The following is a 57,500-nucleotide window of genomic DNA, read 5'->3' as shown; positions in this document are numbered from 1 at the left end:
TAAATAAGCATTTCATTGCCAATTACAGCACCTGTTGTATTTGGCGCATTTGACAAATACAATTTGATTTGAGATGCATACATACACACACATGATAACATACACACTATACACACATACACATCGATTTTGCATTGTAGATATGTGGTAGTGGAGTATGGGCCTGAGGGCACACACTTAGTGTGTTGTGAATTCTGTAATTAATGTATTGTAATGTTTTTAAAATTGTATAACTGCCTTAATTTTTCTGGACCCCAGGAAGAGTAACTGCTGCTTTGGAAGCAGCTAATTGGGATCCATAATAAATACAAATACAAATCATAATAGCTTGCAAGCTGAGTTTGAATAAGACATCCAATTACCACTTTGCAGTTAGAACAGTTGGTTTTATTATAGCTAATAAATAACAAAATAATTGATGGATCACTAGATAAAACAAATGCAATTAATAAATTTATTTATTTTATTTTTATTAACAAATATCAACAAACAGAAGAGGAATAGTCACATGCAAACAAGCATACATACAGACTATTTACATTGCCAGGAATCCTAAACAAACAAAGTTTTAATTGCCTTTTTGTTTTTCATTTTAGTTAAAGTAGTGCCATATTGTTTAAATTAATTTATTAAGTGAAAAAAGTTAGGTTTTGAATTAGACCATTTGCATTTGTGAATATGAAATGTACCTAATATTATTCTCAGTTCAATTAAATATACTACATCTTTATCAATTTCTAAATTTCTGAAATAAATCATTATATCAAAACCATTAAATTGTTTGCCCATGCAAGTCGGTCGGTATACTCATCATCACACTCCCTCATCTGATTGGTCGAGTAGGCGGGCCATCTGACTTTGTATCTGTGGTAACTAGAGACGCCCTTTTTTCCACGGCTCCCCGATTCATGTTTTCTTAGCTAGCAGGCGTTGCATTGTTGTACTTGCTCCCAAATGGATATATCTGGTAAGGATTTCGTTGTTTTCTATGTTGTTTGTTTTGAACATTTGTCTTAAGCAGTTGTATGTAGTTAGCTAACCAGCAACATAACGTAAGCTAGAAAGAAGGTCATGAAATAGCTAGTTAGCTACGTTAACGTAGTTAGCTAACCGGTACATAATGAATCAATGTACTAGTAGCTTGCAACTAGCTAATAAATCCTAAAACCGAACTGCTGGATCTAGCTAGCCAGCAGGCCCAGTTAACTGTGTCGTGATCTAGTTCTTCTAATTGTATTGCGCCGTGTAATGACAGCTTACCACCAATTGGTGTTTTGGTGGTCTCTTATTCAACTGCAAGGTTCTTAACTTGCTTGCGCGGTATTATGCAAGCTTGTCAATGTCTTATTCGATTGCCAGTTAGCGAAGGCCTTGTAATCGTTCTCTTTAGTTAGAGTTTAGCCGATCGAATACATTATCGAATCGCTTTTGCCAGATACTAGAAATAGTTGGCTAAATATTTTGTAGCAGTAGAAATCGTCTAATTAGTTATTGCTAAAGCATGTACCGTTAGCTAGCTAACTATGGTGTTCACTAACGTTAGCCCGTTGGTGTTTGTTTATAACTCATCAACAGTTAACTAAGCAAGCTAACGCTAGCTAGCTACCTCTACCTGTCATGATGTTCATGATTGTGATAACAAGCAACTTTGTATCGAACGCTGGACCTTGTAATATATAGCTATATGTAACCACATTATCAATAATGCTTGAAACAGAGTTGCAACGCCCGTGACAACGGCAGTATTCTACATTGGGCTACAATGTTGTTAGACTAAGCTTCGGACACACCGACAGCATCATTGCGCAAAATAGTATGCAGCATAATCTGGATGTGTGCAACAAAAGTTCAACATTCACCTTCTGCTACCATTTCTGTTAAGCCGTTTTCGCATACAGTTTGTATTCACCACACCGAACGCACTGCATATGCAACGCTATGCTGCAAGGCAAACGCAGCGTTTTATTGGATATGAATGTGATGCTGGTGTACCACAATGCAATGACACTGTCGGTGTGTTCGAAGTGAGCACCGTGACACCAACTACCTTTTCCCGAACGTCCTATTCCCAGCCAGTGTTGCCAACTAATTTTCAGGGTAAGTTGCTAGAGGCAGGTTGATTTGTTGCTAAAAGTTGCTAAATGACGTTGTGATGTCATTGCGTGATTACGTAAAACTGCGTCGTACGTATAATACACAATAACATTACTCAAATTGACTGGCCATCTCTGCAAAAAATATGATTTGACATTTGTTCAGGTACAGACTCTCACTTCTTTTCTGTACAATTTTGATTGAAACAACATGTTGATTGATGTTGTTCTGTTCAAGATCAAACATTCGTTACCATCTATATTCATTGGGTTTGGCTCATCGAACCCATGCTACTGCTGCTGCAGTCAGCCAACAATGGTTTGCAATTTGCTGAAATTGCTGCTGGCCTGTTGCTGCCTGTGCACGAGCTGAGCGCCTGCTGCTGACGTCACTCACAATGCACTTTTGCAGCCAGGCCCTTGTGTTGTGACAGAAAAAAAACGTGTTGTCATTTAGAGGGGAAATGCGTGCATTTTAGCATTTGAGTCACTTTTCAAAAGTTGCTAAAAGTTCAAAATACATTTTTAAAAGTAGCTAAAATTGTTGCTTGGTCCTGTTTGAAAAAAAAGTTGCTAAATCTAGCAACAAAATTGCTAATTTGGCATCACTTTTCCCAGCCCATTGTTCTGCGTCACAATGTCAATGCCTGCTTCACTATTGCTGTCAATACGACTTGCCCACGTTAACCTCGTAGGGTTACCTCATGTAACTAATTATTAACATGGTTATGAGTACTTTCTGAGTAAGCTCACTGTTTGCCTGGGTACACGTTCTGATGAACCACAGTTCCAGCGATGGCTGGCGCATAGCAATCAAACGTTAAACATTTTCTGGTCATGGTTAACCATATATATATATTTTTTTAAAGGTGTAAAGCCAAAACAAAACCCGTGTCCCAGTCCTCTTTTTCAAGATGTGGCCGATTTTTAAACATTTTATATTTAAGAAATAACCGAATAACCAACGATTTGTTGTTTCTTGTTAATTTTACATGCGTCGAAATCTGTTCGTTCATTGGCATCGAATTGAGCGAATGCTGAGCACGTTCACTGAGTTGCAAATCAAATTGATAGGTCTTGCTCATTGATTTGTAGATCTGAAGCAGTTGCTACCTCAGATTATGAGCGTAGTAAGTGTCACAAATTAGTTATATAGTACCCACAGAAGGCCACAGGGAGGAGCAAGAGAGCTAGCTGTTTTTTGCCTTAAAAAACCTGAACCCACGCATAACCTATATTAGCCTTAACCATAGGTTTCACCCATTTTAGCCCTAACCCCTAATTTTAGGGTTAGAATTATACAATAGGGATAACCTAGAACACTTATAGAAAATATTTTAGTAATAATATTATGTTAGTAAATACCATTATAGTACTAAATAGCATTTCAATGTTTTTTATTTTTTATAATTAAAACCTATGCCAGCATTTTTTTGTTTTTTTGTTATTAGTTATTTTATGATATTTATTATTGCAAAGCAGAACACTTGATAAACAAGCCGCATTTGTTTTATTTTTTAAATGTGGTTTGAATTGGGTGTGACCTAGTAACCACTATGTGAAAGTCCAGAAATTGGCGTGGGGCAGTGTTGAGACTGATCTCGGGAATTACTAAGAAAAATACCCTTTATTTCTCAGCTGCCTCACCAATGTCTTTATGTGAATTAATAATTTGAATTGCTAAATATTTCCAATAGATGGCAGCATAAGACCACAAAGAATCAGTTATACTGTAGGCTATGAGCAGCAATATGATTGACATAAAATAGCATGCAACTAAACTATAAGTCCCATGATTTTCTAAAATGGTCACCCATTGCTTTACAGTTAGTTACTTGTGCGAGAAGGCAGAGCGCCTCGAAGTTGGTTGATGAATTTGACAATAAATGTTCTAGAAAAATAAGTTTCTCGACCATAGGTGACTGAATTAATGTTCAGGATTATTGATAATCGTTATTGAAATAGTAATCAAGTATAATTTCAAAACATGAGCATGAAAATAGGTAATAATAAACGTGAATCATCATCATAGTAATTCACAGTAATCTGTTAAAAGGGTGTTTCGGTCCTTTCTCTTGAGTTAGCAGTGTGGAAGGGACAGAAAAAAACGTTTGGGAGTTTTTCTGTGAGTGGGGGGGTGTATCCAGGGAGAACTGATCATATGAAATTTAATTTGTGGTCTTATGCTGCCATCTATTGGAATTCAGCAATTGCAAAAAAAAACATTTTCGAAGAGATTACATCATGCAACCCGAAGCCCCTCCCTTGCACAAGAAGGCAGAGTGGTTGCTGTCGGCAAGAGCTTGAGTTGGCTACTTGCGTGAGAAGGCAGAGCTGCTCAATGCCTTTACCTCGCTTTGGCATCAAACCTGGTCGAATAAACCATAAACGCTATCAGCATTGACATTCATTCATGGATGGTCCAGATTAACAATAGATAACATACAGATTAACAATACATACAATTCTGCAAACTTGTTTTTTCCATAAACAGTCTTGCATTTAAATTGATAAACTCAACATTACTGCCGGGCTATCCAGGCTGTATCACATCCGGCAGTGATTGGGAGTCCCATAGCGCGGCGCACAATTGGCCCAGCTTCGTCCGGGTTAAGCCATCATTGTAAATAAGAATTTGTTCTTAACTGACTTGCCTAGTTAAATAAAGGTTACTCGCACACACGCACCACACTGAGTTATTTTGATGGCATTTACTGATGTCCCCATTACTGGTAAAATATCATCAAAACCTATTTCTTTCACTTACTTGCTGTGCTGTTTGTTGTTCCGTCATTTCATTCTCAACCAGGATTTCTATGGAATGCCATTTGGGTCTTTGCGTGTCAAAAAAGATACAATCTCAAATAAGCTTGTTGACCAAACAGGACCTGAATATGACTGCACGTCACATAATAATTTAATGCATTCATACTTTTTTTTTTACATAGTTATTACATATTGATTATCACTCGTATTTCATATGTCACAACGATTCATCGATACGTATGCTATGATGCTGGTAAAGTTGTCTCGAGCACCTACAGTGATGGTCATAAAAAAGCTAGCTAGCTCATGGATGCAAACAATGTTTTTCCCAAAAAACATAGCAAAATTACATAATCTCTTTCAGTAGCTATATAGCTATGTGTCTTATTAATGGTGGTCAGACCCATATATGGGAAGCTAATAGTGGACTTTGCAGTTAGCCTTCAAAATAAAAGTATGTCATAATTTTACTATTTGTTTTCATTTGCATCACTGTTAATGACATACGTGTATTTTGAAGGCAAACCGCAAATTCCACTATTGTGCCTAATCCTTATTGTGGCTAGCTTCACAACACATAACCCGGTCCGGTCGAGCCTCATTAGACAGATGAAGCTGGCTGGCTGCTTATAACGTTAGCTTTGGGCAACAGGGTTAAGTAGCTGGCTAGCTATTTATTTTCATGAACTGAAGTTCAATTTCAATAGGCGAACAACAAGTGGCAACCTAGCTAATACTTACTCACAAGAATTCCTAAATCATTGCTAAGAATAATGAAAATGACTGCAGTTTCTACTCGTCATTGTTTTCAGGCTGGTTGTATTGTTGCTAGCTAGGTACCAAGCTAAAGCTAGCTACCTCAGAAGTTGCGGTCGAACAAATTATGCTTTATTACCAACGTAGTATTGTAAACACATTGTTTGTGGCCGGTGTTTGCAGACTTTTTCGTACAGCTTTGAAAGTGCTACTGTATCTTTTTTAACACGCAACGACCCAAACGGCGTTCCATAGTATGTATGTCGTGAAGCTAATAGCAGTGACGCTATTACTGTGTAACTCCGGTAGGGCAACATCTGAAAAATAGCGCACTTGGTAGTGTGTACCGGTGCTCTACCAGTCGGCGAAAGCCAACATCACCCACAACAGAGAACGGTTGATTGTCAAGGGCAATGAATTCAATTATCTTGGTTTTAATGGATTTTGCCTTTGAGTTGTCTCGCTGAAATTTTCTTACTCTTTCAAATGACTGCTTGACTTGTTGACTGCTCGATCCACACAGCAGACATTGTGGGCTAGGTTAGGAATGCTGTGTTGCACGTGTAACGCAAAATGTTACGTGGCGTCATTACGTCATGTACCTATGTTATATGGGTTTGCACGGTAGCTTTGACATCGGTTTTTAACATCGGCGTTAAACTAGACATCGGGCCGATACCAATATTGGCATTTTTAGCTAATATCGTCCAATTACGATATGTTCACCGATATATCGTGCACCCCTACTATCCCCAATTTAATGGAATTGCAACCCTCTGCATGCACAGTGCAATCTTCCATCAAATGTGCAGTGCACTCTTCCATCACATGTACAGCTGATTATCAAGATCTTGCACACTAATGAGATGCTATTGAGCCCACACTACTACACTGTCCGAGCCAAGGACTACATGCTTTCTGGTAAGTTTTGATTACAATACTGGGTGGGGTGAATATATTTTATGGCATATATGATGTTTTGTTAACTAGTAAATAGCCTACAGCAAAGTGTGTTTTAAATCATTTCTAACTTGTTAACAATTTCTGCTAGTTAGTTTTTGCTACCATGTGGGGTTTAGCTTGCTTGAGCCTGCTAACTGAGGAGTGTTAATTCACCTGTTTCCATACAAGTTTCATTTTTTTAAACAAGTCTTACAAATGAGTTGTTTAATCTAACTGCTTTAACTATGTATCTGTACATGGAATTGTATTTGTTGTTTTTTTACTCATTTTGTTTCTAATCTTTACAGGAAAATGCCACAGGCACTATCTGATGTGTGGAGACATTTCACTGCAGCTAATGTAGAAGGAAAAGCTGTGTACATTTGCAAATACTGTGCCAAATCATATGTGAAGAATGCAACAAAGATGCAGAATCATCTGACCAAGTGTATAAAGTTCCCTCAGCGCTCACAACAAGCAACCTCTGACTAAAGTCCCTCTACTTCTATTCGAGGTGAAAATGATGAATCAGACACCTTATTGATAGCAACAGCTCATGGTTCTCATGGAATCAGAAGTTTTTTTGACTCAATGGAGGAACGTAGTCAGAGAAATGCTGATGAATGTCTTGCTCAAGCTATGTATGCAACTGGTTCACTTCTGATGCTCACAGGCAATGTGTATTGGAAGAGATTTCTGAATGTTCTTCGCCCAGCATACAGTCTTCCAACGAGACATGCTTTATCTACTAATTTATCTACCATTGCCTAGTCCTGTGTGTGACTGGGCCATTGTGGGCTTGAGGGAGGCAAATGCCTAGTCCTGTGGGTGACTGGGCCATTGTGGGCTTGAGGGAGGCCGTTGCCTAGTCCTGTGGGTGTGTGACTGGGCCATTGTGGGCTTGAGGGAGGCCGTTGCCTTGTTCTGTAGGTGACTGGGCCATTGTGGGCTTGAGGGAGGCCATTGCCTAGTCCTGTGGGTGACTGGGCCATTGTGGGCTTGAGGGAAGCCATTGCCTAGTCCTGTGGGTGACTGGTCCATTGTGGGCTTAAGGGAGGCAATTGCCTAGTCCTGTGGGTGACTGGGCCATTGTGGGCTTGAGGGAGGCCATTGCCTAGTCCTGTGGGTGACTGGGCCATTGTGGGCTTGAGGGAAGCCATTGCCTAGTCCTGTGGGTGACTGGGCCATTGTGGGCTTGAGGGAGGCCATTGCCTAGTCCTGTGGGTGACTGGGCCATTGTGGGCTTGAGGGAGGCCACTGCCTCATCCTGTTGGTGACTGAGCCATTGTGGGCTTGAGGGAGGCCGTTGCCTAGTCCTGTGGGTGTGTGACTGGGCCATTGTGGGCTTGAGGGAGGCCGTTGCCTAGTTCTGTAGGTGACTTGGCCATTGTGGGCTTGAGGGAGGCCATTGCCTAGTCCTGTGGGTGACTGGGCCATTGTGGGCTTGAGGGAGGCCAATGGCTAGTCCTGTAGGTGTGTGACTGGGTCATTGTGGGCTTGAGGGAGGCCATTGCCTAGTCCTGTGGGTGACTGGGCCATTGTGGTTTTGAGGTAGGCCATTGCCTAGTCCTGTGGGTGACTGGGCCATTGTGGGCTTGAGGGAGGCTGTTGCCTAGTCCTGTGGGTGTGTGCCTGGGCCATTGTGGGCTTGATGGAGGCCATTGCCTAGTCCTGTGGGTGACTGGGCCATTGTGGGCTTGAGGGAGGCCACTGCCTCATCCTGTTGGGGACTGGGCCATTGTGGGCTTGAGGGAGGCCGTTGCCTAGTCCTGTGGGTGTGTGACTGGGCCATAGTGGGCTTGAGGGAGGCCGTTGCCTAGTCCTGTGGGTGTGTGACTGGGCCATTGTGGGCTTGAGGGAGGCCATTGCCTAGTCCTGTGGGTGACTGGGCCATTGTGGTTTTGAGGGAGGCCATTGCCTAGTCCAGTTGGTGTGTGACTGGGCCGTTGTGGGCTTGAGGGAGGCCATTGCCTAGTCCTGTGGGTGACTGGGCCATTTTGGTCTTGATGGAGGCCATTGCCTAGTCCCGTCGGTGACTGGGCCATTTTGGTCTTGAGGGAGGCTTTTGCCTAGTCCTGTGGGTGACTGGGCCATTGTGGGCTTGAGGGAGGCCATTGCCTAGTCCTGTGGGTGTGTGACTGGGCCATTGTGGGCTTGAGGGAGGCCGTTGCCTGGTCCTGTGGGTGACTGGGCCATGGTGGGCTTGAGGGAGGCATTATGAATGTCTGTATTATTTTTTGTATAATTGCTATGGTTACGCCACCAATATAATCTAAGGCCCTGAAGTATGTGCCAAGAAGGGGAGGAGAAACCAAGTAAAGATGGTCGTAGACAGACTAGAAGTAAGATTAGAAAAAATAGTGGCAGAAATCCAAAATATGTTTATCATATACAAAGATGAGTGACTATGTATGTTGTGTCAAACTGAAACTGTATATAAAGCGATCTCTGAGACTGGGACCGGCAGTTGCTCCATGGACCAGCTCGTCTTGTTACTTTGTAATAAAGTCTATTTTGAATTCACAAGCTCCGGTGTCTAAGAGGTATTTTTAAGAAGTATTTCCACGACACACCCCTCAACCAGTATTCTACAAGAGCACAGACACAAGTGACAACAGACACACCGGTCTCTACATTGCAGATGAGCTGAAGGAAGTCATCAATGACCATGGACCACAGAAGGCATTTGCACTGGTGACAGACAATGCTGCGAACATGAAGGCTGCTTGGTCTAAAGTGGAGGAGTCCTACCCTCACATCACACCCATTGGCTGTGCTGCTCATGCATTGAATCTGCTCCTCAAGGACATCATGTCACTGAAAACAATGGATACACTCTACAAGAGAGCCAAGGAAATGGTTAGGTATGTGAAGGTTCGTCAAGTTGTAGCAGCAATCTACCTCACCAAGCAACGTGAGAAGAATAAGAGCACCACATTGAAGCTGCCCAGCAACACCCATTGGGGTGGTGTTGTCATCAAGTTTGACATTCTCCTGGAGGGGAAGGAGTCTCTCCAAGAAATGGGCATATCACAGTCTGCAGATATGGACAGCCCCATCAGAAAATGGCGCCGGAGGAGATGGCCTCCGTTTTACGGTCTCCTAAACAATTGTGCTATTATGTGGGGGGGGTTTTCGCAAAAGGAAGCAACGCAGAGGACGAAAAGCCGGATGCCTCGTCCGGACCCGCAGAAGACAACTAGGAAAACTGCCGTTAACGTCAATATTACTCGCCAACGTGCAATCATTAGACACTAAACTAGACGAGATAAGATCACGAATATCCTACCAACGGGACATCAAAAACTGTAATATCCTATGCTTCACGGAATCGTGGCTGAATGACGACATGGATATTCAGCTAGCGGGATACACGCTGCACCGGCAGGATAGAACAGCACACTCCGGTAAGACGAGGGGGAGCGGTCTGTGCATATTTGTAAACAGCTGGTGCACGAAATCTAAGGAAGTCTCTAGATTTTGCTCGCCTGAAGTAGAGTATATTGTGATAAATTGCAGGCCACACAACTTGCCTAGAGAGTTCTCAGCTATACTTTTCGTGGCTGTTTTTTTTACCACCACAGACAGATGCTGGCACTAAGACCGCACTCAGCCAGCTGTAATAAGGACATAAGCAAACAGGAAACCAGTCACCCAGAGGCGGCGCTCCTAGTGGCCGGAGACTTTAATGCAGGGAAACTTAAATCAGTTCTACCAAATCTCTATCAACATGTTAAATGTGCAACCAGAGGGAAAATAATTCTAGATCACCTGTACTCCACACACAGAGACGCGTACAAAGCTCTCCCTCGCCCTCCATTTGGTAAATCCGACCACAACTCTATCCTCTTGATTCCTGCTTACAAGCAAAAATTAAAGCAAGAAGAACCAGTGACTCGGTCTAGAAAAAAATGGTCAGATTAAGCAGATGCTAAGCTACAGGACTGCTTTGCTATCACAGACTGGAACATGTTCCGGGATTCTTCCGATGACATTGAGGAGTACACCACATCAGTCACTGGCTTTATCAGTAAGTGCATTGAGGACGTCATCCCCACAGTGACTGTACATACATACCCCACCCAGAAGCCATGGATTACAGGCAACATTCGCACTGAGCTAAAGGGTAGAGCTGCCTCTTTCAAGGTGCGGGACTCTAACCCGGAAGCTTACAAGAAATCCAGCTATGCCCTGCGACGAACCATCAAACAGGCAAAGCGTCAATACAGGGCTAAGATTGAATCATACTACACCGGCTCCGACGCTCGTCGGATGTGGCAGGGCTTGCAAACTATTACAGACTACAAAGGGAAGCACAGCTGCGAGCTGCCCAGTGACAAGAGCATACCAGACGAGCTAAATCACTTCTATGCTCGCTTCGAGGCAAGCAACACCGAGGCATGCATGAGAGCATCAGCTGTGCCGGACGACTGTGTGATCACGCTCTCCGTAGCCGACGTGAGTAAGACCTGAGTAAAACAGGTCAACATACACAAGGCTGCGGGGCCTGACGGATTACCAGGACGTGTGCTCCGGGCATGTGCTGACCAACTGGCAGGTGTCTTCACTGACGTTTTCAACATGTCCCTGATTGAGTCTGTAATACCAACATGCTTCAAGTAGACCACCATAGTCCCTGTGCCCAAGAACACAAAGGCAACCTGCCTAAATGACTACAGACCCGTAGCACTCACGTTTGTAGCCATGAAGTGCTTTGAAAGGCTGGTAATGGCTCACATAAACACCATTATCCCAGAAACCCTAGACTCACTCCAATTTGCATGCTGCCCAGATCCACAGATGATGCAATCGCTATTGCACTCCACACTGCCCTTTCCCACCTGGACAAAAGGAACACCTATATGAGAATGCTGTTCATTGACTACAGCTCAGCGTTCAACACCATAGTACCCTCAAAGCTCATCACCAACCTAAGGATCCTGGGACTAAACACCTCCCTCTGCAACTGGATCCTGGACTTCCTGACAGGCCGCCCCCAGGTGGCGAGGGTAGGTAGCAACACATCTGCTACGCTGATCCTCAACACTGGAGCTCCCCAGGGGTGCGTGCTCAGTCCCCTCCTGTACTCCCTGTTCACCCTCGACTGCATGGCCAGGCACGACTCCAACACCATCATTAAGTTTGCTGACGACACAACAGTGGTAGGCCTGATCACCGACAACGACGAGACAGCCTATAGGGAGGAGGTCAGAGACCTGGCCGGGTGGTGCCAGAATAACAACCTATCCCTCAACGTAACCAAGACTAAGGAGATTATTGTGGACTACAGGAAAAGGAGCACCGAGCACGTCCCCATTCTCATCGATGGGGCTGTAGTGGAGCAGGTTGAGAGCTTCAAATTCCTTTGTGTCCACATCAACAACAAACTAGATTGGTCCAAACACACCAATACAGTCGTGAAGAGGGCACGACAAAGCCTATTGCTCCTCAGGAAACTAAAAAGATTTGGCATGGGTCCTGAGATCCTCAAAAGGTTCTACAGCTGCAACATCGAGAGCATCCTGACCGGTTGCAACACTGCCTGGTACGGCAATTGCTCGGCCTCCGACCGCAAGGCACTTCACAGGGTAGTGCGTACGGCCCAGTACATCACTGGGGCAAAGCTGCCTGCCATCCAGGACCTCTACACCAGGCGGTGTCAGAGGAAGGTCCTAAAAATTGTCAAAGACCCCAGCCACCCCAGTCATAGACTGTTCTCTCTACTACCGCATGGCAAGCGGTACCGGAGTGCCAAGTCTAGGACAAAAAGACTTTTAAACTGTTTTTTCCCCCAAGCCATAAGACTCCTGAAAGGGAAACCAAATGGTTACCCGGACTATTTGCATTGTGTGCCCCCCCCCAACCCCTCTTTTACGCTGCTGCTACTCTGTTTATCTTATATGCATAGTCACTTTAACTATACATTCATGCACATACTACCTCAATAAGCCTGACTAACCGGTGTCTGTATATAGCCATGCTACTCTTTTTTTTCAAATGTCTTTTTACTGTTTTATTTCTTTACTTACCTACACACACACATACCTTCTTTTTTCCCACACCATTAGTTAGAGCCTGTAAGTAAGCATTTCACTGTAAGGTGTAACCTGTTGTATTCGGCGCACGTGACAAATAAACTTTGATTTGATCAAGAGGATCCTCCTGGATGATATATGTTGGGAGAGAGTGGTAAGCAGCCTGAAACTCCTGAAACCTATAGCAGTAGCCAATGCACGGCTTGAGGGAGACAATGCCATCCTGTCTGATGTTCAGATTCTGCTTGTAGATGTAAGAGAAGAAATCCGTACTGCCCTGTCCACATCACTGTTGCTCCAAGCAGAGGAAACTGCAGTTCTGAAATAAATCAAAAATTGTGAAGATTTCTGCCTGAAGCCCATACACACCGCAGCGTACATGTTGGACCCCAAGTATGCTGGCAAGAGCATCCTGTCTGGTGCAGAGATCAACAAGGACTATGGTGTCATCACTACTGTGTCTCGCCACCTCGGCATGGATGAGGGCAAGGTTCTTGGCAGTCTGGCGAAGTACACTTCCAAGCAGGGGCTTTGGGATTGAGATGCAATATGGCAGTCGTGCCAACATATCTCATCAGCCACCTGGTGGAAGAGACTTTGTGAATCTGAGGCTCTTTCCCCTGTTGCCTCCATCATTCTCCAAATCCCACCAACATCAGCCGCGTCAGAGTGCAACTGGTCCTTGTTTGAGAACACACATACCAAAGCATGCAACAGGCAGACCAATACAAGGGCTTAAAGATTGGTGGCCATCCGGGCAAATTCTAGGCTTTTTGAGCCTGACAACGAGCCATCCTCAATAAGGTTGGAAGGTGACAGTGAAGATGAGGCCTCGGTCTGATGTTCAAGAGGTGGACATTGAGGAGGTCCTGGGAGAAGACATGGAAGCCTGAGAGGAAGACAACCAAGGCTTTAGTTTGTAGACTATCATTTTACAGATGTATGTTGAAAATGTTTTTGGGAGATGCGATGGATCATTGCGGATCATTCAATATTCCCTTTTGTTGTTCAGTGAAATCATCCCATGTGAAGTCAACTCATTTAAAGTTCAATTTGTAACTATAATAGTTTTTTTGATTTCTATTGGAAAGATTTAATAATTTGCAATTATGTCTGTTTATGATAAGGTAAAAGGTTTATGTTTCTGTCTCCATATGATATGGTAAATATATCCAATGCAAAAAACATCTACATTTAAATGGTATTAATTTGCATATATTTCTGTTAATTCCCATATATTCCCATATATTCTGTTAATTCGCACGGAAATTTTCCACCTCTGAATATTCCCCAAAATGTGCAACCCTAGGGGCGGGTGCAGGTATGTCACCTAATATTTGTTTTATGTAATCCCAACCTAGCTGAAATCTGTTCCTTGTGAATGACCTTCATGTTTTCCCCAACAGGACTCAGTTTTTGTGTCCTCACAGACTCTATACTTGAAGCCTCAAAGCATGCATTGCCTGATGCACTCTGCTGGGTGCAACCTGGCACAACTGGAACGAGCATCAAATCAGCAGTTGTACCATTTGCGTACCGTCAGTGGTCCACTGCTACGGATTATACACATTGGAACAAACAGCGTAGCTCAAGGGGATTCTCCTTACAACATTATCAGGAGGATGTGGGAACTGATCATAGGCAGTATCGGTATGAAGTAAGGTTTGCCGTTTGCTCTACCCCGGCCAGAGGACGATGCTACCGCTAAACATGTAGTTAAGGAAACAGATCTGTCACATGAAAACGATGGTGTCGTTTTATTTTAGGACTAATAGATTATTTCTGAGGCACGCGCAACCCAGTCACGCACTTTATAGCAGTGATCGGCTTCATCTTAATTGTCACGGCAAGGGTAGTTTTTTTGTTTTGTTTCATTACACAAGTTAGTTCCCCAATTTCTTTTTTTTATAAATAAATAAATGGTAGTCGGTTTATTTCTGTTCTTTGCATTTCGTTTTTGAGCTGCCTCGGATTTTCTATTTGACCTGATGTTGATTTTAGGTTTTATTGTGCTATCCGGTGTTCATGTTCCTTGTTGATTTCCAAACATGAAATACAAAAATCTCTTTGTTCATGTGTTGCCGTTCACTTGAATATGAGAACTGCTGCAACACATTCAACATATGAAATGTTCACAACACTGTGTATTGGCTTGTACTGTGTGTTTTTCAAACATTAAGATCAAATTGTGATGCCATTCACTTGAATAAGAGCATTGGTGCAACTTCTGACAGGTCCGTCTAAGACACATAAGCCTATGTTATTGCTATCAGTGCAATGCTTCCCAACAAGTGCCGGTTTACAACACAAGCATGCTACATACGTTTCCCACCCCACCCACAATATAATTTCTGAAATCCTCCCAACCATGAAAATGAATAAATATGACATATGTCAGGTTAGACAGAGAGCTGGATAAGAATGAATGAGGCCCCTGACTATATGTCAGATTACAGATATTTTGGATGGTTGTAAAGCCCTATATCTAAGCTACTCGGGATGTGGTCGACGGTCAATTTTACTCCATGGGACTGTTTTGTTGGAGAAGTGTTTTTTAATGGGCTGTTGGGATTTTGTAGCTGACAGAGGGCCGGCTAAGAATGAACTAGGCGTAGTGGTGATTTCCCAACTAAAATAATTTGCATACTGAAAAGTATAAATCACATGAGCATTCTAGAAAATAAAGATATCTCTATCAAGCATGCGAGATGGAAGGCTATAGACATACCCTGCGTGTTTTGATCATCGGCAGTTCGTTGGTGGCTCGGCTTCGGACACATTAGTCCATCTTTACCCCAACCTTGACATGGATAGACTGGATAGGAGAGAGTGGTATGAGATGGGAGCAGCTCAAACTGCACTTTGCTCGGCGCGGCCGTAGGCTACCCAAACCTGATCTCATCGTCATCCTTGTAGGCGGTAACAGTTTGGGACATTTTTTTTCAACTTCAGGCTCGTTCGCATAATGCAGTTAGGCCTCGAGGAACTAATCTGCATGTTCCCCAGGACCACATTTGTCTGCTCAGACATTTTGAAACGTCGGCACTGGCAGCACCAGAACGCCCCACGTTCTTCTGGCATTGACAGAGTCAGGTGTTTTGTAAACCGTGCGATTTCAGGCATTCTTGACAGAACATCCTAGTTGTAGAGGCAGGGACAGCATCAGGCACACTCACGTTAAATTGGCATCCAATCCAAGTCTGTATTTAGATGACGGCGTGCATCTCAATTTTAGAGGTAATAGCATGTAGCTTGCAAACATTAGGGCGCGTATCAGTATCGAACTGTTGTGGTGATTCATTCTGCAATCTGCATGCATGCAAACAAAGGCTCTTTTCAGAGCCAACCATTTCTATCTAAAAACATATATTTTTCCATTGTGAGTGCTTGCACTGAAATTACTCGTCAAGTTGGATAAATTGCATGCTAATGAATTGCGGTCTGTTTCGACTCGAGCAACTCAAATGCATGTATCTGATTGGCTACTGTTCCTGGGCGGGAAACTTCCCGTTGACGTGCCCTCTGGTCCTTGCTATCCGGGATCCTTGGGACGTTCCTACCCGCTGAATTTGACCTTTTAAAGGGTTAAGGTAAGGGTTCATGTTAGCAAAGACAGTAGGTTTAGAAACTATGTTATAGTTAAGGGTTCGGATAGGGATCTCCCACTTGAAAGTGTCAATATAAGTAGCGTGCACTTTAACATAGATAAAATTACAGCTTAGAGGATTTGCTCACTTGACTCCCGATACTTACAGCATGAGTTCAAATTTTGCATGCAGCAGGCATGCTTTTTAATTTATGCCTTCTACATTTTTCTGGGAACGGCATGCCATTTCAACGTTATGCTATTGATACAGTGAGGATAACAAGTATTTGATACACTGCTGATTTTGCAGGTTTTCCTACTTACAAAGCATGTAGAGGTCTGTAATTCTTATCATAGGTACACTTCAACTGTGAGAGACGGAATCTAAAACAAAAATCCAGAAAATCCCATTGTATGATTTTTAAGTAATTAATTAGCATTTTATTGCATGACAAGTATTTGATACGTCAGAAAAGCAGAACTTAATATTTGGTACAAACAAGCATACTATACCTGTTGGCCATTGCAACTCATTGCAACTGGTTCTGTAACCTGTTTGGATATAGGGCATAATGCCCTACATCCTGCAATGGACAGAATGACATTCTGATCAGCATGGGTGGTTTGAATGAACCTCTTTTCATTTTGGGTGAGTCTTGTGAACTCCAAGTCAATGTAGAGATAGTAAACACCTGCTGTATTGTGGAACATCAGAGTTATGCGGTTTTGCGGTTTCCTTTGAAAGTAACTGAAGAAATGTCGTCCGAACCATTTGTGTTAAGCAAGAATGTTCTGAATTTGACTGGCTTGCCCTCCACTCTTCTCACATGCACGTTCCTGTACCACTTTACATACAGTTTGGATAAGCCTAACTGTACCACTTTACATACAGTTTGGATAAGCCTAACTGTACCACTTTACATACAGTTTGAATAAGCCTAACTGTACCACTTTACATACAGTTTGGATAAGCCTAACTGTACCACTTTACATACAGTTTGAATAAGCCTAACTGTACCACTTTACATACAGTTTGGATAAGCCTAACTGTAACACTTTACATACAGTTTGAATAAGCCTAATTGTACCACTTTACATACAGTTTGGATAAGCCTAACTGTACCACTTTACATACAGTTTGGATAAGCCTAACTGTACCACTTTACATACAGTTTGGATAAGCCTAACTGTACCACTTTACATACAGTTTGAATAAGCCTAACTGTACCACTTTACATACAGTTTGAATAAGCCTAACTGTACCACTTTACATACAGTTTGGATAAGCCTAACTGTAACACTTTACATACAGTTTGAATAAGCCTAACTGTACCACTTTACATACAGTTTGGATAAGCCTAACTGTACCACTTTACATACAGTTTGGATAAGCCTAACTGTACCACTTTACATACAGTTTGGATAAGCCTAACTGTACCACTTTACATACAGTTTGAATAAGCCTAACTGTACCACTTTACATACAGTTTGAATAAGCCTAACTGTACCACTTTACATACAGTTTGGATAAGCCTAACTGTAACACTTTACATACAGTTTGAATAAGCCTAATTGTACCACTTTACATACAGTTTGGATAAGCCTAACTGTACCACTTTACATACAGTTTGAATAAGCCTATCTGTACCACTTTACATACAGTTTGGATAAGCCTAACTGTACCACTTTACATACAGTTTGGATAAGCCTAACTGTACCACTCTTGCCGCCTGATGTGTGTGTGTGTGTGTGTGGGATCTACTTTAGCACTACCTACCTTGTCCTGTTGGAAAATAAGGGATTCCCACATAGCTAATGTTGTGCCGGCTTGATGTGCCAGCCCATCAATAAAGTGCATACTGCAAAATAGCTATTTGACAAGAGAAAGTCCAGCCTTTTCTTTGTCATCTAAGTCATTGAACCCATCTACAATATCTGGTCATATGTTTGACCTGAACTGTGATAGAATCTCTTTTTTTTTTTTTATCTACGCTCGCTCTCACCCATTAAGTTTGTTATTTTTGTAAATATGTGTGATCGCATAAAAACTCAGTTTTATCACTGACACCGTCCTGTACCATTTCAACAATGGTGTCAAATGTGCATTGCGCAGAACCAGATGCCTGTTGTCTTAAACATAAATGAAGCCTAGAGCTGTCTTCAAAACAATAACCTGTTGTTCCGTATTTATGACCCAGCTTACTGGTCCCATCAGAGTGTAACCTCGTTTTCATGCATTATCCTATCTTGAATTTGCTGCAATGACACCTGTCTTGTCTCCAGTGTAATATTTGTACATGTTGATATGCTAGGTAGCCTATCAATTAGCATCTCTGCCATGTTTTTTACTACGCAATCTATTACTTGAGGTGCTTTGTTACTACTGACCCCTAATGCACAGGTCAACTCCACCACGTCTGCCTAGTGTTGTCACTAAACACACGACCGTCCACTAATGGAGGAAGGCCCCTACCTCTATCTTCTCTGTTTTGTTGGGATTGCCAGAATTGTTTACATCCTTCATTTTATCTAGCAATTATTTTTCCTTTCTCTTCTTACACCTAAGTGTATTTAAATTGCTCTCTTTTCCACACTTAAGGTTTTCAATTTTTACTTGCAGCTCCCCTATTTCTCTCTTAACTGTAAATTAACCTGCTCTAATCTGTGGTTCTCTCCTTCCTGCTCTGTGATTTTAGTTTGAAATAAATCTGTTTTAACATCTTTCGGCTTACTGCGTTTGTTTGAATTACGCGAGGTCTCTGGCGCACTCTGATATTTATTTGTAAGGGAGCTGATAACTTTCTTTGACTGCATCGAAGTCTTCTTGGCTCTCTTTTGTTTGATGACAAACTGTGAACTCCTTGTTTAACCCAATAACAATTCAATTTGCATTTCATTTGTATCCAGGTAGAAAACTGATCTTCTGACATGTCATTTGTGGTGCTATGCAGTCATCTATTGGAATTATTTAGTAATTGCAGTTCATTCATATTTTTCTTTAAACAATCTGATCAGACCATCAAAGTTTCTATACCTAAGGTCACTGAATAGAGTGTATATACTTACTCAGAATTATTAAATATAAAACATTTTCCAGTTCATTTGATCACTTACAACCATAAAATAAACATTTACAGCATTACAATTAAACTGATGGGCCATACGCATATACAAAAAACATCATAGATTTAGTTAACTATTTAAGAAACATTTCTTTAAATGGGTAACATTATATGCCAAAGTATCACCCCTTTAACATATAAACACAGACAGACACTGGACACAGAAAATGTGCTTTTTTAAATAAATCTGGTAGCTCTTAAAATAACTTTTGCTTTGCTGGAATTTCACAGAGGCCTAGTTCAAACCACAACATTTCTAACAGAAAAAGGCAAATGGTAGCAGATAAATGGTAAGCTGGTTAAATAAAAGACTGCTCTTAGAACTTTCAGACTGCCATTGTTTTGGGGACATGTCTGTCTATTTCACCAAGTATCTCAGAATGTACACTACCGGTCAAAAGTTTTAGAACACCTACTCATTCAATTATTTTTTTTTACTATTTTCTACATTGTAGAATAATAGTGAAGACATAAACTATGAAATACCACATAGTAACCAAAAAAGTCCTAAACAAATCAAAATCAATTTTATATTTGAGATTCTTCAAATAGCCACCCTTTTCCTTGATGACAACTTTGCACACTCTTGGCATTCTCTCAACCAGCTTCACCTGGAATGCTTTTCCAACAGTCTTGAAGGAGTTTCCACATATGCTGAGCACTTGTTGGCTGCTTTTCCTTCACTCTGCAGTCCGACTCATCCCAAACCTTCTCAATTTGGTTGTGGTCAGGGGATTGTGGAGGTCAGGTCATCTGATGCAGCACTCCATCACCCTAAAATAGCCCTTACACAGCCTGGAGGTGTGTTGGGTCATTCTCCTGTTGAAAAACAAATGATAGTCCCACTAAGCGCAAACCAGATGGGATGGCTACCACAGCAATCTGCAGAAATATGCCATGCTGGTTAAGTCTGCCTTGAATTCTAAATAGATCACAATGTCACCAGCAAACCACCCCCACACCATAACACCTGTTCGGACCATGCTTTACGGTGGGAAATACACATGCGAAGATCATCCGTTCACCCACATGGCGGTTGGAATCAAAAATCTCCAATTTGGACTCCAGACCAATGGACAAATTTCCACCTCTCTAATATCCATTGCTCGTGTTTCTTGGCCCAAGCAAGTCTCTTCTTCATATTGGTGACCATTAGTAGTGGTTTCTTTGCAGCAATTCGACCATGAAGGCTTGAGTCACAGTCTCCTCTGAACAGTTGATGTGTAGATGTGTCTGTTACTTGAACTCTGTGAAGCATTTATTTGGGCTGCAATTTCTGAGGCTGGTAACTCTCTAATGAACTTATCCTCTTCAGCAGAGGTAGTTCTGGGTCTTCCTTTCCTGTGGCGGTCCTCATGAAAGCCAGTTTCATCATAGCGCTTGATGGTTTTTGCGACTGCACTTGAAGTTCTTGACATTTTCTGAATTGACTGACCTTCATGTCTTAAAGTAATGATGGACTGTCGTTTCTCTTTGCTTATTTGAGCTGTTCTTGCCATAATATGGACTTAGCCCTACTTGGTAAAAGACCATCTTCTGTCCTTGTCACAACACAACTGATTGGCACAAACGCATTAAGAAGGAAAGCAATTCCACAAATTAACTTTTAAGAAGGCACACCTGTTAATTGTAATGCATTCCAGTGTGCAAAGTTGTCATCAAGGCAAAGGGTGGCTACTTTTAAGAATCTCAAATATAACGTGTATTTTGATTTGTTTAACATGTCTTCATTATTATTCTACAATGTAGAATAGTAAAGATAAAGAAAAACCCTGGAATGAGCAGGTGTTCTAAAACGTTTCACTGCTACTGTAGATTGACACTTATGTTCTTTCCATTGAAAAACATGTTTTGCACGACATTTCATGGATTTACATGTAATTGGTCACCTACAATATTTGTCTCAATTGGGCATATCTTTAGAGGTAAAGCTATCTTTTGGTTCTACAGCATAAACGGTTCCAGTCTTCCCCACGCCAGTCCCACTAAGAGGGGTGGATGGCACATCAACACCCTCCATCAGAGATTCCCCAGCGGACAGCAGTCCCAGATGGGGACCCTGACTCAGATTCCGACCAGGACTCTGGAGTTGGAGAGGATGCTGGCGTTCACCATGGCAATGACGTTTCGCACCGGCAGGAGGGAGTTGGAGAGAGAGGCAGAGGGGGAGAGGGGGATTTCAACATCTTTGTTGCCTTTCGAGGAAACATGGATGACGAGGACTTCCAAGAGAAACTTGACAACATACTTAACATGATGCCTAGTATGCTTGAATTGGGTTAGTAATGGTTGGTGATGTGGTGCACCTTTCTAACTGGCTAAACACTTTCCAACTGTTGAATGTATTATGAAAGTAAAATGTTTAAAGTCATTTCAGAGCTCTGTATTATTTATATACTGATAAGAACAGTGATATTGAGGTATTGTACTCCTACCACTTATCCCCCATGTCTCATCCTCTCTTTCTTCATGTCTACCTATCCCTCTCCAGACTCGGAGAGACTGCAGCTCCAGCATGTGGAGCCATGGAACAGTGTGCGTGTCACCTTTAACATTCCTCGGGACGCGGCAGAGCGCCTCAGGCTGCTGGCCCAGAACAACCAGCAGCAGCTCCGAGACCTGGGCATCCTCTCTGTACAGATAGAGGGTATGTGCAGTACCAAAATAGCAGCAGCCATGGGTATGGTCAGGCCCAAAATGCATTGTTTATTTTATAGTAAGCATCCTGAAAAGTACTTAGTTCCTGATTGTTGTTGTTAATGTTTTTTTTTGTTTCGTCCAGGTGAAGGAGCCATAAACGTGGCCATTGGGCAGAATAGAGGTCAGGAGGTCAGGGTAAACGGACCAATCGGTGCGTCCGGTCAGATGAGGATGGATTTGGGATTCCCAGGACAACCAGGCCCAGGTGACTTGGGGCAGGACAGTGACAAGTTGAACTCTATGCATTCATTGATCGTCTTTTAGTTGTTAGAATATAAACCAACTCCCATACCAATCTCTTGTAGGAGGCATGAGAATGAGCAACCCGTCGATGGTCCCCCCTTGCCCCAGTATGTCTGCACAGGCCATGGTTCCCGGCAGCAGTGGACAGATGCACCCCAGAGCCCCCAGACCCCCCTCACAGACTGGTGAGGACATATGCATGCTTAATAAGCAACCAGTTAACTCATTCACACATCCAAAATATGTGCAACTTGTTCAAAGGTATTGACCATATACATTTTTACCCTCCCTTCAGATGCGATGGGCCCAATGATGTCCTTGCAGCAGCAGCTTCAGCATCCCCAGGCTGGCCCCTACGGCCAAGGACCCATACCCCCCCAGGCAGCTCATCACATGCAGGTACACAATCACTAATGGAGCTCAACAATAACCATGCATTATAATCACTAACAATACTACCAATTAATGCAAGGATTACATGTATCAGGAGTTGACTGTATTTATGAAGGCTGTATTTTGACCACAGACCATGCAGGTGGGGAGGCAGCTCAACCCGGCTGCCCTCCATCAGCTGCAGCAACAGCAGCAGGCCCAGCAACAAGCCCAGCTCTCCCAGCTTGGTGGCCCCCGTCCCCCCTTCAACCCCTCTGGCCAGATGCCTGTACCATCCGGCTGGAACCAGCTCCCCACAGGGGTCCTCCAGCAGCCGCCAGCCCAGGGAGGACCCATGGGCTCAGCCTGGAGGAAGGCCCCTCCCCAAGCTCAGATGACTCAACGTCCCCCCTCCCTGGCTACGGTCCAGACCCCCAGCCACCCTCCACCTCCGTACCCGTTTGGTAGCCAACAGGCTGGCCAGGTGTTTAATGCTATGGTGCAGGGGCAGCTCCAGCAGCAGCCAGGGGCTGGTCAGTTTGCAGCCCCCCAGCCTAAAGGTCCCCAAGGTGTGCCTGGAGGGGTGGCAGGACCCCCTAGACCTCCACCACCTCTGCCTCCTTCAGCAGGGCCTCAGGGAAACCTCACAGCCAAGTCTCCTGGGTCTTCACCGTCCCTCTTCCAGCAGGGTTCTCCAGGGACTCCTCCCATGATGGGGCAGGGTCAGGCCCAGCTGGGCCCGAGACCTATGACCCCACAGGGTTTCCCTCAAGGGGTAGGCTCACCGGGCAGGGCGATACTGGGACAGCAGGGTAACATGCAGCAAGGGTTCATGGTAATGCCCCAAAATGGGCAGGCTGGACCTCCGATTCATCAAGGAGGAATGGGAGGTAAGAAATTGAATTACTGCAGATGACTACAAATGATGCATTCACTTTCACAGTGTATGTTTGTTAAATGGTCACAAATGATCTCCTGAAGCATTGCCTTATTAGTTAGAATTACTTATTAGTTAGTAACACAATTCATGCTGAAATCAAAGTAATATTCAGACAGTTACAGTGTATCCAGACTTACTATAATGACAATTTATGCTGGGTTAATGAAATTCCCAACGGTGGTGTTTGATCATAGGCATGCCCAATCGTCTGCCCATGGGGTTCCCTAACGTCCCAGGGAACCAGAACTTTGTCCAGGGTCAGGTGACTAGCGCTCCAGGAACCCCTGGGGGAGGAGCCAATCCCCAGCTCCAGAGCAGCCAGGTTATGGCACACACAGGTACAAGACAAAGAATAGATCAGCACAGTTAAAATTATACTTTGCAGCTACACTACATTTCAGAAGTTTGGGGTCACTTAGAAATTTGTTTTTGAAAGAAAAGCAAAAAAAATTGTCCATTTAAAATAACGTCAAATTGATCAGAAATACAGTGTAGACATTGTTAATGTTGTAAATGACTAATGTAGCTGGAAATGGCAGATTTATTATGGGATATCTACATAGGCGTACGGAGGCCCATTATCAGCAACCATCACTCCTGTGTTCCAATGACACGTTGTGTTAGTTTATAATTTTAAAAGGCTAATTGATCATTATAAAACCCTTTTGCAATTAGGTTAGCACAGCTGAATATTCTTGCTCTGATTAAAGAAGCAATAAAACTGGCCTTCTTTAGACTAGTTGAGTATCTGGACCGTCAGCATTTGTGGGTTCGATTACAGGCTAAAAAAGGCCAGAAACAAAGACCTTTCTTATGAAACTCGTCAGTCTATTCTTGTTCTGAGAAATTAAGGCTATTCCACATGAGAAATTGCCAAGAAACTGAAGATCTTGTACAACGCTGTGTACTACTCCCTTCACAGAACAGCACAAACTGTCTCTAACCAGAATAGAAAGAGTGGGAGGCCCTGGTGCACAACTGAGCAAGAGGACAAGTACATTAGTGTCTAGTTTGAGAAACAAGACGCCTCACAAGTCCTCAACTGGCAGTTTCATTAAATGTACCCGGAAAACACCAGTCTCAACGTCAACAGTGAAGAGGCGACTCCGGGATGCTGACCTTCTAGGCAGAGTTGCAAAGAAAAAGCCATATCTCAGAGTCAGACTGGCCAATAAAAAGAACACAGACACTGGACAGAGGACGATTGGAAAAAAGCGTTATGGACAGACAAATCTAAGTTTGAGGATCACAAAGAAGAACATTTGTGAGACACAGAAAAAATGTAAAGATGCTGGAGGAGTGCTTGACGCCACCAAGCGTGGTGGAGGCAATGTGATGGTCTGGGGGAGATTTGGTGGTGGTAAAGTGGGAGATTTTTACAGGGTAAAAGGGATCTTGAAGAAGGAAGGCTATCACTCCATTTTTCAACGCCATGCCATACCCTGTGGACGGAGCTTAATTGGAGCCAATTTCCTCCTACAACAGAACAATGACTCAAAGCACAGCTCCAAACTATTGAATAACTATTTAGGGAAGAAGCAGTCAGCTGGTATTCTGTCTATAATGGAGTGACCAGCACAGTGACCGGATCTCAACCCTATTGAGCTGTTGTGGGAGCAGCTTGACCGTATGGTATGTAAGAAGTGCCCATCAGTCCAACTTGTGGGAGGTGCTTCAGGAAGCATGATTACCTCAACAAAATGACAATTAGAATTCCAAAGGTCTGGAAAACGGTAATTGCTGCCAATGGAGGATTCTTTGACGAAAGCACTTTGAAGGACAATTATTATTTCTAACCTTGTCAACGTCTTGACTATATTTCCTATTCATTTTGCAACTCATTTTATGTATGTTTTCATGGAAAACAAGGACATTTCTAAGTGACCACAAACTTCTGAACGGCAGTGTATCTACGAGAGAAAAAGTCCAAGCAGGGTCGTTCAGTTTGATTTCAATCACTTTTTGACTGCACACCGTTACATTTTTATTTGAATCTAAATTTTAACTTCCAATTACTACCACAAAGATGGCCTCCGGTCCGCACACTGTCGAATGTCAACTTAAATGGTCATGTCTATTCTATTATCTATATTTCTATGATTTTAATTTGGAAGATTGACAGTGTAATTTAAAACAACTGATATTTCATACAAGTCAACATTCTCCAACCATCTTTGTGGTACCGTTTGAAAGTTGAAATGTCAATGCTATTCCCATTTTAGTGCATTTATCAGCCAAAACTTGACACCCACCCTGTATTCAAGAGCATGCTTTGTCTCAACCGAGGGCGGGCACAACACAAACACCTCAGATTATGTAAAATGGGGTCTAAGCTGCAACGTATAATTGATGTTGAAGGTTTTTATATATACAGTTGAGGTCGGAAGTTTACATACACCTCAGACAAATACATTTCAACTCAGTTTTTCACAATTCCTGACATTTAATCTTAGTAGAAATGCCCTGTTTTAGGTCAGTTAGGATCACCACTTTATTTTAAGAATGTAAAATGTCAGCATAATAGTAGAGAATTATTTATTTCAGCTTGTATTTCTTTCATCACATTCCCAGTGGTTCAGAAGTTTACATACACTCAATTAGTATTTGGTAGCATTGCCTTTAAATTGTTTAACTTGGGTCAAATGTTTCGGGTAGCCTTCCACAAGCTTCCCACAATAAGTTGGGGGAATTTTGGCCCATTCCTCCTGACAGAGCTGGTGTAACTGAGTCAGGTGTGTAGGTCTCCTTGCTCGCACACACTTTTTCAGTTCTGCCCACACATTTTCTATAGGATCAGGGCTTTGTGATGGCCACTCCAACACCTTGACTTTCTTGTCCTTAAGCCATTTTGCCGCAACTTTGAAAGTATGCTTGGGGTCATTGTCCATTTGGAAGACCCATTTGCAACCAATCTTTAACTTCCTGACTGATGTCTTGAGATGTTCCGTCAATATATCCACATCATTTTCCTTCCTTGTGTTGCCATCTATTTGTGAAGTGCACCAGTCCCTCCTGCAGCAAAGCACACCCACAACATGATGCTGCTACCCCCGTGCTTCACGGTTGGGATGGTGTTCTTCGGCTTGCAGGCCTCCCCCTTTTTCCTCCAAACATAACGATGGTCATTATGGCCAAACAGTTCTATTTTTGTTTCATCAGACCAGAGGACATTTCTCCAAAAAGTACGATCTTTGTCCTCATGTGCAGTTGCAAACCGTGGTCTGGCTTTTTATGGCGGTTTTGGAGCAGTGGCTTCTTCCTTGCTGAGCGGCCTTTCAGGTTATGTCGATATAGGACTCGTTTTACTGTGGATATAGATGCTTTTGTACCTGTTTCCTCCAGCATCTTCACAAGGTCCTTTGCTGTTGTTCTGGGATTGATTTGCACTTTTCGCACCAAAGTACGTTCATCTCTAGGAGACAGAACACGTCTCCTTCCTGAGTGGTATGACGGCTGCGTGGTCCCATGGTGTTTATACTTGCATACTAGTGTTTGTACAGATGAATGTGATACCTTCAGGCGTTTGGAAATTGCTCCCAAGAATGAACCAGACCCTTGGAGGTCTTGGCTGATTTCTTTAGATTTTCCCATGATGTCAAGCAAAGAGGCACTGAGTTTGAAGGTAGGCCTTGAAATACATCCACAGGTACACCTCCAATTGACTCAAATTATTTCAATTTGCCTATAAGAAGCTTCTAAAGCCATGATATCATTTTCTGGAATATTCCAAGCTGTTTAAAGGCACAGTCAACTTCTGACCCACTGGAATTGTGATACAGTGAATTAATCTGTCTGTAAACAATTGTTGGACACATTACTTGTGTAAGGCACAAAGTAGATGTCCTAACCGACTTGCCAAAACTATAGTTTGTTAACAAGAAATTTGTGGAGTGGTTGAAAAACAAGTTTTAATGACTCCAACCTAAGTGTATGTAAACTTCCGACTTCAGCTGTGTGTATATATATATTTTTTTTTTTCTTCAAGAAATTATCCAATAGTTTGACAACCCTTTTTGTAAGCGTTTAAATTATATCAAACTCAATCGTTTTATCTTTTCCAGTGCTGAAGACATGGATGTCTAATGGTATGGTGGGGTATGCAAAAAGGGTAAACTTTGGGCACCTCTATCTCTTGAATGTTTTGGCATTCAGGTCCAAAAAGTTACTTTCTCACCACTGGGCGAGTATGTATGGAAAGTTTAGTTACAATCAAAATGGGTGTGGTCAAAAAGTGATTAAAATCAAATGGACTGACCCAGCAGACAATACAGTGATATGATTTAATCTGTATCAGGCCAACCTCAGTGTCTTGTGATCTGATTTCAGGAGCCCAGTCGTCAGCCTCCACCCCCAACAACATGCAAGGTCCGTCCCACTCCCAGCCCAATGTCATGGGCCTCCACAGTGGCATGGCCGGCCAGCCCCCAGGCACCACCCAAGGCCCCAGTATGGGCCAGCCCGGCCTCCAGACCCAGATGATGGGCCTCCAGGGCCAGCCTGTGTCCTCGTCCCCCAGCCAGATGGTCCAGGGTGGGGGTCCGGGGCAAACGGTCCTCTCCAGACCCCTCAACCCAGGGCAGAGAGGAGGCATGACCCCACCCAAGCAGCTGATGCCCCAGCAGGGCCAGGGGGTGATGCACAGCCAGGTGGTTGGAGGGCAGGGGCACCAGGCGATGCTCCTACAACAACAGCAGCAGCAACAACAGCAAAACTCCATGATGGAACAGATGCAACAGATGCAAGGAAACAAACAGGCGTTTGGGGTGAAAGGTCAGGCCGGGGTCATGCCAGGTCAGATGATGCGGGGTCCGTCTCCTAACGTGCCCGGTAACATGTCTCAGTTCCAGCAAGTTCAGGTGGGCCAACAGCAGCAGCAGCAGCAGCAAATGGCTCAGCTCCAACAACAGCAGCAGCAACACCAGCTACAACAACATCAACATCAACAGATGACCCAGCAGCAGACCCAACAGGTATTTCATTACTTAAAAAAATATATATATATTTGCATTGTGGCAATAGGTAGAAAACCCAATTTCCCTTCTGCGTAGGGAAATATCATTTCACTTGTTCATTCCTAAATTTGTTCAGGTCCCCATGGGTGGCAACCCCAACCAGGCCATGGGTATGCACAGTCAGATGAGACTCCCCAGTGGTCATCCTCTGGTCCAGCAGCAGCTCCAACAACAGAAACAACAACAAGCCATTCTACAACAGCAGCAACAACAGGCGACGCAGCAACACCCACACGCTCTCGGAGACCCCAGTGGCTGTACAGGCGACATGGGCAGTGTCCAACAGATGCTCCAGGACATGCAGGGTCAGCAACAGCAGCAAGGCATGACAGGAATTGGAGCGCCCCAACACATGCAGGTGGGCAACGGCCACTTCCCGGGTCACGGGATGAATTTCAATCCCCAGTTCGGGGGTCAAATGCCTATGAGTGGGTTGTGCGCTCAGGCAGGGGGTTTCCCAGTGAACAAGGACGTGACGCTGACCAGTCCTCTCCTGGTCAACCTGCTCCAGAGTGACATCTCGGCTAGTCAGTTTGGACCTGGGGGGAAGCAGGGGGCTGGAGGTCCTGGCCAGGCCAAACCCAAGAAGAAGAAACCACCACGCAAGAAGAAGCCCAAAGTAGGGGAGGGACAGCAGCCGATGGAGGGGCTAGGGTAAGAAGCTGAATTTTCTTGAAATCTTAACATACACAAAGTATTCGGTATTGGACATGGTTAGTCATTGAGGTATTATTTTCTTCTACCCAGGGGTCTGGATGTGGGTGTTGGCCTGGAGGACCCAGAGCTGCCAGCACTGAGTGGGGAACAGGGGGTGGGCATGGACCATTCTGGACCCAAACTTTCAGACTTCACCAACAGGCCTGCAGGTATGCAATGTTCATGATTCTTGGTTTTCTCACTCACACTTTTATCTTTTAGTCGAGTGGCTTCTTATCACTCCTTTTCTCTCATGTCAGGTTTCCCAGGTCAGCCTGGAGACCAGAGAGTCCTACAGCAGGTGCCTATGCAGTTCATGCAGCAGCATCAGCAACAGCAACAGCAAATGCAGCATATACAGCAGCAGCAGCATCAGCAGCAGCTGCAACAACAACAACAACAACAGCAGCAGCAGCTGCAGCAACAACAGCAGATGCAGCAACAGCAGCAACAGATGCAACAGCAGATGCAGGGAATGCAGGTTCCTCCAGGACAGCAGCAGGGGGTGGCTGGAGCTCTGGGTCAGACTCAAGGCCAGCCACAGATGCACCCTCATCAGCTACAACAACAACAAAAGCAGCAACAACCACACCATCAACAGCAGCAGCAGCAACAACAGGTACCATCGACTGCGTGTGTGTGTCGTCAAGACACATTTTCCATGTTAACTATGGATTATATAGCTAATTTGTTCCGGTTGTGTTATAGCAGCAGATGGTCATGAAGATGCAGCAGGAGCAGGCTAAAAACCGGATGCCCCTCCATCCAGGCGGGCAGAACCCCCCCAGGGGCATGATGAACCCCGGGGAGGCCCAGAGGATGCCTGGCACCCAGCAGGGCAACATGCCCGTCATGATCAACCTCCAGGGGCACGGAGGAGTGCCCCCCTCCCCAGACAAACCCAGAGGGATGCCCCTCATGGTCAACCCACAGGTTGGACACTATCTGATCGATGTTTGAATTATATTGAATTATATCATATGTATTGTTATTGTCTTGTTAATATTCTATGCCTGTTAATTCCCTGGGGTGTGTATATCATCTATCCCTACCTATGTAGATGGCTGGGGCAGCGCGGCGGATGTCTCACCCTGAGGCAGGGCCTGGTTCCCAAGGAACGGGGGCTGAGGAGACCCCTGGAGGGCCCCACTCCCTGCAGGACAGACCTGGAGGCCAGGAGATGGGGATGCAGTCTGGGAATGGAGCCCAACAGATGGTGGTGAACCAGGGCACAAACGCCCACATGATGAAGCAGGGCCCCAGCCCCTCGCCCATGCCCCAGCACCCTGGAGCCAGTCCCCAGCAACAGATGCCCCCTCAGCCCCTGCAGGGTGGCCCCATGCCTGGCCTCCACTTCCCTAATGTCCCCACAACTTCCCAGAGCTCCAGGCCCAAAACACCTAACCGGGCCAGTCCCAGGCCCTACCACCACCCTCTCACACCTACCAACCGTCCTCCCAGCACTGAGCCCTCTGAGATCAACCTCTCCCCTGAGAGGCTGAACGCCTCCATCGCAGGCCTGTTTCCCCCCAAGATCAACATCCCTCTGCCCCCCAGGCAGCCCAACCTCAGCCGGGGCTTTGAACAGCAGGGTGGGCTCAACCCCACCACTCTCAAAGCCATAGGGCAGGCCCCTCCCAGCCTAACTATGTCCAGCAACAATGGAAGTGGTGGAGGTAACTCTAACAATGGTCAGCAGTCTTTCCCTACAGGCAGTGGAGCGGCCAACTTGGGCCAAGGGAAACAGGACAAGCAGTCTGGAGGAGGGCAGGCTAAAAGGGCCAGTCCCAGTAACAGCCGCAGATCCAGTCCTGCCTCCAGCCGCAAAGCCACTACCCCCAGCCCGGGGAGGCAAAAGGGGGCTAAGATTGCCCTAACCTCCCCTCACCAGCAACACATGGTCAACCCCCAGACAGGGCAGACCATGATGTTGAGCCCTACCCCAGTGCCTCCTAGCCCGGTCTCTCTCCCACTCGCGGTTGAGGTGGGCCTGGAGGCCCATCAGATCAAGAGCCCCTTCCAGGGGTTCCAGGATAACACAGCTGAGATGCCCAGGGAAGGGCAGGGAATGGCAGGTGTAGAGCAGCGGCAGATACCCCAGCCTTTGAGGGAGCTCTCCGCCCCCCGGATGGCTAGCCTTCGTGTCCCAACTCCTCAGGAGGCTAAAGCTGGGCTTGAGCGCACAATGGTAGCAGGGGAGAGGCAGCCTGTACAGATGGCTCCTCAGCAGGAGTTTGTATCTGTATATGAGGCCTCTCCTGCTCTTAGGGATGCTCCTACCTCCCTTAACCAGCTGCTGGATAACGCAGCCACCCCCAGCGTGCCTGCCAGGCCCACTCAGAGTGCTCCAGCTGGGGATACTGTCTGTAAGGAGAGCACTAAAGCCTCCATAGATCAAGAGAACCCATCCAGTGCTTTTCATAGCTCGGAAGTCGGGGCTACTGCTGTTGCTACTACTGGTGCTGCTGTGAACGAGCCAGAAGCTAAACCCAAGCCCAGCTCAACCCCCAGCCCCAAACTCCCAAATCCAGCCAGTAGTCCTAATCTGCAGCCTAAAGGAAGCCCCAATCTTAATGTTAATCACAGCCCTAGCCCCAATCTAAACCTGACTGCTAGCCCCAACCCTACTCTAAACCTTACTCCTAGTCTTCGTGTCAATGTGGGCGCTAGCCCCAACACAGCCACAGTCAGTCACAGTTGTCCCAGCCTCAACGTTTCCCCCAGCCCAAACCCTAACTCAAACCCTGCAGGTAGTCCCAAATTAATCCCCAGCCCTAAACCCCTGGCCAGTGTCTCCACAGTCCTGCAGATCCCTGCATCCTCTGCCACCATCTCCCCCAACCAGATAACCGTATTTGTCACCTCCAACCCTATCAGTTCCACCCCTCAGGCACCCCCAGCCATCGTCTCCACTATGGTGGCCATGCCCAATAAGAACATCAGACCACAGCAGCTCAGCCAGCAGACCACTGCCCCCCGGCCCCAATTCATTACCACGCCTGTGTTTATTAATACCGGTACCCCAATCTTCCAGGTCCCCGCTGCTTCTGTGGCCCCCAACACCACAATGGTGTCCCGGCCGATCACCATGGTAGGGCCCATACAGGTGTCCACCACTAATATCCAGCTCACCACCGCTCCAACCCAGGCCCAAGCCCCAGTCACAGGCTCTGCCTGGACCCAGGCTTCTGTGGTCAGTGTGGCCGGCACCCAGCCTGCCCGAACGCTAGTTGAGCAGGTCCAGATGGCCAGTAGACAGGCTTCCCCTGTCCCTGTTAGTAACTTGCCTCCTCCCCAGCAGCAAAGCCTTACCACTCCCAAGCCAGAGACCTCTGGTGAGGCGCTCACCGGACATAAATCTAGCCCGCCAGTTGGGCAGCCTTCCCGCCGTCAAAGCCCCTATCCCACGGCCTCTACGTTTGCCTCGTCTCCCTTCCAGCAGCCCCTAGGGCCCCCTTTTCCATGCTCCCCCTCCTTGGCTGCCCAGGGCAAGCCTTTCCAGGCTCCTGGCTCTGCACCAGTGAGCACTCCACCAGATTCCCAGCAGGTTTCTAAGGAACGGTCAGCCCAGACTTTAGGGGGGGCTTACCAGCACCAGACAGGTCTGAACGCTGGGGGTGTGCCCATTCATACATCCCCTGCATCTCTCACCCAGACTGAGGCCACAGTGTCTGGAGCACAGACTCAGACTAGTTCTGCTGCTGCTCAGAAAGTCACCACTCCTCCTCCCGTATCAGCTCCAACTCCTGTTCATGCTCAACCTGCTACACCAGCCCAGTCCCCTGTTCCTGCCCCAGCCGCTAAACCTACCACCCCTCCGCCAGTCTCAGTCCCTGTCACCACCCCAATCACTACTACTGCCCCTGTTCCTACCACTGCTACATTTCTCCCTGATCCGGCTCCTCCTTCAGCCCCAGTCCCGATACCAAATCTGTCCCCATCTACATCTCCTGTTGTTGCCACCACTGGACCCTCCAACCCCCCCAGGGACTCCTCAGCCATATCTTCCCCAGTGGCCCTTACCCCTACTGTGGCTCAGCCTGTCCCCACAGCCATGGAGCCTCCAAGCCAGCCAGCTCCACCAGAGGCCACAGCACCTTCGGAGAATACCCAGATCACCCCAGGTACATATCAATCCATGATTGAGTAACGTATCCCCCACATATCGACCATTCATTGATAATAACAACCTTCACCATCTCCTTCCTCCCAGTGTCAATCCAACCTGAAGCTCTACAGCAAGAGGAGCCTTCTGCTACTGAAAAGACTGGTAAGTACTGTCACACTAACTGATCTATAACAAAATGGTGGATGCTCCGGACCCTAATGACATGGTAATGACATAATATGACTTGGTAACAGAGTATAAATGGAATATATGCAAAGATTGTGGTATATCTAGAGGGCACCATAAAATGTAACAACTACAGCATAGAAGGACAAGTTACACTACATTAACAAAAGTGTGCAGACACCTGCTCGTCGAACATCTCATTCCAAAATCATGGGCATTAATATGGAGTTGGTCCCCCCTTTGCTGCTATAACAGCCTCCACTCGTCTGGGAAGGCTTTCCACTAAGGTATTCGATGGGGTTGAGGTCAGGGCTCTGTGCAGGCCAGTCATGTTCTTCCAGACTGATCTTAACAAACCATTTTAGTATGGACCTCGCTTTGTGCATGCTGAAGTGAGATAGGGCCTTCCAACTTTGTGGCAACAGTTTGGGGAAGCACAGAATTGTCTAGAATGTCATTGTATGCAGGTAGCGTTCTCTTGGCATCCGCCAAACCCAGATTCGTCCATTGGACTCCCAGATGGTGAAACGTGATTCATCACTCCAGAGAACCCGTTTCCACTACTCCAGAGTTCAATGGCGACAAGCTTTACACCACTCCATTTGACGCATTGCATTGACAATGGTGATCTTAGGCTTCTGTGCAGCTGCTCGGCAATGGAAACCCATTTCATGATGCTCCAGACTAACAGTTCTTGTGCTGACGTTGCTTCCAGAGGCAGATTGTAACTCGGTAGTGAGTGTTGCAACCGGGGACAGACAATTTTTACGCACTTCTGCACTCGGCGGTCCCGTTCTGAGCTTGTGTGGCCTACCACTTCATGGCTGAGCCGTTGTTGCGCCTAGACATTTCTACTTCACAATAACAGCACTTACAGTTGACCAGGGCAGCTCTAGCAGGGCAGAAATTTGACAAACCTACTTGTTGGAAAGGTGGTATTGTATCACAGAGCCACATTGAAAGTCATTGAGCTCTTCAGTAAGGCCATTCTACTGCCAATGTTTGTATATGGAGATTATATGGCTGTGTGCTTGATTTTATTTACCTGTCAGCAACGTGTGTTGTATAGCCGAATCCACTAATTTGAAGCGGTGTCCACATACTTTTGTATATACAGTATTAAATAATGTTATAGTCTGGGACCAAATCTGAAAAATCTTGCTATGAGATACTTGTACAGCTCTGGGACCATACTTTTATATGATGCACTGTATGCCGTGAACATAACATGCAGCTTGCTGTGATATTTAGTAACTTTTTTGTTTGTCTTTTTTTACTTCTACAGCAGAAGAAGTTGCCACTGTAACTGAACAAGGGTGAGGTTCTCAAGACATATTTCAAACTAACAAAATGTCAGTATGAAAGAAATACTTGGCATGCCAGAGGTAATTATGTTATTCCATTGCCTGTAAAAGGTTACCATCAGTATTCTTTAAGTATTTGTTAGTAATTGGCCTAGTCTACAGTAAGTGCCATGTATATAAACAGAAATGCTTCGACATTTGTAACTACTGAAACTCAGGGAGTTCATTTGGTTGGCCAGGGCAAGGGGGGTACATGAGGAAAATCGATGAGCCACTTGGTACACTACATTACCAAAAGTATGTGGACACCTCGACGGTTCTGTTCTCTGAGCTTGTGTGGCCTACCTCTTTGCGGCTGAGCTGTTGTTGCGCCTAGAAGTTTCCACTTCACAATATTAGCACTTACAATTGACCGGGGCAGCTCTAGCAGGGCAGAAATGTGACGAACTGACTTGTTGGAAAGGTGGCATCCTATGACAGTGCCACTTCTACTATTTTCTGCAGCCACAGACGTCACTTCCTGTTGAACGTGGAACGGGAAAGAGCTCGGTTTTGTTTGTTTGGAAAGTTTGCTGTTTAAAGTATATTGGAAAGTTCTCGGTAGCTACCTAGCTTCTTATGTTGGATCCCGCGACGCAGTTGGCATCAGTTGCTGGGACTGCTTGTATCTTTCCAGTGATCCTGACGACCAAGGACGGGTCTGAGGAGCTATTTGGCGTCGCAGCTAGCCTAGCTGCTAGCTAGCTGGACATCAAGCTAGCGAGGTGTTCTTGAACGCAGCCTGCGACCCCGTTAGCCATTGTGGCTGGGACCGCGGATTGTCCCGGGTGTGTGGCTGTCTAGATCCCTGCTGTTTGTTGTTTTTAATCTTCCCCATGACCTGCCCTGTCTGGAACTGCGAGGAGTAACAGCCTAACATACGTTGCTAGCTACCATGACAAAGACCAAAGCCGGCGAGTGTACCGTTGAGGACAGTGCCATTGGTGTCTCTCTATCACGCGTGAATGATCTTTTAAACGAACAAAAAGAGACCTACAAGCAGTTGTTACAACAACAAGAAAATAGCTACAAGTTTTTTGTCCAAAAACTGGTGGATTCTACTAATAAAAGAATGGACGACGTGAAGAACAGTTTGCAGTTCTCGCAGGGTCAGCTCGACGAGTTGAAACAGGAGAACGGCAAGATGACAGCAATCTGTAAGTCATTGAGAGAGGACATCAGTTCTGTGTGTGAATCCATGATAACAATGACAGATAAATCAGACTATCTCGAGGGACAATCAAGGCGAAAACAACATGGTTGTGGACGGAATTGCAGAATCTCCACCTGAGACCTGGGTGGAGTCTTGAGGACAAAGTGAGGGAAATCATTTACAAAATAGCCTCCAATACCCTACTCAATAAATTGGATGCAGTCTATCACAGTGCCATTCGTTTTGTCACCAAAGCCCCATATACTACCCACCACTGTGACCTGTACGCTCTCGTTGGCTGGCCCTCGCTTCATACTCGTCGCCAAACCCACTGGCTCCAGGTCATCTACAAGACCCTGCTAGGTAAAGTCCCCCCTTATCTCAGCTTGCTGGTCACCATAGCAGCACCCACCTGTAGCACGTGCTCCAGCAGGTATATCTCTCTGGTCACCCCCAAAACCAATTCTTCCTTTGGCCGCCTCTCCTTCCAGTTCTCTGCTGCCAATGACTGGAACGAACTACAAAAATCTCAAACTGGAAACACTTATCTCCCTCACTAGCTTTAAGCACCAGCTGTCAGAGCAGCTCACAGATTACTGCACCTGTACATAGCCCATCTATAATTTAGCCCAAACAACTACCTCTTTCCCTACTGTATTTATTTATTTAGCTCCTTTGCACCCCATTATTTATATCTACTTTGCACATTCTTCCACTGCAAATCTACCATTCCAGTGTTTTACTTGCTATATTGTATTTACTTCGCCACCATGGCCTTTTTTGCCTTTACCTCCCTTATCTCACCTCATTTGCTCACATTGTATATAGACTTATTTTTCTACTGTATTATTGACTGTATGTTTGTTTTACTCCATGTGTAACTCTGTGTTGTTGTATGTGTCGAACTGCTTTGCTTTATCTTGGCCAGATCGCAATTGTAAATGAGAACTTGTTCTCAACTTGCCTACCTGGTTAAATAAAGGTGAAATAAATACAATTAAAATAAGGTTCATGAAATCAATAACTTGCTAACATCAGATAACATTCATATATTAGCCATTTCTGAGACTCACTTAGATAATTCATTTGATGAGACATCAGTAGCAATACAAGGATATAACATCTATATACGAGACAGAAATGCTTATGGGGAGGAGTTGCTGTATATATTCAGAGCCATATCCCTGTAATGCTTAGAGAAGATCTTATTAATCAACCTACCAGGGTGTTTACAAACACTACAGGAACAAGATCATCCACATGTATCAATCACATTTTTACTAATACTGTAGAACTTTGTTCTAGAGCTGTATCTGTACCTTGTGGATGTAATGATCACAATACAATGGCTATATCCAGGAAGCCAAAGTTCCGACAGCTGGGCCTACAATAGTGTATCAATAGTGTATTAGAAAAAATTGTGTGGACTAAATACAATGCTATTTCTCTGTAAACAAATGAACAACAGACTTTCAGCATGCTTATAGAGAAGGGCACTGCACCGACACAAATGACTGATGATTGGTTGCAAAAAATTGATACGATTGTGGGAGGTGTACTGTTAGATTTCAGTGCAGCCTTTGATATTATTGACCATAACCTGTTGTTGAAAAATGTACGTTATGGCTTTTCAACCTCTGCCATATTGTGGATCAGAGGGCTGATAGAAATGCTATGCATGCCAGTCTCTTTTGGCTAAGAGTTAAGGAGAGACTGACTGCATCACTTCTTCTTTTTATAATTAACAATGTGTTGAAAATCCCAAATTGTTTGCATAGTCAGCTTACACACAGCTCTGACACACACACACACTTACACCACCAGACATGCCACCAGGGGTCTTTTCACAGTCCCCAAATCCAAAACAAATTCAAGAAAGCGTACAGTATTTTTTAGGCCAATATTGCATGGAACTCCGTTCCATCTCATATTGCTCAAATAAACAGCAAACCTGGTTTAAAAAAACAGATAAAGCCCCCATGGCACAGTGCCTCTCCCCTATTTGACCTAGATAGTTTATATGTATGCATTGATATGTAGGCTACGTGTGCCTTTTAAAAAATGGATGTGGTTCTTCTCTAATGATGTCCTGTATTATGTCATTCTGTATGATGTTTTGTGTGGACCCCAGGAAGAGTAGCTGCTGCTTTTGCAACAGCTAATGGGCATCCTAATTAAATACCAAATACGTTGAAAGTCACTGAGCTCTTCAGTAAGGCCATTCTACTGCCAATGATTGTCTATGGAGATTGCATGGCTGTGTGCTCAATTTTATAAACCTGTCAGCAACAGGTGTGGCTGAAATAGTCTAATCCATTAATTTGAAGGGGTGTCCACATACCTTTTTTGTGTGTATATATACAGTATATCACAAAAGTGAGTACACCCCTCACATTTTTGTAAATATTTGAGTATATCTTTTCATGTGACAACACTGAAGAAATGACACTTTGCTACAATGTAAAGTAGTGCGTGTACAGCTTGTATAACAGTGTAAATTTGCTGTCCCCTCAAAATAACTCAACACACAGCCATTAATGTCTAAACCGCTGGCAACAAAAGTGAGTACACCCCTAAGTGAAAATGTCCAAATTGGGCCCAAAGTGTCAATATTTTGTGTGGCCACCATCATTTTCCAGCACTGCCTTAAAACCTTTAACGAGTCACCAACCCGGATCCGGGATCACCCCCCACTCCCCCCCACTGAGTAGCATAGCTAGCATAGCGTCACAAGTAAATTGTAGCATCTAAATATCATTAAATCACAAGTCCAAGACACCAGATGAAAGATACAGATCTTGTGAATAAAGCCACCATTTCAGATTTTTAAAATGTTTTACAGGGAAGACACAATATGTAAATCTATTAGCTAACCACGTTAGCATAAGACACAATTTTTTTACTCCAACAGTTTTTTCCTGCGTCAGTAGCTATCACTAATTCGACTAAATAAAAATATATATAGCCACTAACCAAGAAACAACTTCATAAGATGACAGTCTGATAACATATTTATGGTATAGCATAGTTTTTTTTGAAAAATGTGCATTTTTCAGGTATAAATCACAGTTCTACATTGCAGCTGCAATCTGAAATAGTGCTGACGCAGCCAGAACAATTACAGAGACCAACGTCATATAACTAATTACTTATCTTAAAACATTTCAGAAAAATACACAGCGTACAGATATTGAAAGCCCAACATCTGGTGAATCCAAACAATATTTCAGATTTATTAAATGTTTTATAGCGAAAACAAAATGTAGCGCTAAATTAGCATAGCCACGCCAGCCAGAACCAGCTGGGCGCCCGCGACCAGTTCACATGCACGACAGATATATGAAATAACATCGTAAATTGGGTCTTACTATTGCTGATCTTTCATCAGAATGTTGATCAATGTGTCCTTAGTCCTGATGAGTCGTTCAATCCATTCATAATGGCAACTTTCCCTCTTCATTTAGCATATGTACTGGTCGACTGGCCAAAGTAAAAAAAAGTCACAGAACGGAACACGGCAAAACTCCCGAAAAAATTCAAATAATCTGATTAAACTATATTGAAAAAACATACATTAAGATGATATGGTCACATGTATCAAACAAACTTCGAGACGGAGATAGTTTTCATCCGTAACGGCAGCAAAACAGTAGACAATCGCACCTCCAAATAGCGCGAGTCAGAGAACCGGAAGTTGTCGGTCACGCCAAAGAAATAGGTCTTATTTCACGTCAGTACAAGGTAAACAAAAAATTTCTCCTCTGACGTCCTCTTGACACCCAGAGGAAGACGAATGAAGTGTGTTTCGGGTCATAGGTGGCGTGACCATATATAGGCAGAGCGTTGAAGCGAGCATACACATCTTGCATTCTTCTTCTTGGTCAGGGAAAGTGCTGTCAAATGACTTCTGTTTAACTCAGAGACAAAATTGAAACGGTTTTAGAAACTATAGATTGTTTTCTATCCAATGGTATTAATTATATGCATATGTAAGAGCAATAATTGAATAAGAGGCAGTTTAATCTGTAGAGGAAATTATGCTAATGCGAAAACAGCACCCCCTATAGTGGCAAGAAGTGCCTTAACCCTCTTGGGCATGGAGTTCACCAGAGCTTCACAGGTTGCCACTGGAGTCCTCTTCCACTCCTCCATGACGACATCACGGAGCTGGTGGATGTTAGAGACCTTGCACTCCTCCACCTTCCGTTTGAGGATGCCCCACAGATGCTCAATAGGGTTTAGGTCTGGAGACATGCTTGGCCAGTCCATCACCTTTACCAAGGCAGTGGTCGTCTTGGAGGTGTGTTTGGGGTCGTTATCATGTTGGAATACTGCCCTGCGGCCCAGTCTCCAAAGGGAGGGGATCATGCTCTGCTTCAGTATGTCACAGTACATGTTGGCATTCATGGTTCCCTCAATGAACTGTAGCTCCCCAGTGCCGGCAGCACTCATGCCGCCCCAGACCATGACACTCCCACCACCATGCTTGACTGTAGGCAAGACACACTTGTCTTTGTACTCCTCACCTGGTTGCCGCCACACACGCTTGACACCATCTGAACCAAATAAGTTTATCTTGGTCTCATCAGACCACAGGACATGGTTCCAGTAATCCATGTCCTTAGTCTGCTTGTCTTCAGCAAACTGTTTGCGGGCTTTCTTGTGCATCATCTTTAGAAGAGGCTTCCTTCTGGGACGACAGCCATGCAGACCAATTTGATGCAGTGTACAGCGTATGGTCTGAGCACTGACAGGCTGACCCCCCACCCCATCAACCTCTGCAGCAATGCTGGCAGCACTCATACGTCTATTTCCCAAAGACAACCTCTGGATATGACGCTGAGCACGTGCACTCAACTTCTTTGGTCGACCATGGCGAGGCCTGTTCTGAGTGGAACCTGTCCAGTGAAACCGCTGTATGGTCTTGGCCACCGTGCTGCAGCTCAGTTTCAGGGTCTTGGCAATCTTCTTATAGCCCTGGCCATCTTTATGTAAAGCAACAATTCTTTTTATCAGATCCTCAGAGAGTTCTTTGCCATGAGGTTCCATGTTGAACTTCCAGTGACCAGTCAGTATGAGGGAGTGTGAGAGCGATGACACCAAATTTAACACACCTGCTCCCCATTCACACCTGAGACCTTGTAACACTAACGAGTCACATGACACCGGGGAGGGAAAATGGCTAATTGGGCCCAATTTGGACATTTTTACTTAGGGGTGTACTCACTTTTGTTGCCAGCGGTTTAGACATTAATGGCTGTGTGTTGAGTTATTTTGAGGGGACAGCAAATTTACACTGTTATACAAGCTGTACACTCACTACTTTACATTGTAGCAAAGTGTAATTTCTTCAGTGTTGTCACATGAAAAAATATACTCAAATATTTACAAAAATGTGAGGGGTGTACTCACTTTTGTGATATATAGTGCATGTATGCTTAGCATGTAAACTATATCCAAACGTCTTTTGACGACAAGTACTACCACTGCATAAGAACAACTGTACTAATTAAGTATGAATATGGCCATGTCTGATATTTTTCTTCTGGGGATGATTGTCACTAAGAGTATGTTGGGGGACTAAAACCATGTTTGTTAAGCATCATCACAGTTTAGTTGACTGCTGTTTTTCCACTTCTATCACAGATGGGCAAAGAAAAGAAAGACACACGTTAACTTAGTCTCAAGGTATGTATTTACACCTGAGCACTGCCAGGACGCACGCAGCAGCCCTGTCGTGTCCACCATTTTGTTATCTATCGGATACTATTTACGGTGAAGACGGACAGTATCTGTGGTAGACAGGCTCCCGAGTGGCGCAGCGGCTAAGGCACTGCATCTCAGTGCTTGAGGTGTCACTACAGACCCTGGTTCGATTCCAGGCTGTATCACAACCGGCCGTGATTTGGAGTCCCATAAGGGACAATTGGCCCAGTGTCGTCTGGGTTTGGCCGTGGTAGGCCATCATTGTAAATAAGAATTTGTTCTTAACTGACTTGCCTAGTTAAAGGTTAAATGAAAAAAATAGACGAGGAAAAACAGCCCACTCCGAAGCGATTTTCCCAACTTGAAGGAATAACTTTTACTGAGTAGCTACTGTAGTTTCTTCTTTTATCTTTGTAACTGACCTCCTGCTTTTCTTTTCTATCTCCTCTGTTGTGTCTCTGGCTCTGTTTTCTGTCGGGCATCTATCAGGGCTGCCGTGGAGAAGTCGAAGGGTCCTAGCAGACGGAGCTCGCGGGCCGACAAGGAGGTGGAGGAGGAGACTGTGGCAGACAGCATGCAGAGGAAGAGACCGGCCAGGCCTGGAACCAGTGCTACTGCTAAAGGTACACACGCATGCACGCACACTTCCCACTGATTTAGAGCACAAACACTCTCATACATAACTTACTCTTACATATAGTTTACGTCTTTATTGTAAAGGTATTTGTCTCATCAAACATGTCCCCCTCTCTCTCTCTGTGTCCTTTCAGAAACGGGTGCCAGCCCTACCCAGGCTAAGAGAAGGAAGTCTAAATGACCACTGTAGTGAAACCCTGTGAACTGTAACTGTAAATGTATTTTTCTTTGTCAATCATTCGATGAGCTTCTTTTCTCCAGGATTACTCATTTTTGATGGTGAAAATAACCATGTACAGATAATTGTTTGAAAAATAATTGTTGATGTTTTGTCCCTGCTATCATGTGAGGTTGTAACTAGGGTGTGTGTGTGTGTGTGTTTAATTAATTATGTGAAGACTGATAATAAAACTTGACTCAATTGTATAATTATGTTGTAAAACTTAATTACATTTTCTACTACTTTTTTGTCCTGTGATGAAATGGTTTAATGTGCTTTACTTCCAAAGTTGCACTGTGATATTCTGTGAAAGTTGGCTGCATGAATTGTTTCATATACCGTTTTAACATGGTTCAATGCAGTCACCTTTGCATTGCAGGCTGACAATTGAGTATTTACTGTAATTCAGAAAGTGACCCTATTTCTCATCGGTTTCCATGTTTCTAACGTGATCTTACCAGAAATCAGTGAATTACAACTGTTTTAGGGAAGAACCATGTAGGACAGTAGGCAACATTATTTTAATTAATTTGAATATGCACAGTTGCCAGAAATTCGGACCCAGTGCGCAACGATTCCAGTCTATCCAGACTACTCCATCAACCTCATCTTCTTACCTTGGGCATCTGTCTTGTGTATGCTTTACAAGCAAATTGACAATAAGCAGAGATCATGGTCAAAGAGACTCGCAGGTAGTGTTATTATGATAGGTTATTATGCTTTATGTTTTTTATATTTAATAGGCTAGATAGTTATTTGAATTGTTTTCATTGACTATATCATGATAAAATGTCATTTTTAATGTGTTTCCATGGATACAATCGATATGTAAATAAAGTTTCATTAGTTGTCATTCCAGAAGCAACTTTATTTCAAATGCGCTAGCGATCGCTGTGCTTTGTGTAGAATTGTTCTTATTTCCGTCTGAATCTTGACATTCTCCTTTCTACCGGCATACATTACATATTTGTATTTATTCTGTACAGTTTGCAGGTCAATTCTGGGCCTCGAGCCAATGGTAAATTGTCTTTTGATGTAGATTTATAATATTTATCATGGTTTTTATTTTGTTCCTCTCATCTTCATCCGTCTATTGTTCGTTTTTAAAGGACAGATGGCCCCCCAGAGAGTAAATCTGTGTTCAAATACCCATACTAACATACTGTATACTACATACTTAATGAGTATACTACATGCTATAAATTCATTTTAGGCTGCGTTCGTAAATTCACTCTGGCTATCTACTCCAATTTCAGAGCACTCTCGTCTGAGTGTGCAGAGCGCAGAATAACTGACACATTTACGAATGCTCAACACCCGTTGAATAGGGCCAGTGTCACTAAACGTCGGCAAAAAAGCCTAATAAAATGTTGCCCACCAACACAAAGTCACCAACGTCAATTCAATCTGGAGTGCCAGTGTGCGCTCAGAGTGCCTTCTCGGCGTTCGTAAATTCAGAGAGTTGTCAGATTGTCCGTTGGTAAATCCAGAGCGCACACTGGTATAAACCTAATGGTGTTAACCTGAACAAAATTTATGTGCATGTCCTTATTTTCCCGACGTGGCCAATTTTAAACAGCCAGAAGACATTTTTTTAATTATCACCTTTTTTGCCGATTTGTTTCTAAATGGCAGCTGGTTAATTTGATATGCGTCAATCTGTTTTTCCGTATGCATCGAATTAAGTGAATGCGGCGCAGGTTCACTGATTTGCAAACCAAATGGATACGTCTTTAGCTCATTGATTTGTAGATCTGACGCAGTTGCTTCCTCAGATTATGAGCCTAGCAAAAGTCGCAAATGAGTTGTACTACCCACAGAATGCCAATGGGAGGAGCAAGAGAGCTATAACTATAGCTACAACTATCAGGTCAATGAAGGTGTGAATGGAGGACCACCAGATCAAGACCCTGTCATGGCCAGCCCAATCTCCAGACCTGAACCCATTGAAAACCTCTGGAATGTGATCAAGAGGAAGATGGATGGTCACAAGCCATCAAACAAAGCCGAGCTGCTTGAAGACGCATGAAAGCTGTGATTGTGTAACGCTCGTCTTTCGGTGGAAGAGAGGAGGACCAAAAGGTGCAGCGTGGTGAATGTTCATGATGTCGAATTTTAATGATATCCAACAAAACAGAACACTGACAAAATACAAAATAACAAAACGACGTGAACAGACCTGAACTTGAGAACATAAAACATGAACGCACGAACAGGAAGGAAGGAACAAACGAACGAAACGAAACAGTACCGTGTGGCGAACAAACACAGACACATCAACAATCACCCACAAACAAACAGTGAGAACAGCCTACCTTAATATGGTTCTCAATCAGAGGAAACGTAAAACACCTGCCCCTGATTGAGAACCATATCAGGCTAGTTGACAACCCTAAACCAAACATAGAAACACATAACATAGAATGCCCACCCAGCTCACGTCCTGACCAACTAAACAAGGCTAAACAAAGGAAATAAGGTCAGGAACGTGACAGATTGAAAATCAGGGTTATTCCACCAAATATTGATTTCTGAACTCTTCCTAAATTAAAACATTAGTATTGTGTTGTTTAAAAATTAATATGAACTTATTTTCTTTGCATTATTCGAGGTCTGACAACACCGCATCTTTTTTGTTATTTTGACCAGTTGCCATTTTCTACAAATAAATGCTCTAAATTAAAATTTTATTTGGAATTTGGGAGAAATGTTGATAGTAGTTCATAGAATAAAACAAAAATGTTAATTTTACCCAAAAGTAGTTTATAGAATAAAACAAAAATGTTAATTTTACCCAAATACATACCTATAAATAGTACAACCAGAGAAACTGATAATTTTTCAGTGGTCTCTTAATTTTTTCCAGAGATGTATATGTGTATTTGTGTATTTATATGTACATATGTATAATATCAGCAAAAAAAGAAGCGTCCCTTTTTCAGGACCCTGTCTTTCAAAGATTATTCGTCAAAATCCAAATAACTTCACAGATCTTCATTGTAAAGGGTTTAAACACTGTTTCCCATGCTTGTTCAATGAACCATAAATAATTCATGAACATGCACCTGTGGAACGGTCGTTAAGACACTAATAGCTTATAGACGGTAGGCAATTAATGTCACAGTTATGAAAACTTAGGACACTAACGAGGCCTTTCTACTGACTCTGAAAAACACCAAAAGAATGATGCCCAGGGTCCCTGCTCATATGTGTGAATGTGCCTTAGGCATGCTGCAAGGAGGCATGAGGACTGCAGATGTGGCCAGGGCAACAATTGCAATTTCTACTGTGAGACGCCTAGGACACCGCTACGGGGAGACAGGACAGCTGATTGTCCTCGCAGTGGCAGACCACGTGTAACAACACCCACACAGGATCGGTACATCCGAACATCACACCTGCGGGACACGTACAGGATGGCAACAACAACTGTCCGAGTTACACCAGGAACGCACAATCCCTCCATCAGTGCCGCAATAGGCTGAGAGAGGCTGGACTGAGGGCTTGTAGGCCTGTTGTATGGCAGGTCCTTACCAGACATCACCGGCAACAACGTCGTCTATGGGCACAAACCCACCGTCGCTGGACCAGACAGGACTGGCAAAAAGTGTTCTTCACTGACGAGTTGCAGTTTTGTCTCACCAGGGGTGATGGTCGGATTCACGTTTATCGTCGAAGGAATGAGCGTTACACCAAGGTCTCTACTCTGGAGCGGGATCAATTTGGAGTTGGAGGGTCCGTCATGGTCTGGGGCAGTGTGTCACAGCATCATCGGCCTGAGCTTGTTGTCATTGCAGGCAATCTCAATGCTGAGCGATACAAGAAAGACATCATCCTCCCTCATGTGGTACCCTTCCTGGAGGCTCATCCTGACATGGCCCTCCAGCATGACAATGTCACCAGCCATACTGCTCGTTCTGTGTGGGATTTCCTGCAAGACAGGAATGTCCGTTTTCTGCCATGGCAGCGAAGAGCCCGGATCTCAATCCCATTGTTCCATGGTTTTGTTGTGCCATCTTCACAACTTTTTCTTGGTGTGTTTGGACAATGATAGCTCATTGGTGATGTGGACACCAAGGAACTTGAAACTCTTGACCCGCTCCACTATAGCCCGTTGATGTTAATGGGGGCCTGTTCGGCCCGCCTTTTCCTGTAGTCCACGATCAACTCCTTTGTCTTGCTCACATTGAGGAAGAGGTTGTTGTTCTGGCACCAGACTGCCAGTTCTCTGACCTCCTCCCTATATGCTGTCTCATCGTTGTCGGTGATCAGGCCTACCACTGTTGTGTCATCAGCAAACTTAATGATAGTGTTGGAGTCGTGTTTGGCGATGCAGTCGTGGGTGAACAGGGAGTACAGGAGGGGACTAAGTCCAGGATCCAGTTGCAGAGGAAGGTGTTTAGTCCCAGGGTCCTTAGCTTAGTGATGAGCTTCATGGGCACTATGGTGTTTGAACGCTGAGCTTTAGTAAATGAACAGCATTCTCACATAGGTGTTCCTTTTGTCCAGGTGGGAAAGGGCAGTGTGGAGTGCGATTGAGATTGCGTCATTTGTGGATCTGTTGGGGCAGCATGAGATTTTGAATGGGGTCTAGGGTATCCTGGAGGATGTTGTTGATGTGAGCCATGACCAGCCTTTCGAAGCACTTCATGGCTACCAACGTGAGTGTTACAGGGCGGTAATCATTTAGGCAGGTGACCTTCGCTTCCTTGGACACAGGGACTATGGTGGTCTGCTTGAAACATGTAGGTATTACAGACTCAGTCAGGGAGAGTTTAAAAATGTCAGTGAAGACACTTGCCAGTTGGTCTACGCGTGCTTTGAGTACACATCCTGGTAATCCATCTGGCCCTGTGACTGTGTTGACCTGTTTAAAGGTCTTGCTCACATCGGTTACCAAGAGCATTATCACAGTCATCCAGAACAGCTGGTGCTCTCGTGCATGCTTCAGTGTTATTTGCCTCGAAGTGAGCATAAAAGGCATTTAGCTCATCTGGTAGGCTCATGTCACTGGGCAGTCTGGGTTTCTCGTTGTAGTCCGTAATAGATTTCAAGCCCTGCCACATCCGACGAGCCTCAGAGTCGATGCTTTATATGCATCTCTGTGTGTGGAGTAAAGGTGGTCTAGAGTTTCTTCCCTCTGGTTGCACATGTGACATGCTGGTAAAAATGTAATGATTAATGATTTGACGGTGAAACAAGATATTACAGTTCTTAATGTCCCGTTGGTAGGATAATCGCAATCGTAGGTCATCAATTTTATTTTCCAATGATTGCATGTTAGCAAGTAGAACGGATGGCATCTACAGTGGGGCAAAAAAGTATTTAGTCAGCCACCAATTGTGCAAGTTCTCCCACTTAAAATGATGAGAGAGGCCTGTAATTTTCATCATAGGTACACTTCAACTATGACAGACAAAATGAGAAAAAAAAATCCAGAATATCACATTGTAGGATTTTTAATGAATTTATTTGCAAATTATGGTGGAAAATAAGTATTTGGTCAATAACAAAAGTTTATCTCAATACTTTGTTATATACCCTTTGTATATATATATACCCCTACCCAAACGTTTTCTGTAAGTCTTCACAAGGTTTTCAAACACTGTTGCTGGTATTTTGGCCCATTCCTCCATGCAGATCTCCTCTAGAGCAGTGATGTTTTGGGGCTGTTGCTAGGCAACACGGACTTTCAACTCCCTCCAAAGATTTTCTATGGGGTTGAGATCTGGAGACGGCTAGGCCACTCCAGGACCTTGAAATGCTTCTTCCGAAGCCACTCCTTCGTTGCCCGGGCGGTGTGTTTGGGATCATTGTCATGCTGAAAGACCCAGCCACGTTTCATCTTCAATGCCCTTGCTGATGGAAGGAGGTTTTCACTCAAAATCTCACGATACATGGTCCCATTCATTCTTTCCTTTACACAGATCAGTCGTCCTGGTCCCTTTGCTGAAAAACAGCCCCAAAGCATGATGTTTCCACCCCCATGCTTCACAGTAGGTATGGTGTTTCATCTGACCATATGACATTCTCCCAATCTTCTTCTGGATCATCCAAATGCTCTCTAGCAAACTTCAGACGGGCCTGGACATGTACTGGCTTAAGCAGGGGGACACGTCTGGCACTGCAGGATTTGAGTCCCTGGCGGCGTAGTGTGTTACTGATGGTAGGCTTTGTTACTTTGGTCCCAGCTCTCTGCAGGTCATTCACTAGGTCCCTCCGTGTGGTTCTGGGATTTTTGCTCACCGCTCACCTTGTGATAATTTGACCCCACGGGGTGAGATCTTGCGTGGAGCCCCAGATCGAGGGAGATTATCAGTGGTCTTGTATGTCTTCCATTTCCTAATAATTGCTCCCACAGTTGATTTCTTCAAACCAAGCTGCTTACCTATTGCAGATTCAGTCTTCCCAGCCTGGTGCAGGTCTACAATTTTGTTTCTGGTGTCCTTTGACAGCTCTTTGGTCTTGGCCATAGTGGAGTTTGGAGTGTGACTGTTTGAGGTTGTGGACAGGTGTCTTTTATACTGATAACAAGTTCAAACAGGTGCCATTAATACAGGTAACGAGTGGAGGACAGAGGAGCCTCTTAAAGAAGAAGTTACAGGTCTGTGAGAGCCAGAAATCTTGCTTGTTTGTAGGTGACCAAATACTTATTTTCCACCATAATTTGCAAATAAATTCATTAAAGATCCTACAATGTGATTTTCTGGATTTTTTTTCTCATTTAGTCTGTCATAGTTGAAGTGTACCTATGATGAAAATTACAGGCCTCTCTCATCTTTTTAAGTGGGAGAACTTGCACAATTGGTGGCTGACTAAATACTTTTTTGCCCCACTGTACATCCATTATGAATCGACTTAAACATTGTCCTCCTAAAACAATAACATCTCGTATCGACAACGTGGTCCAGGCTAGGCCAGTTAGCCCTGCTAATTCACCCAGCTCTACTAACTCAGCCATGCAAGCTCCTCACACCCGGAGTGACAACCAACAATGTCGACAAGCTAAACCAGAACCAAGGGATTTTGGAAGCAATCTCTGCCATGAGGGCAAAATTTTCCACCAAACTCAAAGGTGTCCTAACAGGGATTGGTGAGGTTAAACGTGACCTTGAAGCCTACTCCACGTGTTTGGATGAAGCAGAGGAACGCATTAGCATGGTGGAAGATACTGTCGTCACTGTTAAAACAACAACCGAAAAGTTGGAAAAACATTCCAACACATTCCACAGCTATCTGTCTTTCTACAGAGGCCCAGTCTCTTTCTCCTTTGCTTCTATGCTTCTTTCCTATCATTTATTTAATATCTCAATGTTCAAAATGTCGAATCCAACAGTTGTTACTGTAGTACTGTAGCTAGCATACTGGTTAAGTGAATAATATGGCGAGCAAGCCCACAAAGTTTCCTTATATTATTTGTAGCCAGTTTCTTCTTTATGACAGGCGAGATAGCTATCCATTGAACGTCATGTTTAAATTCATTTTTGTCATGTTGATGATTCTCTTTTATTGGATTACGTAAAACACTGTAAAATGCAGGCAAAGATGTTTAGCTCCATGTCAACGGACTCGGAATGGCTAACGTTACCTCACTTATTTAGGCAGTGAGCCAGCCTTAACAAGTCACATAAATTGCATGGATTCACTCTGTGTGCAATAATAGTGTTTAACTTCTACAGTATCGGTGTCCGTAAACTGGGTACAGTTGTTGCTCAATATGCGATAATGTGACCAGAATGACGTTCTAAACAGCAGCCAACTTTCCGGGACATAGACATGTCTTATATGAGCAGAAAGCTTAAATTCTTGCTAATCTAACTGCAGTGTACAATTTACAGTAGCTATTACAGAAAAAAATACCATTCTATTGTTTGAGGATAGTGCACAACAACAAAACACTTTTATCATGGCAACTGGTTTGATACATTCACCTCTGAAGGTAAATAATGTTCTTACATTCAGTAATCTTGCTCTGATTTGTCATCCTGAGGGTCCGAGAGAAAAAATGTAGCATAGTTTTGTTTGATAAAATCCCTTTTTATATTCAAATGTAGGAACTGGGGTCTACAGTTTGAGACCTGTGGTTAGTGGTGAGGCCTGATGGTAAGGGAAGCAGGGTGTATGTGTTCTCCCTCCTCCCTCTCCCAGGGCAGGGCAGGTCATTCACATTGCTGCCAACACCCAGGAGGAGCTCAAAGAGTGGGTCATCAAGATCAGAGAGGTCACCATGACATCAGAGCCCAAGGTATGGACTGCACAGAGGGGGAAGAGAGGGAGGCATTTAGATTGAGGTTTAAAGGAATAGTTTATAAGAGTAAGATTATTCATTTGTAGTGTCCTACTGATAGTCTGTGAAGTAGTGTGTGTGTGTGTGTGTGTGTCAGCTGGAGGAGGAAGAAGATTGCTCTGGAGCTGTCTGACCTGGTCATCTACAGTAAACATGTACCCTTCGACGAGGATAGTAAGGACACATCTGTGCTACACACACACCAGCATATCTCACCCCCCCCATCTCCTCCTTTCCCCTGTAGAGATTGGGATGGAGCGGGTGTGTTTCCGGGACATGTCGTCATTCCTGGAGACCAAGGCAGAGAAATATGTGAACTGGATCAAGTGGAAGAGGTTCATGCAGTACAACCGGCTACAGCTGTCTTGTATCTACCCCCGTAGACAGAGGCTGGACTCCTTCAACTACGACCCTCTGCCCATGTTGCTCTGTGGATCCCAGCTGGTCGCACTCAACTTTCATACCGCAGGTACAGAGGGAGGGAGGAATGATGAGTTGTTGGAGGGATACACTCAGGTAGGAGAGGGGATTTATTTCCCAATGAAGAATAACTGGTTTACCTTTTTGAAAATGACCCACCTACCCCCAGTTGACTGAACTTTTTTCCCCCTCCGTCCTCCTTTCTTTCATCTCCCTCCCCATCTCCAGACAAGCCCATGCAGATGAACCAGGCTCTGTTCATGCTGAACGGGAGGAGTGGCTATGTCCTCCAGCCACCAATCATGAGAGACGACAACTTTGACCGACACACTCAGGGGCCTGGAGTCCGTCACCCTGCAGATAGTGTGTGTTTAGTTGGAGTGAAAGTGTTTAAACTGTTTGTCCTTTCCAGGTGTTGGGTGCTCATCACCTGCCTAAACATGGGCGTGGCATCATGTGCCCGCTAATTGAGATTGAGGTGTGTGGTGCAGAATACGACAGCGCCAAGCAGATGACCGACTCAGACGGTGTGTAACAGACCTGACATTAACACAACTGATTCAACCAATCAGTTTCTCTTTATATCTAGTTTTTGAAACAGGTGTTATTTCACTAAGAGAAGAGTCCTAGGTGTTAGGGCGAGGGGAATGGTGTAGTGATTGGTTTGGAATTAAGCTGTAGATACACCAGCATTGTCATTTCATGTCCCGTCCACGGGGCAGCGGTTAAGAGCATTGGGCCAGCAACCGAAAGGTCGCTGGTTAGAATTCCCCGGGCATCTCTTAAATTCAGAGGGGTTGGGTTAAATACAGAAGACACATTTCATTTGAACGCATTCAGTTGTGCAACTGACAAGGTATCCATCCCTTTTCCCTAAGGAAAAACAAGGAAATTGTACAAACAGCTTAGGACTGTGTGGGAACCTGATAGGGGAAAACGTCCCATGGTGTTCACAAATACACTCACATACACACACAGTAATTCAGTATATGGAGTTATGATGATGAAGCATAATATATGACAATGGTCAATTTAGATCGCTAATCTTTTCTCATCGCTCTCTTTTCATCTCTTCTCCAGCGGATAACGGTTTGAACCCCACGTGGCCTTCGGAAGCCCTTCCAGTTCACGGTATGTAACTCTGCACTTTGCCTTTCTGCGCTTCGTGGTGTACGAGAGATCGACATGTTCCCTATCAACAGCCTCAAGACAGGTATGCACCACAACACCTACTCGGATTGGCTTTGACAAGTATGACACACCCTGACGTGCTCGCTGACTAGCAGGATAGATTGACCTGGACATGGACAACTAATGACATTTCAGATTGTCATTCTGTTTGCTTTACTAGACCTATGACTGTCTGTGTTATCTCAGGTTACTGGTCGGTCCCTCTGAAGAACAGTTAATGAGGATCTGGAGCTGGCCTCTGTTGGTGTACATGGACATCACTAGGGCAGGGTGCGTACACTCACTGGACTCCACCACCCCTGTCAGAGTGCCCATCACAAATTGGCTGGGAGGGACAGTTATTCACCCCTCTTCACTCCTCTCCTTCAACTTTTTTTCTCTCCCTTTGCTAGGATGAGAATGGAGAGGTGCCGAGCATGTTCCTGCCGGTAGGAGGTGCATCTGTGGCAGTGGTCATGCAGACAGGGCATAAGCGTCTGGGGGATACAGGCTCCACGTCTTCAGCCTCCTCCATGTCCCCTCTGCCCCAGTCCCCAGCAGCTCAGACCAACAGAGGCAGCAAGGGCTCCTTCAAGGCCCACTACCATACACCCCTGAATGACTTCATAGTATCACAGGAGGCTCTGCTGGACCTGGACCCTCAGAACAGGAGGTATGTGTAAGGGTGCGTACTTCTATGTATAAACATGTGTTTCTATCTGTCTGTGTTAGAGCATTTAAGTGTTCTGTTTTGTGTGAGATTCAAGCGTGTCCTCTCTCTCCCACGCTCAGGATGATGTGCAGGAGCAGAGTGGGCCAGAGAGAATCGTGTTTAGGCCGGACCAATCAGGGCGTATTCCAAGACCCAGTCCCTCCCTATACCGATGATGTCACTGACTGCTGTGAACACTTTCTATGGAAATGCCCACCACCGCTTTGGCCTACATTTCAGGCAGCTCTCTCTCCTTCTGCTCTCTCTCTCTCTCCTCTGCGTGTCCCTCCCCCCCTCAATGTAGTAAGTGGGTGGTGAAAGTCGCAGACAGGAAAGACAAAAACAACACAAGAATTTTTTTTTTTTTTACGTTTCAGCCCTCGGCTAAGAAGTCAGGAGATGGGGAATTTTTTGTTGTGTTCTACTCGAACGCAAAAGTTTGTAAGGGAGGGAGGGAAGGTAGATTGAGCGAGCGAGAGGAAAAGAGAACAGTTTGAAACTGTTTTCCAGGTTGGGTTATTATTATTCTCTTTTCTCTGACATATACTGTGAGTAAATATATTTATTCCCGTTGTGCTGTTGGTCAGACAATGGCAGCAGAGCTTCTGTCTCCGTGTTTTTTAACTTTTAAACATTCATAATGTGATTACATTTGTTTTATGTGTAAAACACTAGGGATCTCTGTGGCTGTTTTAAACGTGTCTTTCCTCCACATGTATCAATGGAGTAACTCAAGCCTTTATATACACAGGCTTTTCTTACTTGGCCAAACTTGCGTTCTGAAAACTGTCATTCTGTTGCCTGTTTTGTGGTGTAAAAGCAGGTGTACTTTAGTCTCCCTAGAAGTAACATACACTTGAAGTCGGAAGTTTACATACTTTTAGGTTGGAGCCATTAAAAACACATTTTTCAACCACTCCACAAATGCCTTGTTAACAAACTATAGTTTTGGCAAGTCGGTTAGGACATCAACTTTTTACATGACACAAGTCATGTCTCCAACAATTGTTTACAGACAGATTATTTCACTGTATCACAATTCCAGTGGGTCAGAAGTTTACATTAAGTTCACTGTGCTTTTAAACAGCTTGGAAAATTCCAGAAAATGATGCTCTGTCTTTAGAAACTTCTGATAGGCTAATTGACATAATTTGAGTCAATTGGAGGTGTACCTGTGGATGTATTTCAAGTCCTACGTTCCAACTCCGTGCCTCTTTGCTTGACATCATGGGAAAATCAAAAGAAATCAGCCAAGACCTTAGAAAAATATGTAGACCTCAACAAGTCTCATTCATCGTTGGGAGCAATTTCCAAATGCCTGACGGTACCACGTTCATCTGTACAAACAATAGTATGCAAGTATAAACACCATGGGACCACGCAGCCGTCATACCGCTCAGGAAGGAGACATGTTCTGTCTCCTAGAGATGAACGTACTTTGGTGTGCAAATCAATCCCAGAACAACGTTTGACCCAAGTTAAACAATTTAACGGCAATGCTACCAAATACTAATGGAGTGTATGTAAACTTCTGACCCACTGGGAATGTGATGAAAAAAATAAAAGCTGAAATGAATCAATCTCTCTACTATTATTCTGACATTTCACATTCTTAAAATAAAGTGGTGATCCTAAATGACCTAAGACAGGGAATTTTTACTGGGATTAAATGTCAGGAATTGTGAAAAACTGAGTTTAAATGTATTTGGCTAAGGTGTATGTAAACTTCCAACTTCAACTGTACAGTATAAACACTCTTACCCCCTATAATCTACGTCCCAAATGACACCCTCATTCCCTAAAACTTTCAGACCCCTTCCCTGTTACAGCCTTAATCAAAAATCTATAAAATATTTCCCCCCCCCTCAAATCTACACACAAAACTCCATAATGACAGAGCAAAAACAGGTTTAAGAAATTAAATGGAAGAAATTTGGAACCACCAAGGCTCTTCCTAGAGCTGGCTGCCCAGCCAAACTGAGAAATCAGGGGAGAAGGGCCTTGGTCAGGGAGGTGACCAAGAACCTGATGGTCACTCTGTGAGAGCTCCAGAGTTCCTCCGTGGAGATGGCATAAACTTCCAGAATGACAACCATCTCTGCAGCACTCCACCAATCAGGCCTTTATGGTATGGCCACTCCTCAGTAAAAGGCACATGGCAGCCCGCTTGTAGTTAAAAGGCACCAAAAGGACTCTGACCATGAAAAACATTCTCTGGTCTGATGAAACCAAGATGAAACTATTTGGCCTGAATACCAAGCGTCACGTCTGGAGGAAACCTGGCACCATTCCTACGGTGAAGCGTGGTGGCAGCATCATGCTGTGGGGATGGTTTTCAGCAGCAGGGACTGGGAGTCTAGTCAGGATCAAGGGAAAGATCAATGAAGCAAAGTACAGAGAGATCCCGCAAAGGCGGAGGTGTTGCTAACATTTACGATAGCAAATTTCAATTTACAAAAAAAAAAAATGACGTTTTCGTCTTTTGAGCTTCTAGTCATGAAATCTATGCAGCCTACTCAATCACTTTTTATAGCTACTGTTTACAGGCCTCCTGGGCCATATACAGCGTTCCTCTCTGAGTTCCCTGAATTCCTATCAGACCTTGTAGTCATAGCAGATCATATTCTAAGTTTTGGTGATTTTAATATTCATATGGAGAAGTCCACAGACCCACTCCAAAAGTCTTTCGGAGCCATCATCGACTCAGTGGGTTTTGTCCAACATGTCTCTGGACCTACTCACTGCCACAGTCATACTCTGGACCTAGTTTTGTCCCATTGAATAAATGTTGTAGATCTTAATGTTTTTCCACATAATCCTGGACTATCGGACCACCATTTTATTACGTTTGCAATCGCAACAAATAATCTGCTCAGACCCCAACCAAGGAGCATCAAAAGTCGTGCTATAAATTCTCAGACAACACAAAAATTCCTTGATGCCCTTCCAGACTCCTTCTGCCTACCCAAGGACGTCAGGGAACAAAAATCAGTTAACCACTTAACTGAGGAACTCAATTTAACCTTGCGCAATACCCTAGATGCAGTTGCACCCCTAAAAACGAAAAACATTTGTCATAAGAAACTAGCTCCCTGGTATACAGAAAATACCCGAGCTTTGAAGCAAGCTTCCAGAAAATTGGAACGGAAATGGCGCCACACCAAACTGGAAGTCTTCCGACTAGCTTGGAAAGACAGTACCGTGCAGTACCGAAGAGCCCTCACTGCTGCTCGATCATCCTACTTTTCCAACTTAATCGAGGAAAATAAGAACAATCCAAAATTTCTTTTTGATACTGTTGCAAAGCTAACTAAAAAGCAGCATTCCCCAAGAGAGGATGGCTTTCACTTCAGCAGTAATAAATTCATGAACTTCTTTGAGGAAAAGATCATGACCATTAGAAAGCAAATTACGGACTCCTCTTTGAATCTGCGTATTCCTCCAGGGCTTAGCTGTCCTGGATCTGCACAGCTCTGCCAGGGCCTGGGATCGGGAGAGACACTTAAGTGTTTTAGTACTATATCTCTTGACACAATGATGAAAATAATCATGGCCTCTAAACCTTCAAGCTGCATACTGGATCCTATTCCTACTAAACTACTGAAAGAGCTGCTTCCTGTGCTTGGCTCACCTATGTTGAACATAATAAACAGCTCTCTATCCACCGGATGTGTACCAAACTCACTAAAAGTGGCAGTAATAAAGCCTCTCTTGAAAAAGCCAAACCTTGACCCGGAAAATATAAAAAACTATCGGCCTATATCGAATCTTCCATTCCTCTCAAAAATTTTAGAAAAAGCTGTTGCGCAGCAACTCACTGCCTTCCTGAAGACAAACAATGTATACGAAATGCTTCAGTCTGTTTTTAGACCCCATCATAGCACTGAGACTGCACTTGTGAAGGTGGTAAATGACCTTTTAATGGCGTCAGACCGAGGCTCTGCATCTGTCCTCGTGCTACTAGACCTTAGTGCTGCCTTTGACACCATCGATCACCACATTCTTTTGGAGAGACTGGAAACCCACGGACAAGTTCTGGCCTGGTTTAGATCTTACCTGTCGGAAAGATATCAGTTTGTCAGTTTGTCTCTGTGAATGGTTTGTCCTCTGACAAATCAACTGTACATTTCGGTGTTCCTCAAGGTTCCGTTTTAGGACCACTATTGTTTTCACTATATATTTTACCTCTTGGGGATGTTATTCGAAAACATAATGTTAACTTTCACTGCTATGCGGATGACACACAGCTGTACATTTCAATGAAACATGGTGAAGCCCCAAAATTGCCCTCACTAG

At 44.2% G+C, this 57,500-nt stretch overlaps 1 protein-coding gene across 1 annotated transcript; it reads left to right on the top strand.

The window, feature by feature from the left end:
- The first annotated feature begins 872 nt into the window (after nt 1-872).
- Nucleotides 873-43,468, top strand: LOC120020150 (nuclear receptor coactivator 6-like). The gene is made up of 19 exons (XM_038963624.1): nt 873-967; nt 21,251-21,578; nt 21,792-21,947; nt 22,083-22,205; nt 22,306-22,428; nt 22,539-22,642; nt 22,770-23,505; nt 23,750-23,893; nt 27,882-28,525; nt 28,644-29,221; nt 29,315-29,433; nt 29,524-29,882; nt 29,972-30,196; nt 30,324-33,387; nt 33,477-33,533; nt 34,843-34,873; nt 41,700-41,741; nt 42,249-42,382; nt 42,530-43,468. Exons 2-19 carry the CDS (start codon nt 21,299-21,301, stop codon nt 42,574-42,576), a joined length of 6,966 nt encoding a protein of 2,321 aa, XP_038819552.1. The 5' UTR covers nt 873-967; nt 21,251-21,298; the 3' UTR covers nt 42,577-43,468.
- The last annotated feature ends 14,032 nt before the right edge of the window (nt 43,469-57,500 follow it).

This window comes from Salvelinus namaycush, chromosome 25 (assembly GCF_016432855.1).
Source record: "Salvelinus namaycush isolate Seneca chromosome 25, SaNama_1.0, whole genome shotgun sequence".
NCBI classification, from domain to species: domain Eukaryota; kingdom Metazoa; phylum Chordata; class Actinopteri; order Salmoniformes; family Salmonidae; genus Salvelinus; species Salvelinus namaycush.
Note: the sequence above shows the minus strand (reverse complement) of the source record. Positions and strands in the feature narration are given on the sequence as shown.

What these genes read in the sequence shown, in the direction of transcription:
- LOC120020150 (XM_038963624.1), top strand. Translation starts at nt 21,299, where the DNA reads ATGGCACATCAACACCCTCCATCAGAGATTCCCCAGCGGACAGCAGTC. An exon ending in CTTCACCAACAGGCCTGCAG is followed by an intron (nt 29,434 to 29,523) that starts GTATGCAATGTT and finishes CTCTCATGTCAG; the next exon opens with GTTTCCCAGGTCAGCCTGGA. An exon ending in TTCTGCTACTGAAAAGACTG is followed by an intron (nt 33,534 to 34,842) that starts GTAAGTACTGTC and finishes TTACTTCTACAG; the next exon opens with CAGAAGAAGTTGCCACTGTA.